We start from the raw sequence: 72,089 nt of genomic DNA on the forward strand, positions 1-72,089 counted from the left end.
ATAAGCATATCAAGGAAATACCAGTATACAATCCGAGAAAGGGCCGGCCTTGGTGCCTTAGACCCTGTTGATAAAGTGAGGATAACTCACCTCGAAATGCCGATCTGAACCGAAGAAGCAGATTCCCGAACCACCATCTCACCGACAATCCCGAACTATCCAAAATAGCGAATAAGAAGTCAATAAACGGGAATATAATTTTTGACCAAGAATTCCTTATAACAATAGTTCAATTTGTCTTCCCTCTAATTTGGGCCAAGGCCCAATACCCAACCCATGATCCATAAGTCCATATAACAAGGCCCATCATTGGCCTAACTTTCCAAATTGGGCCCAACCGCCTAATTGGGCCTAAATCCAAGATCCAATATCAAAGCTTGGCCCAAAACACCATATCCATATTGTCCAGTCGAGGACCAAGTCCAGCTAGCCCAAAAACAGCCTAAAATCAAAAGCCCAATAGAGGACGTACGCTGGGCATACTCCTCTGGTACGCGGGGCGTAACTCGACTCATGTTGACTGGAAAACGGGCCATTGACCCGGTACGCGGGGCGTATTTCTACCTACGCGGGGCGTACGCGAGCTGAACCAAAAATTCTCATAAGTGCTTAATGGCTTAAGCACTTAAGCCCAAACTTCAGATCCATCGACCAAACATGCCTAGGACTCATAAAGTCTCGAACTTTATCACTTTGGACGTCCAGAAAGCTCTTAATCTAATGTCTTAATCCATTAAGACCTTCCTAATACATGCATGGGACACCTTAAGTCATTGGGACCTCATTTTTAACACTCATAACCCCTTCAAGAGCCGGAAAGGACATCTCATCTCGTCCAAATCATGACATGCACCATTTTGGGACTTTTGGGACAAGAATGCTTTCATAAAGCTAAAATGACTAGATCTAGCTCATACAAGTATAAAGTTCCAAGCTTTTTACCTTCTGGAGCTTCTTGAACACAAACCAACTTCAGATCTACAAGCCAATCTCCTTCTCCAACTCCTTTATGTAATGTCTTCACCTTCAAGAGCTCAAAAATGCACACTATCTCACACTCTCACACAAGAACTAGGGTTTGGGGATGTTTCTGGAAGATAGGGGCTGAGAGTGATGAGAGGGAATGAACCATAAGGATGTTTATATAGCCCCCAACTCCAAATATTAGGGTTTCCATCTTTTATGAGTACGCCAAGCGTACACAAGTGTACGCCCAGCATACCCTTATGTACGCGCAACGTACTCCTCCTGGTCCAAAATTACAATTTTAGCCCTTAGGCTCTTCATGACTTTACCCTTCCCTCCCATGGACCACCAATGACAAAACTTGGGATGTTACAACTCTCCTCCACTTAAATTCGATTTCGTCCTCGAAATCATTCCTTACCGTCCTTGACAACCCGACATCCTGAGGGGCACCTCCACCACTCGAACTCATAATGGTTTCCCAAGGGGACAATCCAACATAATTCACTACCTTGAAGACACTCAATTCATAACCTCACGAAATAACCAATTTCACCTCTCTTGAACTCTAAAATCTGAAATCTTGAAACCGGTATGCCTTCCTGACAGGCCTTATCTACTGATTCGTTGTCATTTCCATTCCACTGATCCCTTAGACTACTTAACCAACTCCTGATAATTCGGGGATTCCCACCAGAAATAGAACCACAGATTACCCGCTGCTATGACAATTAATGCTTCCATATATTACCAAACTAGGGTACACCGAGCCTTCGGCATGACTGGACCGCCTCGCAGGGCCTACAGCCTTCCCGGACCGCTCGTCGGGCGTTGACCTGACTGCACCACCTTACCAGGCCTTCAATCTACCCGGACCATCCTGGTCCGCCAACCTTCTGCCCCAATTCTGCTTTTTCTCCTTAACCTTTCGTGCCTGCGACTCACCGTCGGTCCGCACCGGGTATCTTGGCCTACTGCATCAAGCAGGACCGCCTCAACCTCCCTAACACGAAGTGTTGCCCTACATAATATGGAGCAAGATCTAACCAAGTTATCAGAGCCTGAAGAATCGGGATGCCCTATCTTAGCATCCCTTGTTATCCTGGGTGAAAAGATTCTTCCACTTATTGCTGAGACCATCAGTCTCCCGACTGGTCCAGCCCCCCAGGTACCCAAAACCTGAAAGGCAGGACATTCTAATCCCCAAACCTGCCTATAGCTGATGCATATCCAGCCGGATCTACCCCCATTCCCCAACTGGAGCATTACCATATCCAAGAAGATGAAACCTCAGAGACACTCCGAACTGATGAGATCACCAGGATTCTTTGCACTTCGTCTGATCTCAATAGCAAATTCCAATCAAATCTGAAATACACCGGAGTCTTCAGCATACCCAACAGTATAATTCACACCAGGAGCCAAACCTACTGATTGCTATCGCATTGCGGCATACTCAATACCCGAACATAGGTCTACAAACGCCTATAGAGCCTTCAACATGGCTGGGCCGCCTCACCAGGCCTTCAGCCTGTCTGGACCGCTCTCTGAACCGCTCTCTGAACCTTCAGCGTGTCTGGACCGCCTCTCTGGGCCTTCAGCCTGTCTGGACCGTTCTCCGAGCCTTCGGCCTGACTGGTACGCCCCCCTCCGGCCTTCAGTCTATCCGAACCGCTCTGCACTATTGAGCATCTCCCTGGGTCACCCCCTCCTGATGCTCTCTCTCTCTCTCTCTCTCTCTCTCTCTCTCTCCCAAGCGGCCTATACTCACCCACTTGGCTTCAAACTCCGGATCTATTCTGCAGACTATATCACCGGCCTAAACCTAGGCCTCATGCCGATCGTCCACCTTTTCGACAATCCGCGGTCTAATCCATGACCCGCGTATCTACCACATATGCTAAAATCCCGCATACACATGCTGAGATACTGCCTGACTGTGGCAGTTAATCGAACTCTCAACGATTGGTGCTCCATCTGAGAATTTCCAATTCTCCCCAACTTAGGACACTAACCATCGCCTACTGGCGGCGAAACCAAACACAACGCAACCGCCCTTACTAGGTATTATCATCCTTAACTATGGATCGATTAACCTGGGAGTGCACCACCTCCGCAGAGCAACCCTCTCGGCATGGATCAATCGAACTTCAAAAGAACCTGAATCCTCGCTGAACACTTCTGCATCTCTGCCTCACAGCTACTAACCCTGAAATAGCGATCCCTTTTGCCCTAGTTTCCTGATCACCAACACCCCTGGATATTAACCGCTACAACCGCTCGATACTAAACTCCCTCGACCTTCCTATGTTCTAATGTCTCATGTAGGAACAATTCACAATATAACATAACAATAAGATAAAAGATAGGAACATACCAGTTGTCGCATCTGGCGCTGCCCTGACCTCCTCTGCTGTGAGCTGGAAGGCACGTCCCTGAGCCTTCGGAGGCTCTGCTCTACCCTGACCCCCGTCAGTAATCCTCAATGTAGCCGGTGCTGGAGCCTGCACCGGTCTTGCAACAAGCTGCAGACAGTTAGCCTTCATGTGACCAACCTGATGGCAATGATAACAAATCCTCATGTCCTGAACCGGGACCAACTAGCGACAATCGTTGATCGATTGACCAAGAGCGCCCATTTTATTCCGATTCAGGAGAGTGTTTCGGCCGAAAAGTTGGCCGACATTTATATCAGGGAGGTGGTGGCGCGGCACGGGGTGCCAGTTTCAGTGATTTCAGACAGGGATGTGCTGTTCACTTCTAGGTTTTGGAAGAGGTTTCATGACGAGCTGGGTACTCATCTGCATTTCAGCACCGCCTTTCACCCGCAGACGGATGGTCAGAGCGAGCGGACCATCCAGACGCTATAGGATATGCTACGGGCATGCGTTTTAGACTTCCGAGGTAGTTGGGATACTTACCTTTCCGTTGGCTGAGTTCTCCTATAATAATAGCTATCATGCGAGTATCGACCGTCCTCCTTTCGAGATGTTGTATGGGAGGAAGTGCATGACCCCGATATGCTGGGGAGAGGTTGGGCAGAGGGTCATGGGGAGTACCGAAATGGTACTCAAGACTACGGAGAGGATCCAGCAAGTTCGGAGCAGGCTTCAGACTGCTTAGAGTCGGCAGAAAAGTTATGCCGACAAGCGTTGGTCGGACCTGGAGTTCCAGGTCGGGGATATGGTGCTCCTGAAGGTGTCGCCATGGAAGGGCGTCATTCGATTCAGGAAGCGGGGCAAGCTGGGCCCCAGGTACATTGGACCCTTCAGGGTTATAGCCGGGGTGGGCAAGGTGGCATATAGGCTGGATCTGCCAACCAAACTCAGTCAGATTCATAACACTTTTCACGTCTCCCAGTTACGGAAGTATCTGGTGGACGATTTGGCAGTGGTGCCTCTAAAGGATATTCAGGTTGATGACAGCCTGAACCACATTGAGCGGCCAATGGCAATCCTTGACATGAAGTCAAAGGATTTGAGGAACAAGAGGGTGGAGCTGGTAAAGGTGCAGTGGCAGCACCGCAAGGGATCATAATGGACCTGGGAGCCGGAGGACGAGATAAGGGAGCATTACCCCGAGCTTTTTCAGGATCGAGCAGCAGACTTCGAGGACGAAGTCTAAGATAAGTGGGGGAGATTTGTAACACCTGATTCCTGGTATGCCTTTTATTCAAGTATTTTTGTGTTTTTCTCTGGGACTCGACGAGTTGGAGGCCCAACTCGTTGAGTAGAGTCGAGATCCGCGGACAGTTTAAGTGACCTACTCGACTAGTCGGGAGACTGACTCAACGAGTAGGTGTTGTTTGAGTGAAACCCTAAATTTGAGGGTTTTCACCCTATTTAAACACCTTATCTCAGCCTCCATCGCCCTTATCACTCCCAGAAAGATGTATATTGAAACCCTAGCCGTTTTTGTGTGTTCTAAGGCCATTTTGGTGCATTTGGTGGTTTGTGAAGCTTGAGAAGAAGAAAGAAGCTTGAGAGTTCGAGTTGGGGCTTAGAGATCCAGGAGATTTGTTCCATTTCCAGCTCATTCAAGGTAAAAATCTCGTGTCTTGGTCTTCTATGTGCTTATTCATCTTTGGGGTTGAGATTTTGGGGGCTTTCTAAGCCATTTTCGGATTATGAAGGGATGAATGGAGTTTGACTTCGGATCTGGGCCTTAGGAGGGGTCTCATGGCATAAAGGTGCCAACTTTGTGGCCATGAGAGCCCCATGTCTCTTGTAAGTCATCTCTTATGGCTTTTTGAGCCAAAAACCCATTGCATGTGCATCAAGTTCGGGACTTTACGTGTAAAATGGACATTAGAAGGCCATATATATGGTTTTGATGTGTTAAGACCCCTTTAGATCGACTGCATGGTGGTGGTCAAGAGTGAACTCGACGAGTCGTTCTTGGGACTCGACGAGTCGGAGCGTTATGACCATCAAATCCTTCTGTCGAAGGACCAGATGAAAGTAAGGAAGGTCCCTCAGTTGTTCAGGCTCATTATGGGGCCTGGGAGTCATGGGACTCGACGAGTGCTTAGAGCAGGCTTGGCCAGTCCAAGGGAATCTCCCAACCTTTGAAGAAGGAATCGACGAGTTGTTCATACAACTCGGCGAGTCGTAGACTGGACGTGTTCATAGGAGGGAGATGAACTCAACGAGTTCAAGGATGAACTCGGCGAGTCGGATGAAGATGGTCCCGATGGTTTGAATAAAGGATAACCCGTCGAGTTCTTGCTAGACTCGACGAGTAGAGTCGGGGTTGGATCGGGTTAGTGGAGTATGGACTCGACGAGTTGGTAGACCAACTCGGCGAATCAGGTCAACTGGGTGTTGACTTTGACCAATATTGACTTTGCCTGGTTTTGGTATTGATCCTGGTTAGGGTTGTATGTTCTGTTTGATGACCTGAGGGTTGTCGTGTAGGGATTGAGGAGTCGAGGAGAGCCGACCTTCACGCCGAGGACAGTTCAGACGCTACACGACATCGAGGTGAGTTACCTTCCAGTAGAAGTGGGTCTAAGGCACCAAGGTCGGCCCACTAGTAATTGTTTAGTTATGATGATTATCTTTGTGATAATTATCTGGTATGTTATTGTTGGTTAGGTGAGTATGCTAGATTGCTGGTTATGTGAGTATGCTAGTTTGCTTGATATGGGAGTATGCTAGTTTGCTATTTTATGTGAGATAGTATCAGTAGGAGGGGACTAGTCCCCGATTCGGTCGCTAGGACCAACGGGTAGGTCGGACACCCCAGATATGTCTGACAGCATGATTGTGATATGATATTATGTGTTAGCAGTAGGGGTGAAATAGTCCTCGTGTTCGGTTGAGATAGACCGGAGGGTAGGTCGGCACCCCAGAATAGTCTGACATGGGTAGGTGAGCACCCCAGAATGGCTCGACATGGGTAGGTCAGCACCCCAGAATGGCTCGACATGGGTAGGTCAGCACCCTAGAATGGCTTGACATGGGTAGGACGGGCGCCCCAGAATTGCCCGGCAGAATGTATGTTATGTGATGGTATGGTATGTGGTATGATGGGGGAACTCACTAAGCTTTGTGCTTACAATTTCAGTTTTGGTTTCAGGTACCTCTTCGTCCAAGGGGAAAGAGTCGGCGGTGTAGTAACGCATCACACACACACATATGATTTCCGCTTAGAGTTTTCTGGGATTGTACTATGATATTTCGTTACTTCAGATGATATGGTTTTGAAACATGATATTATGGTTTTATGGATTGACATGATCTTTGCAATGTTTTGATAAACTATTTTATAAATCGCTTTATTAAAAATGAAATTTTTGGACTCGAATTTTGGGACGTTACACTGATTGAGACATTTGATGAGCGGTATGCTGCTGTTACTGAGGCTGCTATGTTGCGGATTTTCAGATTCTTTGAAAAATAATATCTTCTTCATATAAGCTCCGTTTTCGACATTATTTATATCCACGCGTAGCTATCGACGAGATCTACAACTTTCGTTTAGACTCTGTCGGCTAATTTTCACTTTATTTTTAAAGCTATGTTTTTAACAGGCTTAGACTGTCTGTATAAAAATCATAACTTTCTCATACGATATCCATTCTCGACTGTCTTTATATCAATAGATAGGTACTGATGAGATCTCCAACTCTCGTTTAGATTGTTTTTCCTGACAATCAACTGATTTTAATTTCGGTTTCTGAGTTGTATATTGTTGCACTGAAACTTCGAAAAATCGTAAATTCATCTTATGAAGTTAGATTTTGATGTTCCCTATATGCATGAGTTTGCTTTTACGACTTTTATTTAGATTATTTTTCCTAAATAATTTTGTATCCAAAATTTCTATTTATCGACGTGACGAAAATTATCCCTTTTATACCATAATCATCTAGCCTTATCTTGCGGCCGTTTAGGAAAAATGTGAAATTGTATGCTAATCCATGAAAACGCACATTGTTTCTTTATGAATCATTATTTGAGCGTCCGTGGTTAACCGACACACTAATGTGGGACTATAAACTTTAAATGATGGAACAACTCAAAAATTATTGTTGTTGATGGAGCATGTGTGTGGCTAACCGACACATCAATGTGAGATGATAAATGACTTGAGGTTGCCAATCAGGTTTGCATGGTTATTCATATCTCATTTGTGATCCTCGGAATTCCAGTCACAAAAGTGAGAGCATAATCCGAGATTAAACATGTCATTGATAAGATTCAACGAATCTCAAAATAGTTAGGAGTTTCATAAGATTGAAATTGGTAAAAGCCTTACCTACCTAAAATAGACTCGAAATTTGATTATGGCATTCCTCTTCAAAGTACGAATAAAAAATATGGATCCTAGCCTTAATTTAAATTCTGGATTGATAATTAAGGATTAAAATCAACTAACTATAATTCTTTCTTTTCCTACTTTTAGATGTCTTGTAAAGATAGAAATGGTCTTCCTCGTTCTTATGGAAATGGTTTTCCTTAATGTTTTGGAGATGGTCTTCCACAATCAAGTAAAGGTGAAATTGTCTTCCCTTCCTTAGGTAATGGTGGAACTGGACATCATCTCTCTTCAACTTTTCCACCTCCTCCTCCTGTGACTCTCCCAACATCACTTTTTCTTCAAGTTGAAAGATATGAAACTACTAAAGCCCTATTGCCATGTAAACATAAAGATGGAAATTTGGTGTGTGTGCATGTTCTGAAAATAAAATCGTACATTGACAAACTGGGAAGAATGGGTATCGAACTTCCAAAGGGGAAAGCCAATTATTTGGTTCTTATCTCGCTTCCTAAGTCATATGGTCAGTTTGTTGAAAACTTTCATATGAGGAATCTCGATGTGACCCTAACTGAGTTAACCGAGATGATAACTATAGAAGCAGAAATGATTAAGAGTATAACTAAAGAATAAATGCTTGAAGGATCTAATCCCAATAATTCATTGGACGTTGAAAATGATAATCAAGAAAAGGTTTCTCTTCCCAATAGAAAAGGATTAACTAAGGGAAAATAGTTTGATCGTATGGTAAAGAGAAAGGATCTTTTCTGAGATTATTCCATGTGTTGACCCCAATGAGTCCATTTGTTCTTATTGCCAATTGAAGGGACATTGGAAACGAAGCTGCCCAATATACCTAAAAGATCTTAGAGATAGTAAAGTCAAGTTGTGTAACTCTATTTCAGGTACATCCATTATCTAAATCCATTGTTTTATAAGTTCCTATTAATAGACTCTTAATGCATGATGTGATGATCACATGTTGATGGTATTACATGATCTAAGAGAAAGAAGAAAGCTTGATCAAAGCAAGCTAAATCTGATCGTGAGAAATGGACAAATGTCGCATGGTTCGATGGTCAGGATTTTGAGCTACTACTAAGGAGTTAGGATAACTTTAATAGTTTGCTATTAATCTTCGGAGATGTCTAAAAGCATATTTTTCTTTAATGCATTGTAAGGACAATTTCCAATTTTCTTTTATCAATGAAATGATGTTTTGTTATCTTTTTTATTTCCTTACAATGGGATTTACGAAAGTGTTTGTTATGTTTCTAATAATAACAATATTAATAGTTGATATTGATTCTTCTAGAACGTGCTTGTGGCATTGTCATGTTTTCCCAAGTGAAAAGAATGTGCTTGGAGTCATACAATATGAATTTTATGATGCATGATAATCTTATTCATTGGAAAATTATGACTAATTCATTTTTCACATGTTTATGTTAGGCGAGTGAACGGATAATGAATCTAGTGCATATTGATATAGACTCTTTAGATCCACCACAAGGGACAATAACACTATTTGTCATGATTTACTAATGCTTAAGTAAATATGGTTGTGTTTATAATATTAAGCATAATTCTAATACTTTGAAAAGATTCAAAGAGTAGCAGAACGAGTAGAAGAATCTAATAGGTAGAAAGATAAAAGATTCTCCAATCTGAAAGGAAATGAGAGTACTTTAGTATCATGCTTTATGATTTATAGCACAACTGATCCTCGGAGAACATCTTAGTGCAATTATATGACTAAGAAGAGGAATCAGATGTTGTTGGAAATGGTTCGATAAAGAGATGAGTCATACTTCATCCCCAATCGAGTTTTAGAGCTATGCTCTAGTAACTCTGAATCATATCTTCAAATTCATTTAAAAGTAATAAGGTTTATAACACCTTGTAAAATGTGGAGTAAGAATGCTTTCCTAACTCTAACACATTTAGAATTGAGTTGTGATGTTTTTCATTGATCAAGAAACAAGAGATAAACTAAGTCCCTTAGCATGCATCAATTAGACACTCTAGTTTCCCCATGGATCAATTACCTCTTTAACATGTTTCTTCCATGAGTGTACGGTCGTACACTCATTGGCCGTGAACCCATGGGCCGGACACACCTTTCATACAATCACATATTGATTATAACACTTAATTTCAAGTGTTCCTTAGTCCCTTAGGTTGTTTCCCTTCATGATTAGTTGTTATATACACTAACTATATACATATATGTGTTATTATATGCTTATTAGGATCTGTTTGTGCTCGAGATATCGTCTGGCATACCTAGCATCCTATTACTATCTTACCTTTCAGATCACTCACAATCAGGTGAGTGCATACCCCTAAACTTACCTTTTATTAGTTTTAAATGCTTTTAGGGGGGGGGGGAATACAAGTAGAAAACATTATAGTTATATAATCAATCACATGTGATTTATAACTATCAAACAAATGATTTCTTATACTTCAAACTGTTTCAAACCACTTTATAAACTGACATCAAGTCATTAATACTTTCCAAATGTTAAACTCTTTACGTGTTCCACAAAACTTCTTTTTATACTCATATATTGTCAAAATCATGTCTATATAGTTATAGTTATATAAATAATGTTTAAAGGGCTTAGGACTAAAAACTCACTTTATTTCCTTTTCCTTGTTTGGATGTGGACTTAGGGTATCGGTTGGTTGTCCGAATGTCGTTTAAATCTTACTTATATATTATGTATATCTATGTAGATATAAAAGTCCTATCAATCAGTTCAATACCTTTGGGTAGCAAAGGTATTCATACATTTTCAGTCATTTAATTACAAAGCTTACTAGTAAACTATAATAGGTATAGTTTAGAGAGTTACTAATTACTATTTCTAGAACATTGAAACTCGCACAAATCAGTTCATACATGAGTCAGTTCAAACATACAATAACAAGAACAACATAACAATTACTTTCGGTGCTAGCAGGTCGTCGTGTTAACTACTTGTCGATTTAGCATGGTTGCTACCACATCACATCTAAACCATAATTAACAAACTGGTTTTAAGGTAATTAGTGCTTCAGTAGGTATTTTATACAACATTACTGTACACTTTCATTTTTCCCATTACATTCATATAGTGATATTCTCACATAAAGGGTAATGCAAACTATTTTCTAGTAAAGATAGTTATAAACTAGGGAAAACATAAAAAACAATTAGGTCTTGGTAGAAGACTACATTACATCATTTTTAAGAGAAACAAACATACAAAACAGTCAGGTCTTGGTAGAAGACTACTTTCCAATCTAGTAGAAAATATAGGATTTTCTATGAAGTATACAGTCATTTACATTAAACATTCACAAACACTTTCATCAAACTTATACAAACTTTGACACTAAAATACTTATGAGCTCACCAGCTTAAATGCTGATCTACGCTTTCAAAATAATTTGTATTCTCAGGTTAAAAGTAGACAGGTACCGACGACCAGGTTTTGAGAAGACGAAGCATACTCAAGACTCGTCTTTATTTTGATTACATATTTTGGTGTCTTATAACTATACAGAACACACTTGTATTAAATTATATTATTAATGCAATGGATGATGTTGTTGCTTGTTTACTATTATGCATTGTTATGATACTGTACATGACGTCCTCCGCCCCCGAACGTTTCCGCCGTTCAGGTTTTGGGGTGTGACAGATTGGTATCAAAGCTTTGTTTATAGTGAATTGAGTATATCAACCCATAAAAGATATACAACTATAAACACATAAGGATTAAAACACTCTGCCCAAGAGTTTATACTTTTAAATAATAAAATATTTAACTAAAGTATACATACCTACATACTTACTACAGAACAGTGTCATACTAGAACATAACAAAAGTAATTAGATGTTGGGTACTACAGTCAAACCTAAGCAGTTATATAATCATATCTGGGATCAATATAGCCCGATCAACTATATTTATTTGAGATATGATGAACATGTGTTTGGGAGTGATAGGGGTGTTGCGACAGGTCTAAAACTTACCAAACTATACATATACTACATATAAAAGAACGTTAGAACAGAACATAAAGTAAAATACTATAGGAGTATTTGAGGCACTATCCATTCAAAGAACAAACTACATGAGAACAGAAGACTTTTGCTAATAGTTCTATGAGTACTAAGTGCATGCATCACGGTTATATATAATTAGGTTTCATAGACTGAGAATGTGTGGTCTAAGCTTTATTTCCTTTTCCTTGTTTGGATGCATCACGGTTATATATAATTAGGTTTCATAGACTGAGAATGTGTGGTCTAAGCTTTATCAACGATAAAATTTACATGTATATAACTAGAATGCAACTTGTAACGATCGTAGTTTTAACAAACTTGTTTCGCATTATGTAGCAGAAATATGTCATCGTCCAGAAATAGTCAGTCAATCGACGAAACCCCGATCCTTCATATAGACTCCGCTACATTCCAAGCTACAGTAACAGCTGCTGTGACCGCTGTCATGGCGCAATTCCATACTAACAACCCAAACGAAAGTAGAAACGGTATCAACACTTCAGGAAGAAGTAACAACCAAGGAAACCCACGAACGCCAAACCACGAGGGTACCCTAACCCACAAACCGAAGAGTAAGAAACGAATATTATTGGATAGGAAGAAGAGCAAAACATCTCAAAAGATAAACAAGAGACAACAACCTGTGGCAGCCTCTGCGGCCACTACATCTGTAGCACCTATTCCAGCAAGGCAGTATGCCGGAAATCTACCCAAGTGCAATGAGTGAAGCTTCCATCACCTGGGAGTCTGCCGAGTGATACATTGCATGAACTGCAACAAGAACGGACACACTACCCGTTTCTGCAGAACTCGGATCCGACACATTACTTCAACCACCAATGTCGAAATAAGTCGAATATGCCATTTATGCGGAGTGATGGGACACTTCAAGAGGGACTGGCCAACGGTGAAGAATGATGGGGGAACAGGAGGAGTTTGACCCCAGAATATCAAAAGACATCAAAGAATCCTGCTACAATTTTGGTACGCTTCCAAACTCTAATAATTTATTATAATTATAATTACCCTCTCGTTCGAATCGAATCTCAGCACTTGTATAAAACTAGGAACTCTATCAGGTAAACTATAATGGTTTAGTGTATACATTAGGGCCATTTATAATTAAGATTTATAGACTCAGAGTGAGTGATTCCGCCTCATTTCCTTTTCCTTGTCTGGATGTGGGTTTAGGGCAGAGTCACTCAGTCAACCGTCTTTCCAATCTTAATTATACATGACTTGTATACACCAAACGGTTATGGAGAGACCTAGTAGGGGTCAAATCACGAAAGTTCATTATTTCAAATTATCAAAACCCTCGTATTGTTAGTACTTGTCTCAGTCGGGTCAAAATATTCTTGGCGACAATACCAAGGAAAAAACCGGAAGCACTGAATGCAGTGATGCATTTTATAACTCATCGTTCGGATAATCATTTCTTCCAAATCGGCTTAAAATTTAGTACGTCGAGAAAAAACCCGACATCGTCATCCGTTATGGTTTGGCTTGATCCTCACCATGTAAAATTTCTAAGCCATGTAAAAGAACTTTCCCTGTAATCAACCGTCGAATGAAAAATTCTTTCGATCCATAACGCGAAACCCTTATATCACCTCCCACTTCAGAACTTCAGAAGTACCCATGCAAGGGGTACCACGTTTTCCTAACGTACCCAATAGCTTTTGGACTCGAAGCGAAGAACACCAACTAGCATACCAGAAGTACGCGACCTTCCCGACATTTTCCCCGAGGGACTGCCAAGATTACCACTGCAACGTCAAGTCGAGTTTCGAATCGACTTAATTCCAGGAGCTACCCCAGTAGCTAAATCACCTTACCGTCTAGCTCCAGCAGAGATGCAGGAACTTTCCAGTCAGCTTAACGAACTTCTCAGAAAGGGATTCGTTAAACCAAACTTCTCACCATGGGGAGCACCGATCTTATTCGTGAAGAAGAAAGACGGATCGTTTCGTATGTGTGTAGACTACAGAGAACTGAACAAACTTACCGTCAAGAATCGTTACCCTCTGCCTCGTATCGACGACTTAATTGATCAACTACAAGGAGCGAACTACTTTTCGAAGATTGACTTACGATCCGGGTACCATCAGTTACGAGTGTTAGAGGAGGATGTGTCGGGTTTTGAGCATTCTAGCACTCCTAAGGTGTGCATGCAACCCTAATAACATTGGATCTATGTTTTCTCTAAAAATACATGCAAATAAGAATTTCCAAGGTTTACATCCTAACTAGCATAGCATAGAAAACTAGAATCATAAAACACTAGAAGAATGACATACCTTTTGATAGTGATTGATTGCTTGGAGTTTGAGAGCCTAGAACCAATAGTATGGATGCCTCAAGTGGAATCACAAATCACCACAAACTTGGAAAAACTCTTGAGAAAGTATGTTTACTTCTTGAAATCGGCCACCTCAAAGTCTCACACACAACTAGTGCCATTTCAAGCATTATAAGCATCTTTATATAGTGTGGAGGATTAGGGTTACATCCATGTAAACCCTAATACCCATGACTTTTCCTTTCCAAGGATCCATGGATTAAAAGCTCCATGGATCATCCATGGACTCCCATGCAAGCCTAGCCCATTCCTAATGAGTGTTAGCCCACACTATATAAATACAATAGCCCATATTCAATTAGTCACCTTTTTTATCACTAAATTAATTCTCAATTAATTTAAGATCGATACTAATTAAATAATATGATTTCATATTAATATATTATAACTTATAATATATTAATAAATCATAAACATACTATTCTCATAAGATTATCCATACAAATAGTTCGGGTGTAGTGCAACCCAAATGGACCATGCCGGGTCGGGTCAAGTATATACCAAATAAGTTATGGACTTAGACACCTTATCCAACAGTCTCCCACTTGGATAAGTCTAATAACTATATTTGCCTATTTGACTTCAGGAACCAACCGACAATCGTAGCTCTCAAAACTCTATTGAACTATGAAGCGCCATTTTAGATAAGTGATCATATAATCCTTTGCTCTCATGATATCAGCCGGGCAAATACATGGAACAACGTCATACTATTGTCCAACAGTCTGTTTCCTGATTTCCGATTTGCTTGACATAGAACTAAATTGAACACATCAATTAGGTTCTGACCGGGCCCAGTACATAGGTCAAAACAAAATCATCGAGGGGCCCAGATATCGCTTCTAATCCAAGAAGGAACAGATAAACTTCAACTCATATGCTTGTTCTACTACTTGTTGAATTGTACACAAAGGCACGTTTTATAACATCAAGTTACTGATGCGTTTTCGTGCAATCAATGTGTAACATTCCCGAAATTTAGGTATATCTATTTGACCCTTCTTCTTTACCAAGTTGTCAAGTTTAGCCCTTGAGTGGAAATGTTGCAAATGAGTACGCTGGGCGTACTGAAGAGTACGTTGCGCGTACTCATGCACTTATTATGGACGCGGACTCAATGAGGTACGCTGGGCGTAATTGGCTCAGATGCAAAACCCTAAATGAGACTTGAGGACTATAAAAGGAATGATATGGCCCTTACTCCAGCCACCATATTACAGTGAGTGAAACCCTAAGAGAGCAAAAACCCGTTATAAGCTTGTGTGTATGTTCTTAAGCTTGAAAGTGCCATTTTGTGGTGGTGAAGAAGAAGAGGAGGCCATTGTGGGAGCTAGAAGTTGGAGGACAAGCTTAGATCCGAGTTCTACAGAGGTTGGAGCTTCACTTGGAGGTAAAAAGCTCAAAGCTTTCCTTGTCATTCATGAGTTGTGCTTTATGAACCAATTTTTAGGGTTTTTGGTCCCAAGGAGGAGACTTTATGAGCAAATGGTCTCTATAAGCTTAGATCTGCCCTAGTTACGTGTAATATGTGTTGTAAGTTCATAAAAATCCAATCTTGGACGTTGATATTAAGTCATGCATGAAATTAGGGCTTAATGGGAAAAGAGGATATATGTTTGAAGTGATTGGTGACCTTTACAGCCATGCAAGGGCTTAAAGGTTTCGACTTTATGACTTAAGGGGCAGTAGGGAGCTTAGATCTGAGTTATGAGGCTAGGTCTTAATCGATTCAGACCAAAAATGAAGGAAATAGGAAACTGGGACTTACGCTGGGCGTAATCCCAGTACGCGCCGCGTAGGGGGTCGCGTTCCCCGATTCTGGATGTCATGGAGTACGCCCCGCGTACAAATCTGGTACGCGTAGTGTACCTCTCCACAATTGACTTTCGTTGACTTTTAGGGTTTGGTCAACACTTGGACTTTTGGACCATTAGAAGGGTAAAATGGTCTTTTAGCCTTCTAAGAGAACATAGGAAGGGACTAGTCTAGCCTTGAGAGCCGTTATTGATTTCAGATGATTACTTATTATGTTTAGGCGGGGCTAGGTCATTGTTACGAGGTTCAGGGATACCGAGCACGTGAGTTACTAGACAGCATACGAGGTGAGTCTTCTCACTATACGTTACCTAGAGTGGTAATTATGTGTAACCGGAAGGTCTTATGTGTTATGAAGAGTATGTGATATATGTTGATATGTGATATGTATGTGTTATGTTATGAGTAGTATGAAATGGACCGGAAGGTCATCAAGATATGGACCGGAAGGTCAACAGGGTATGGACTGGAAGGTCAAGATAATACGGACCGGAAGGTCGATGAGGAGGACCGGAAGGTTATTACGGGTAGGACCGGAAGGTCTACCAGGGTTGGGATGGAAGTTTCCTGATACACATGGACCGGAAGGTCCCATAGAGCTATGGCCTTGAGTGGCGTATGTGTTGTATGTGGTATTTTGGGGAACTCACTAAGCATTTATGCTTACCGTTTTATGTGAAATGTGTTTCAGGTACCAGTGAGGATCGCGGAAAGGCGTCGGCATGATCAGTACACACTGTAGGAGTTTTATGTATTTGAGATTCTGGGATGTATTTACCGAGATGTTATATGACACTTTGAGTTTGAGTTTGTATTACGACTTGTTTTATAATTAAAAGAAATGAAAAATTGTTTTGAAAATTTACGTCGTTACACAATGCACAACCAACTCATAGGCAACAACTCATATCTCTAGGTTTGAAGACTTATATGATATTATCGTCTCACGATCACTCGAGATAAATTCCATGAAGTGATACAAGTGAGCGTGGGTTAAATACAATACTCAAAACTTATGAGCACTCATGAATGTTGTAGCAACCATTGCTATGTCTAAACACCTTTAGCCATCTACAAGCCCAATTCATGACAGTCTTACTTCATACCTACTTCCAACATATGAGTGATTGTGGAGAGTTTAAGTAACTTAGTCATTCGGAAAGAATAACCTAGCTATTTTGGAAGTCAAAACATGCAAAGTGAAACACAAGAATAATCGAATCCAATATGGTCTCAAAACTTATGAGTATAAATAGAACACCTTTTATTTATCACCATATTGATTACACATTATTCATTGCATAATGTTTCAAATAATCAACTTAACACTTGAAATAAAACAACAGTTGTCTCATGCTCCTAGCATGTACACTATGTTTTTCTAAACAATAGTTATGCCATGCTCCAAGTATGCACACTATGTTTATCTATGATCCTTACTTTGTGAAATAGATCAATTGAACATGATTCCAATGATGCTCGTTTCACAATCCCAAATCCTTATTGTAAATGTAAGAATGCCAAATTCCTGCCATTTACCAAAATCTGTTAGATCCTAAACTCAAATGCATTGATCCTCTTGTAATGACTATGCACAAAGTCACAAAGATTGGCAACAGACATTACAGAGTATTCCAATGGAGATCAACTCCATGGAAACGAAGTTTCATATTCAAAGTCCAATGCTTTGAACATCCTTCTTGCATTAAGTTTTTCTAATCTTACACAGATTGAATAGCTTCCACCTATGAAACATTTCCATATTCTCATTTTGACTATCACTTCTGAACAAGAGCTACCTCCTTTCAGAATATATCAATATGGTTCCTCTCCAAAATTCAACATTATACTTCCAACTGTCCCTGAGCAACCAATCTTTGGTAAACCTTAGATTGTCCTCGACAATTGCTTAATCATTTTAGTCATATCCAATTCTTGACTCTTCCCCTCTTAATGCCCTGAGTATTTGGAAAGTTTAGAAAGGATGAATATTATAGCACATGCAATTGATCCTATATCTGGAGCATATGGGACACGATCCATGATGTCTCACATGAAGACATGATACTAGACCAGTCTTTTGCTACAATATTTTTTAACTTGCCATGTTTTCAAAATTTGACTATGAAGAGGGATACCATAATCATAATCGAATTTTGAGAACGCAATATATATAGAATTTCTTTAAGTTGAACCTATTCCAACATAAAATTCATATATATATATATATATATATATATGTATATATATATATATATATATATATATATATATATATATATATATCCTTGACTAAAGATGATTAAAATCTCAATCTAAGTTTTTAGGATTGAAACGAAGTATAATTTCCTCTCCCTTAATTATAGCAAAACAACTTCTCAACCCCTGCAACTTCACGAATTGAAACTTTTGTTTTCTATAATTAACATTGATACCTTGCAATACTAATCATAATTATCATGCTCCCACTAACATGATGATTACTAGCATAACACTTATGCTCCCACTAGCTTCGACATGTACTCAGAAATCAGCTGAACTTCTAGAAATCAATACTTTATTGACTTTCTTACCAAAGTTCAGATTTCTGATACAAGATGCTTTGATAAACTTTATCAAAATCATACACCTTTCCTTAGATAACTCACATGTGTGTTTAAACAATTTTAGAACTATGAAAAGGGATGTCGTAATCATAGTCTCAATTGTTTATACCTTTGCCATTTCTCACAAGTCCATGTTAGTGTGCCGGTTAACCACACACGCTCCACTAACGACTTTGAGAATGCAAATATCACAATTGCTATCTACTTAAAACTTCTTTTTAAACTCACATATTGTCAAAATCATGTCTATATAGTTATAGTTATATAAATAATGTTTAAAGGGCTTAGGGGTAACAACTCGCTTTATTTCCTTTTCCTTGTTTGGATGTGGACTTAGGGTATCGGTTGGTTGTCCGAATGTCGTTTAAATCTTACTTATATATTATGTATATCTATGTAGATATAAAAGTCCTATCAATCAGTTCAATACCTTTGGGTAGCAAAGGTATTCATACATTTTCAGTCATTCAATTACAAAGCTTAATAGTAAACTATAATAGGTATAGTTTAGAGAATTACTACTTACTATTTCTAGAACATTGAAACTCACACAAATCAGTTCATACATGAGTCAGTTCAAACATATAATAACAAGAACAAGATAACAATTACTTTCGGTGCCAGCAGGTCGTCGTGTTAACTACTTGTCGATTTAGCATGGTTGCTACCACATCACATCTAAACCTTAATTAACAAACTGGTTTTAAGGCAATTAGTGCTTCAATAGGTATTTTATACAACATTACTGTACACTTTCATTTTTCCCATTACATTCATATAGTGATATTCTCACATAAAGGGTAATGCAAGCTATTTTCTAGTAAAGATAGTTATAAATTAGGGAAAACATACAAAACAGTCAGGTCTTGGTAGAAGACCACATTACATCATTTTTAAGAGAAACAAACATACAAAATAGTCAGGTCTTGGTAGAAGACTACTTTCCAATCTAGTAGAAAATATAGGATTTTCTATGAAGTATACAGTCATTTACATTAAACATTCACAAACATTTTCATCAAACTTATACAAACTTTGACACTAAAATACTTATGAACTCACCAGCTTAAATGCTGATCTACGCTTTCAAAATAACTTGTATTCTCAGGTCAACAGTAGACAGGTACCGACGACCAGGTTTTGAGAAGACGAAGCATACTCAAGACTCATATTTATTTTGATTACATATTTTGGTGTCTTATAACTATACAGAACACACTTGTATTAAATTATATTATTAATGCAATGGATGATGTTGTTGCTTGTTTACTATTATGCATTGTTATGATACTGTACATGACGTCCTCCGCCCGAGAACGTTTCCGCCATTCAGGTTTTGGGGTGTGACATACATTGAGCAATATGGGTGAGCCGCTAACAACATGGAAGCACTTATAGGCCCTTGAGCAACCAAAAGGCAAGAAACTAAAAATAACGAAGTTGAATCCATGAAGGAAAACTGAGTTTGATTTTGGTTTGTCCTAAACCTGGTCTTGTGCATATAGGTTGAAATGATAAGGATATTGTCCTAAACCTGGTCTTGTGCATATAGGTTGGAGTGTTTCGCTATGAAGGACCTCGGAGAGGCTGCCTATATTTTGGGTATTAGGATATTGAGAGACAGGAGTAAGAGATTAATTGGACTTAGTCAACGTACCTACTTGGATAAGGTGTTGAAACGATTCAACATGAATGATTCCAAGAAAGGTGACTTACCGGTCCAGCACAATGCCAGACTGAGCAAGGCTCAAAGTCCGAGTACAGAGGCTGAGATAGCTGAGATGAGTCGAGTGCCATATGCTTTTGCTGTTGGCTCGATCATGTATGCTATGACTTGTACTCGCCCTGATGTGGCCTTTGCTTTGAGCATGGTCAGCAGATATCAAGGGAATCCTGGTAAGGCTCACTGGACTGCGGTAAAGAACATTCTTAAGTAACTGCAGAGGACTAAGGACTGGGTCCTTACCGTCGGTGGGAGTGATGACTTAAGATTGGCATGGTACAGTGATGCTAGCTTTCATACCGACAGAGATAATTTCCACTCTCAGTCGGGCTGGGTCTTTACCCTGAATGGAGGAGCAATCACTTGGAAAAGTTCCAATCAGGAGACAGTAGCTGATTCAACGTGCGAATCAGAGTACATAGCAGGGAGCGGGGCAGCGAAGGAGGCAATATGGCTGAAGAACTTCATTGGAGACCTTGGAGTTGTACTAGCTATAAAGGAGCCTATGGAGATTTTCTGTGGCAGCGAGAGTGCGATTGCCTTAGCCAAGGAATCAAGGGATTATGGCAGATCCAGACACATCGATAGAAAATATCACTTCATAAGACACCGAATAGAAGAAGGACTCCTTGTAGCAAAGAGGGTATCGTCGAATGAGAACCTAGCAGATCCCCTCACGAAGGGACTGAGTAGGGTTAAGCATTTACAGCATGCGAGGCGCATCGGGCTGAAGGACGATATTAGTTTTAATGATTAGATAGCTTACAGAAACTTGTAGTAGATAAAATGTAATTGACATTTGATGATTGAACAAAAGTTGTTTTTATTTACAAGTATGGTATTGTCTTATGTCAATTGTTTACTATTGTTTCATTTTGCATATTTGGACTTCCAAAATAATTTAAATTATTCAAACTATCCATAGTCGATCATACTTTGGAAGTAAGTAATGAGGCAAGACTGTCATGAATTTGGCTTGTAGATTGAATTGCCACAACATTCATGAGTGCTCATAAGGTCTGAGTATTGGATTCAACCCGCGCTTACTTGAATCACTTAATGGAATTTATCACGAGTGATTGTAAGACGATAATATCATGTAGTCTTCAAACCAAGAGATATGAGTTGTTGACTATGAGTTGGTTGTACATATATAGTGCAAAACCGCATCAGTAACTTGTTGCTATAAAACATACTGTTGTGTATGATTCAATGAATAGTTAGTACAAGAATATGAGTTGAAGTTTATCTGTTCCCTTTAGTCCTTGGAGGATTAAAAGCGATATCTTGGGCCCCTCGGTGATTTTGTTTTGACTTATGTGTCGGGCCCGGTCAGAACTCAATTGATGTGTTCGATTAAGTTCTATGTCAAACAAATCAGAAATTGGGAAACAAACTGCTGGACAATAAGAATGACTATGTTCCATGTATTTGTCCAGCTGATATCTTGAGAACGAAGGATTCTATGATCACTTATCTAAAATGGTGCGTCTAAGTTCGACAAAGGCTTTTAAGAGATACGATTGCTAGTCGGATCCTGAAGTCATACTTGCAGCTATAGTTATTAGACTTATCCAAGTGGGAGACTGTTGGATAAGGTGTCTAAGTCCATAACTATATTTGGTATGCACTTGACGTGAGAGTAGCATGATCCAATTGGGTTGCATGGCACCGGAACAATTTGAAGTATGGACTTTTGAGAAGAGGTTATTTATGATTTATTAATATATTATAAGTTCTAATATATTAATATGAAATCATATTATTTAGTTAGTATTGATCAAGAATTAATTTGGAATTAATTTTGTGATCAAAAGAGACTAATTAAATATATGGGGATTGATTGTGTAAATCATTCATTCTTATAAAGTGGGCTAATGATCCATAATCCTTTATGTTGGGCTAAACCAAAGTGGTAACCCATGGATGATCCATGGAGGTTAAAACCCATGGAGCGTAAGGAATGTGGAAAGTCATGCACATTAGGGTTTGCATGGTGTAACCCTAATTATGCCACACTATATAAAGACCCCTCTAGTTCATGAAATCGGCCACTAGAGTACATACAAGAGTGCTAGCCGAAATTATGTGCAAGTAACTTCCTCTCAAGTTCCTCCATTGTTGTTGGTGCTGTGTGAAGCATTTGAGGCATCACATTTGGGGTGCTAGGCTCTTAAGGCTTCAAGGTTCAAAGCTACAACAAAAAGTATGTCATCTAACTAGAATTTTGTAGTATAGATACTCCATAGTATGATAGTTAGGATGATGCTTTGGAAATTTGAAAGTTTGCATGTATATTAGAGAAAACATAGATTCAAAGCATATAGGGTTGCATGTATACCATAGGAGTGTTAGAATGCTCAAAAACCCATCAGGTCTTACCTTAAGGCCCAACCATTTATTCTGGCCCAAACACTTGACAGTTCACTGGTCCAATATCTCATAATCATCAAGGCCCAGCTATGGCCCATCTATTGCCCAATTTTCCCAATTGGGCCCAAGCCTGTCCAATGGGACTTATCCCAAAGTCCAATCCAAATATTTTAGTACCTATATTTTCTCTTGGATGGCCCATCAAGAGCCCAATCACTAAAACCCATCAGAAAAGCCCAACTCAAGGCCCAACCAAAATTAGGGTTTCTCACATGAAATGACGATTAGGGTTAAGTATTCTTGCTTAACCCATTAAGGGCTTAACCCATTAAAGACTTAACCCATTAAGTCCATCACTCCATTCGGCCATTCATACAATGTAGTTGGACATATATCAAAATTCCAGTCTAACAGTCAAAACACGGGTCCCGACAATTCCCAAACTAACATTCCCATAATTAGGGTTTTCTAAACCCTAATTACGGTTTCCAACACAATCACAATCCAAATAAGCCCAAGATTAAGTTATTGGGCTGATTGGGGTTCTACTAGCCCGGGCACCACCCATTGCCACCTCGGGCAGTGATGGTTGACGGCGGCTCATGGCGGCGGCCACCGCCTCACGGTGGTAGTGATGGATTTCTGGCCAAAAAATCACACATACATCATCATACCCATAAAAACCCATACAATAAACTTTCACACACACAAAAATACACACACCACCACACCTCACGGTGGTTGGTGGCGGAAGAGGGAGTAGTGATGTATGTAAAATGCACTGGTTTTATTCCTACTTTAAAAATATAGATTTAGCACACAAAGGCAGTGAACCTGTCTTTTAGTGGTATAGTTGGATAAGTAGGGTGTCGAACTCAGGGAACGGAAATTAAACTAATAACTAATTTTAACTAAACAAGTAATAAAAGTAAAGGGTTTTTGCTCTAGTTTTACAAGACTAGAAACTTTAACACACCAACTAACAAGTAATTAACTAATCAACTAAAACAAGTAAAAGTTCACCAAATTTAATAAAGGGTTTCTGTTTAGGTCCAACCAATTCACTCCTATGGTTAATGTTATGATAAAGTGATAAATTAATTAATATTGGTTACCAACTATAATGGTTAGGTTCGCATTCACTATTACTAACCCTTAGAAAATTAATCAATTCAAGCAGTGGCCAATTGTTTAAACTAATTAACCCCCTAGTTCAATTATTTGGATTAAATAAGATTTGTAATTGGTTAATCAAATTGGTAATTCAACTAACCTCTTGTTTGTTGGTTTCCCAAACAAGCTCACACATTAATTTACCCATTCTCTAGTTAATCCTAGTTTCATATTCACTAATCCTAGGCATATGATGAAGTGTTCACATAAAGCATATGAGGTTAACAATTAAGAGATGTTCATGCAGCCTAATTGTCTTCCAATTAACAGATAATAGTTATGGTTAATGCATATGGTTCTTTAACAAACTGAATTTAATAAAATCACCAATAATCAATCAATATAAGTATAAATCAAACCATAGGAGTAACTTGGTCTTTCCTAAACAGAAACTACGAAAATTCAGCTCATGATTACAGTAGAAACAAACTCAAAAACGAATTTAGCTAAGCTAGACATGATTCAATCCTAAGATTAAGTGGAAAATTTAACCTAATTCGCCTTAAGTCTTCACAAGATCAAAGATTAGGGTTCTTCAGGTCTCCAAAGGTTTCCTCAGTCGCAAGTTATCGTCCAAGAATATCAGAAAGTCCTTTAATTCGGAATAAGATCCTCTATTTATAATTATCTCAAAACAGGGGCAACTCGGCGAGTAAGTCTCCAACTCGCCGAGTACATTTGAGAAATCCGTGTGCGGTAAGGATTCTGGATATTACTTCGCGAACATTCTTCGGAACTCGCCGAGTAGCTTCGTGGACTCGCCGAGTAGCTCCAGCTTTTATCTTCTTTCTTCATTCTCCAGCTTCTAATTGTTTCTCCTTTTTCCTTTTTGCTCCAAGCATGTCTTCTGGACTGAAAATATAATTTAGACCTTATTAAGTACCTTTTGTCCATATTATGCAAATAATTGGCTAAAAATTAATAAAAATCTTTACTAAACATATGGCTAATATGCACATATCAAAATACCCCACACTTGACTTTTGCTTGCCCCCAAGCAAAACTGAATTTTAGCACATTAGAATCACATAAGACAACTCCAATTCAACCCAGCCATTATGCCAAGACTGCAACGCATGCATTTGTGTCTAAAATTCTCCTAAACGACCCCCCAATACTCTAAATACTCACAATCCTCATAAACACTCGCCCACTTCTTTTGAACGATGCTCATTTTATGCATCCCTCCGAATCCATCCGCAGAAAACCTCCTAGCCTCAAGGTATTTTTGGTTGAGCAACCCAAGCATACATATTCTAAAAATTACAATTTTCGATACCACTATGGAGCTTTTTGGAACTCTTCACTTTCTTTGATAGTTTGCACCTTAATTTCTTTGAATTCTTCAAAATTTGCCACCTTTTTGATTTTCTTTGATTTTTGGGTATCTTCAACTTTTGAACTTTGGAATTTTGATCTTTTGATCTTTACTTTAACTGCTCCAAAATTTCTACAAACTTTTCTTGTAATTCTCTCATGTAACTCACTTTTTTTCTCTCAATACCTACATGCTTAAGCATGGACGCTCAACTTCAACCTTTATTGATTAGAGATAAAAATTTTCCTGGATATATTTCTGGTACACGATGCTAAACATATTGCATCCTTCAAACCAAGCGAGGTTGTGTTTTTGTCCCATGGTTTCACTAGAATAAGGAGGCCACAAATGCACTAGAACGTATATAGGCTCAACTAAACATTTGGGTCTTCATGCAATCATCAACATAACTCTAACATGGAATCCTAATTGCTTTTACCAAAGTTTTCTAAGTTAAGTCCTAGGCAAAAAAATTTATGCAAGATTTTTAAAATTATGCCTAAAATTAAGATTCTAAGTTAGCTAATGTAACCAACCCCCTACCCCACACTTAATTCATGCAATGTCCCCATTGCATGTTATGCATGAAAAGTAAAAAAAAATATGAAATGCAGAAGGAATTGGAACAAACTCCCATGGGGTAGCAGTCGCGAGGCTGATCGTCTTCAATTAAGCTCCTACTTCGAATGACTTTAGACATGGGAACAGCTCATCCATGCCTTGGGTGTCATGTTGCGTGTGGTAAACATCTAAATAGCTCCAAATGTTTAGGACAAAGCTCTCAGAAATCTTCCAGGAATGAATCTCCACGAAAAACATGGATAAGAACTGCAGTGAATGTGCTCAAAACAAATTCTGAGTGTGAAATGTTGATGGACTCGGCGAGTCAGGCGTGAACTCGGCGAGTAGCTCGACATTTAGCAGACAATCGCGGATTTGCACATACACTCGGCGAGTACCCTAGGTGCACTCTGCGAGTAAGTCGTTGAGTTGAAAATAAATTTCCCTGCTGTTGGTTCTTGACAGAGGTGCTAACTCAAAATACTTCAGTGACTCTTCTTCTATTTCCTTCAGTGATAACACATTGTGTCACTCTCAATCCTAACGGACTCAACCTTAAATGTAACAATTCACACTCTCATCTAAACCAATCCTCACTTGAACCTTGACCAATATGACTCCTAAATGCATCCTAATCTTCAAACCTGAAAAAACATATAACCACAAGTGAAAGCAAACCACACCAAGGTCCTAATAATAAAAATCCAAGTACATCAAAGTTTAACATTAAACACAATAAAAAACATAAAAAGAAAAACTTCCAAATAACATCAAACTTCAAACTTCTTTTTCCATATCTGCCCCTCCAGCTCCACTTCCTCCTGCTTGATTATTTCTCCTCTACATCCTCTCCTCCCAACTCATAATGTAAGGATATCCGGGTCCAGGCCTCGGGGCGATGTTCATTTGTTGAAAAAGATAGTTGAATGACTCATTGTTGTAATTAACACCTTGAGCAATGTCATCCAAATACCTCCTATATTCCACTTGATTCCACCCCTCATTCTCATCTTCCACCGGAATAACCGGTGGGTCTTCTCGGGCCCGTTCGTTCCTTTGCCTAACTCTTCTCCCCGGCATCTCGGGAGCAACCACCTCATCTACATGTGGAATTGCAAATGAATCCCCAAATTTTTCCACAATCCTTGCCCTCTGGAATAATGTAATGCTAAATGGAGGAGGAGAAATGACGGTCAACGCCCTTGCCTCTTGCATGTCCAAAATGCCATATGACCTTGCCAGTCTTGTTAGAAACATACCCCCATTAATTTTGGAGTTAATCTTCTCTTTAACCGCTCCATCCGCAAGGTACTTTGCCAAACAATAAGGCAAGTTGCAAAAGACGTCCGGGGTAATGATGCTCCATAAATAGAAAATGTCAAGTGTAGGAACCTTGTCATCATCCTTCCTCATATTTATGGTACTAGCGATGAGGCGGTGGATGAGATGGTGGATCGGAGAACGAATATGACCCTCTTGAGTAGAAGAGGGAATATACACCCGGTTTGCAATAGTGTTCCACCAAGTGGAGGCAATGACTCCCTCTGGAAGATCCTTGTGACATTGCTCCAAAAATGTTTCAAAATCCTCCGTCATGATGACATTTTGGTCATAGATACCAACCCTCCAGGCGAGTTCCGCTATGCTGCACTGTCGCAGCTCCCCTCCAAGTGAAAAAGAAATGATATTTGGGTTATAATATTCACTACCACCCCAGAATGATATGGTAGCAAAAAATTCCCAACATAGCTCTGCAAACACAGGTTCTTGAATCTTGAATAGCTGCAACCATCCATCACAAATTATTGTGGATCCACCCACGTCAAAAGATTTCACCAAATAAGGTGTCAATTCCTCTTCCAACCCAGTTTTACCCAACCAATCCCAATCGATTGCATTGGGAAGGTGAATTTCTTTCTGTTTGAGAGCCTCCAATCTGTTCTTTGCACGGGCTTGTGAAGATCTTGAAGTTATTTGTTGAAAAGTAAGCCATGGAATGTCTCCTTGACCTCCTCCCCTTGAACTCTGACCTCTTCTGGACATGCTTTCTTCAGAAAAACATCAAGAAAACAACAACAAACAAAACCCAACAATTAAAGTTAATCATATAAGGTCTGTCATAGCATCTACTCGCCGAGTCCATGAACTACTCGGCGAGTAGGATGAACTGCGAGAACAGATTTCAATCGGACCATATTAGGTCAATCAAAACACATAAACTTGCAAAGGGGTTTGCTGTTCTAAGTCCCTTAAACACAAATCCACAAGAAATTTTGTCCAAATCTTCCTAATTCATGGTAAAATCGAAACCCTAGAATCGGAGTAAACCCCCAAATCCGGATTTAAGCAAAATAAGAACCAAGAATTGATAGAGTTATAACCTTTAACAAGAATACAAAGGAAAAATCATACCTTTTTTCCTTGTGGATGGAGATTCAACAAAAATCAAAGGAATGGCTTGAGAGGAAGAGAATGCTCGGCGAGTATGCATGTGTTGGTGAAAATGAGTAAAATAAAAAGAAACCCTTATTTACAGATTGTAAAAACCCGTTTAAATGCTTGTACTCGTCGAGCAGAAATTCCTACTCTCCGAGTAGAAACGCGTGTTCGCAATTTGTCGTGATTTTCATAAGGTACTCGCCGAGTAATCGTATGAACTCGGCGAGTATATCATTCAGTTTGAAAAAAACTCAATTTTTTAAACCACCACCCCACACTTTGAGCATTGCTTGCCCTCAAGCAATCATTTTAAGCAGAAGTTCAGAAGAAGAATGAAAAGAAAACAGATCCTAAAAGTGAAAAAGAAAAACAAAGGGAAAAGAAATGCAAACTCTAAACTCGGGTTGCCTCCCGGAAGCGCTTCTTTTTAAGGAGTCGTTAGCTGGACTCCTTCCATTTTACGTTTCTGCCATGCCCTCCAGCAGCAGCCCCTCTTCTATGTCTTCATTCCTCGGGATTCCTTCTTCATATTTTTTCACTCTATGTCCATTAACTTTGAAAGGAGTGCCATATCTTGATAATAACTCGATAGCTCCATGTGGAAACACCTTCTTCACTAGAAATGGACCATCCCATCTTGACTTTAGTTTGCCCGGAAAGAGTTTGAGCCTTGAATTAAAAAGCAACACTTTTTGCCCTTCATGAAAGTCTTTATTACCCTTGATTCGTTTGCCATGCCAACGCTTGGTTTTTTCTTTATAAATCAAGGAGCTAGTATAAGCCTCATTTCTAAGTTCTTCAAGAGCATTCATTTGCATCAACCGGTTGTTTCTAAGTTCAACTATATCAAAGTTGCACATTTTTAAAGCCCAAAAAGCTTTATGCTCTATTTCCACCGGTAAATGACATTGCTTCCCATAAACTAGCCTATATGTTGTAGTACCAATAGGTGTTTTAAAAGCTGTTCGGAAGGCCCAAAGTGCATCATCTAGTCTATCCGACCATTCCTTTCGATTGCTACCCACCGATCTCTCCAAAATTCTCTTTAATGCTCTATTTGTCACTTCAGTTTGCCCACTAGTTTGTGGATGGTAAGATGTAGAGAATTTATGGGTTACCCCATATTTCCTTAACACCTTTTCTAATTGATCATTGGCAAAATGAGTGCCTCGGTCACTTATAAGGGGTTTAGGAACTCCAAATCTTGAGAATAACTTCTTCAAGAAACGCACCACCACCCGAGCATCATTAGTTGGTAAAGCTTGTGCCTCCGCCCACTTGGATACATAATCAACCGCCAACAAAATATATTTGTTGCCCTTTGAGATTGGAAATGGTCCCATGAAATCGATCCCCCATACGTCAAATACTTCACACACTTGAATACTATGTTGTGGCATTTCGTTTCCGGAGGAGATGTTTCCCGCTCTTTGGCATGCATCACACTCTTTGACATATTGGGTAGCATCTTTAAAAATTGTGGGCCAATAAAACCCAATATCAAATATCTTCTTTGTCGTGTAATGTGCTCCATGATGTCCACTGGTGGGTCCGCTATGGCAATGCTCCAAAATTTCTCGGCTTTCATTCCCGAATACGCATCTTCTTATGATGCCGTCCGCGCAGCTTCGGAAAAGATATGGCTCATCCCAAAAGTAGTATTTTATTTCCGAAAAGAATTTCTTCTTTTGTTGGCGGGTAAAGTCTTTTGGGATGTACTTGGTAGCTAAGTAATTAGCTATGTCCGCAAACCATGGCTCTTCCCCCGTGGTCACCAAAATGTATTCGTCCGGAAAATCATCTCCAATCTTTTCTTTTTCGAATGACTCCAAATGCGGGTTTTCTAGCCTTGATAAGTGGTCGGCTGCTACATTCTCCATTCCCTTCTTATCGCGTATCTCGATATCAAATTCTTGTAGAAGTAGAACCCAACGTATCAATCTTGGCTTTGCATCCTGCTTGGCAAATAAATACTTAATAGCAGAGTGGTCAGTAAAAACAGTGGTTTTAGATAAAACAAGATAAGGGCGGAATTTGTCAAAAGCATACACCACTGCTAGTAATTCTTTTTCAGTTGTGGTGTAATTTTCTTGGACCGGATTCAAAGTCTTACTTGCATAATAAATGGGTCGAAAGTGCTTATCAACCCTTTGACCAAGGACAGCTCCTAATGCAAAGTCACTCGCATTACACATTATTTCAAAAGGTAAGTTCCAATTCGGGGCAATAATGATCGGGGCATTAGTTAATTTTTCTTTCAAAAATTCAAAAGCATCTAGACACTCTTTAGTGAAATTAAATGGTGCATCTTTTAAAAGCAATTGTGTTAGAGGTCTAGCTATTTTAGAAAAATCTTTTATGAAACGGCGGTAAAAACCCGCGTGTCCTAAAAAACTCCTAATGCCCTTTACATTAGTTGGTGGAGGTAATTTGGCAATTGTATCTATTTTTGCCCTATCCACCTCAATTCCCGATTTGGATACCTTGTGGCCCAAAACTATACCCTCTTTAACCATAAAGTGACATTTCTCCCAATTAAGGACCAAATTGGTCTTTTCACACCTTGCAAGCATTAAATCAAGGTTAGTAAGACAATCATGGAAGGAAGATCCAAAAACAGAAAAGTCGTCCATAAATACTTCCATGAATTTTTCCACCATGTCGTGGAAAATGGCCGTCATGCACCTTTGAAATGTCGCAGGTGCATTGCATAACCCAAAGGGCATGCGGCGATAGGCAAAAGTCCCACTCGGGCAAGTGAAAGTGGTCTTTTCTTGGTCCATTGGGTGTATGGGTATTTGGAAGTAACCCGAAAATCCGTCTAAGAAACAATAATAACTATGGCCGGACAATCTTTCAAGCATTTGATCAATAAAAGGTAAAGGAAAATGGTCTTTACGAGTGGCATCGTTTAGCTTTCGATAATCGATGCACACTCGCCAACCAGTTACCGTTCGGGTCGGAATAAGCTCGTTCTTCTCGTTTGTCATGACCGTCATCCCTCCTTTCTTGGGCACCACTTGAACAGGACTAACCCATGGACTATCGGAAATAGAATAAATGATCCCCGCATCTAAAAGCTTGACTACTTCCTTCTTGACCACTTCTTGCATGTTTGGGTTCAATCTTGTTTGGTGTTGCACTACCGGCTTTGCTGCTTCTTCCAGGTTGATCTTGTGAGAGCAATAAGAGGGGCTTATTCCCTTGATATCGGTGATACTCCATGCAATGGCACTCTTCCTCTTCTTCAAGACTTGAACTAATTCTTCTTTTTCAGATTTAGAGAGGTCAGAAGCTATTATAACTGGTTTTTGTTGACCATCTTCAAGAAATGCATACTCCAAGTGATCTGGTAGTGCCTTGAGCTCAGTTTTTACATTCTGCATGCTGAACACGTCGAGTACAGGTAAGGGACTCGTCGAGTCCTCTTCAAAATTCACGATTTCTCGGGATTCTTCAAATGGACTCGGCGAGTAGGTCGAGTCTACTCGGCGAGTAGATTGCTCCATGGTCTTCATTAACTCATCATAATCAGCTTCTTCCAGCAGTCTCTCTATTTCCAGTAGGTCTTTTTCAGCATCAAGTTCTTCAGTAAAGGTGATGGTGGACTTGTTTGGATCTTCATTATGCCATTCCTCCATCAATTCATCCAACATATCAATTGAAAATGTCGTGTCATCACTATGCCTTGCATGCTTCATGGCTTGATCAACCCCAAAAGTGACTGAATCATCCCCTACCCGTAGAGTATGTTTTGAATCTCGCATGTCAACTATAGCGCTTGCGGTGTTAAGGAAAGGTCTTCCAAGGATGATCGGGACTTGAGGATCCGCTTCCATGTCTAGTATTATAAAGTCCGCGGGAAACACGAACTTATCTACCTTCACCAATAGATCTTCACATATTCCTCTTGGGAATGTAACAGTTTTGTTTGCTAAGTGGATTGCCATTCGGATTGGCCTCGGTTCCGGGAGATCTAGTTTCTTGAAAAATGAATAAGGCATGAGGTTTACACTTGCTCCTGAATTGGCCAAAGCATGAATGGTGGCCAAATTCCCAAATTGACAAGGCAATGTTAAGCTTCCCGGGTCACCCTTCTACTTTGGTAGCTTGTTCAACATGGCAGCTGAGCAATTCTCATTAAGAACTACTTCACTCACTTCTTCCATCTTCCTTCTATTAGTTAGAAGCTCTTTGAGAAACTTGGCGTATTTTGGCATTTGGGCAACCGCTTCTATGAATGGTATGTTGATTTGAAGAGCCTTTATGTGTTCTAGAAACTTCTGGTAGTCTTCTTCATTCTTTTCTTTCTTAGCTCTGGCTGGATATGGCAATGGAGGCTGAAATGGCTTTGCAGGCATCTGACTTTTCTGATTAGGCAATGGACTCGTCGAGTCCATATTCTGGACTCGGCGAGTAGGGTCTGTGTCATGCAGAATTTGATTTTGGCTTTGTTTTTCTGCATCCTCCTTTTGTAACTGCTTGGGCTCTTCAGACTGAATTGGGGCCAGAGGAGTAATTATCTTTCCACTTCTTGTTGTCACGATATTTATATGTGCGCCTCGTGGGTTGTTTTCGGTTTTACTAGGAAGTTCTCCCGGTGATCTTTGATTAATTTGTTGAGCAAGTTGCCCCAACTGTGTCTCAATGTTGTGGATAGATGCTTGTTGATTTCTAAGCATTGTTCTTGTTTCTTGGATTGCAGCATCATGATCATTATGTCTCTTTTCTGAAGCAGCTACAAACTTAGTAAGCATCTCCTCCAAACTTGGTTTCCTTTCTTGTGCCGACTCCTCCTTTTGGTAAAAACCTCTTCCTTTTTGTTTAAACTTCTCCTCCTTAGCCCTCTTGTACTCATCATAAGGAAGCCACTCTTTCTTGGGTTTCCGCCAATCTTCATCATATCGGTCACCACTTGAGTAACATACTTGCACCTTCTTATTCCCATTCTCGTCCAAGTCACAATCTCTAGTAAGATGAGGTCCATTGCAATTCTCACAACCCACCCGAATAGCATGTATCGTTTGATCCATTTTATCCATCCTCCTATCCATGGTTTTCAACATAGCCATGACTGCTGACAGATCTTCTGAAGCTATATAAGCTGATCCCCTTGTCACATCATTCCTTGGATTATGGTATTCTCTAGAATGCTTAGAGAATTCTTCAATTAGTTGCTTTATCACCGGGGGTGCCTTCTTTGTTAGTGGACCTTGCGAGTCAAGTAATTGCCTTGTTGTAACATTTACTCCATCATAAAAAATGGAGACTTCTTGTTGACTATTAAGGTCATGATGTGGGCAATTCCTTAGCAAACTCTTGTACCTCTCCCAAGCTTCATAAAGTGACTCTCCAGCTTGTTGTTCAAAGTTGGCTATGGCTTTCTTTAACTTAGATATCTTGGAGGGTGGGCAAAATTGATCAATAAACTCTTCTTTCATCTTGGCCCATGTAGTGATGGATCTGGGGGGAAGTGACTTGAGCCAATCCTTTGCAGCACCCTTCAATGTAACCGAAAGCATGCGAAGTAGCTGAGTTTCGCGAGGCACGTTTGGAACATTAAAATAATCAGCTACATCATTGACTTCATCCAAGTGTTTGTAAGCATCTTCATGGTCTTTTCCATGGAAGGGGATCTCCTTGAGTAGAGCAAGAATGTGACCCTTAAGCTCAAAAGTGGCAGTTGCGGGAATTACGGGTTGCACAAGTCCCGACCCGGTATCATCACGTATCCTCTTCTTCCATTCCCCCATGGGGACTTCATCGATGTTAGCCATAGGGATAGCTAATTCGTCGTCGGAATCGGAAACGTGCCCGAATGTAGGGTCTTCTTCCCCTTCGGTTTCGTACTCGGTATCCTCTCTGATTGGGTCTTCGCTTGCAAAAGAGGCGCTGGATGCTCCTGATTTGCTGCTCTTCTTCTTGCTGAAAACGGACTTGAGATTCTTCAAAGGTGAGTTCTTTGAAGAAGCAGATTCCCCAACGGCTTTTCCTTTGTTCTTCCTTAAAGCGGACTCCAAATCTTCAAGTGGAGGAACCAAAGACATATTGGATCCTCGGGTCATGTAACAACTGCAACCAAAGTAAGAAAAACGCGTAAAAAGAACAAAAAATGAAACTGAACGAAAATAAAAATTAAATTGTCAATCAGCAGGGTACTCGCCGAGTCGGGTCGAGTGCACTCGGCGAGTAGACTGTATGAAACAAAAAAAATTAGACAGAATTAAATAAAACGACTAAAAACTAATAAATACTAAAACCTAACCTACTTACTGAATTACTAAAAATTTAACTTTGTGCAAGAAAAACTCACACAAAGGATCGATAAAATTAGGAATTAGATTTAATTTTTGAACCGTTCCCCGGCAACGGCGCCAAAAACTTGATGTATGTAAAATGCACTGGTTTTATTCCTACTTTAAAAATATAGATTTAGCACACAAAGGCAGTGAACCTGTCTTTTAGTGGTATAGTTGGATAAGTAGGGTGTCGAACTCAGGGAACGGAAATTAAACTAATAACTAATTTTAACTAAACAAGTAATAAAAGTAAAGGGTTTTTTCTCTAGTTTTACAAGACTAGAAACTTTAACACACCAACTAACAAGTAATTAACTAATCAACTAAGACAAGTAAAAATTCACCAAATTTAATAAAGGGTTTCTGTTTAGGTCCAACCAATTCACTCCTATGGTTAATGTTATGATAAAGTGATAAATTAATTAATATTGGTTACCAACTATAATGGTTAGGTTCGCATTCACTATTACTAACCCTTAGAAAATTAATCAATTCAAGCAGTGGCCAATTGTTTAAACTAATTAACCCCCTAGTTCAATTATTTGGATTAAATAAGATTTGTAATTGGTTAATCAAATTGGTAATTCAACTAACCTCTTGTTTGTTGGTTTCCCAAACAAGCTCACACATTAATTTACCCATTCTCTAGTTAATCCTAGTTTCATATTCACTAATCCTAGGCATATGATGAAGTGTTCACATAAAGCATATGAGGTTAACAATTAAGAGATGTTCATGCAGCCTAATTGTCTTCCAACTAACAGATAATAGTTATGGTTAATGCATAAGGTTCTTTAACAAACTTAATTTAATAAAATCACCAATAATCAATCAATATAAGTATAAATCAAACCATAGGAGTAACTTGGTCTTTCCTAAACAGAAACTACAAAAATTCAGCTCATGATTACAGTAGAAACAAACTCAAAAACGAATTTAGCTAAGCTAGACATGATTCAATCCTAAGATTAAGTGGAAAATTTAACCTAATTCGCCTTGAGTCTTCACAAGATCAAAGATTAGGGTTCTTCAGGTCTCCAAAGGTTTCCTCAGTCGCAAGTTATCGTCCAAGAATATCAGAAAGTCCTTTAATTCGGAATAAGATCCTCTATTTATAATTATCTCAAACCAGGGGCAACTCGGCGAGTAAGTCTCCAACTCGCCGAGTACATTTGAGAAATCCGTGTGCGGTAAGGATTCTGGATATTACTTCGCGAACATTCTTCGGAACTCGCCGAGTAGCTTCGTGGACTCGTCGAGTAGCTCCAGGTTTTCTCTTCTTTCTTCATTCTCTAGCTTCTAATTGCTTCTCCTTTTTCCTTTTTGCTCCAAGCATGTCTTCTGGACTGAAAATATAATTTAGACCTTATTAAGTACTTTTTGTCCATATTATGCAAATAATTGGCTAAAAATTAATAAAAATCTATACTAAACATATGGCTAATTATGCACATATCAAGTAGCATGGGCGGCAACCACCATGGTTGGCTACCATGGTAGCCCTTGCGTTTTCCAGCCGATTAATCGCCCATAATCCTTGGTAGTGTCTGAAACACGCACACACACAACGACATGGGATGAAACACGAACACACATAGCACAACGCAGCCACCCATTCACGGTGGCATGCAACTGTCGGACGAGAGTTGCGATGGGACAGCCGCTGGAGCGGCGACAGCGGCCAGCGTGGGGTAGAAATGACAGAAAACGAAGAGGGAAGAAGAATAGCGGGCTGCGCCATTACCGGAGTAAGGCATCAGAGGCGGCATTCGCGACTTCGTGTTCCTGATCTTCCTTGCTCGCACGTTGGACCCACGGTTGTTGCCTTCGTCGGCAGCGGGAGCAACAACAAAGAACGGTTCGCCGACACAATGGTTCGCCGGTGGCTTGGTTGGTCGGAGAAGCAAAAGGGTAGGGTGGCAGCTGTAAATGTTCTCTTTGGTTTAAGGTTTGTAGATGCGACGTGGGGGGAAATGTCACGGGTTTAAGTCCCGCTTCTAGACAATTTTTGCACATTAACAAGTCTGGTCCCTCCCATAGGATCTTTTCCAATTTAAGCCCAAAACTTACACTTTATCCCCTGTCTCGATAAAATCTTTTCAACTTTTATCCAATATTTACCATTCAACCCTCTCTTTAATATTTTATTGCAATTTAAATCCAGAATTTACCGAACAACCCTTAACCTCCAAAATTCTTTACAAACTAATCCGAAAATTACATTTTAACCCCCGAACTCTCAATTATGACATTTAATTCCTCATAACCAACACCTTGCTAAATTATTATTGATTTTAGGGCTACTATTCATTCATTAACTTTTCTATTTATTTATTTAATAAGCGGGGTGTTACAAACGACCCTCCACCACACAGGAGAGCAGTAGGTGAGAGTAGACATCCATTTAACGACCATTTTATAGGCCGCTTCCTTATACCCTCTTAATAGCATGGTTTCGTGAATGAAACATACTAGAGATTTGACTGACTTTTCTAACACATATAATATATTAAACTTTTAATAGTATATATATAAGGTGTATTTTAAAACTTTTCTAAAATACTAGGTTTAAATTTAAATATTTCAAATTAATATAAAATTAATTTAATTTAAAAATAAACCAATTTTGATTTAATCTTTATCTTTTAATTAAAAAATTAATTAAATTAATAAAATCATTATGGATTAAATAATTATTTACCATTAACCAATTAATTAAATAGTTCAAATTTAATTATAATCCCAAGCCTTCTAATATTCGAAAATAGGTTAGGGTTTATCAGGTTTTAATAGTTCAAATTTTAAGGCTTTTAAAATAACAAATAAGGAAACAAGGTAAACCCCAAAAGGGATCCTCAATTTCATAAATTAGGCAAAGGGGGATAGGGTTTCTAAAACCTTTCAAATTTTCGAAAATATATGGTGGAGGCTAAGGTTTCAAGGACCCTAGAAGATTTTAAAATTTGCCTCTTTAGGGTTTAGTTTCTTTAAACCCTAATTTTGGTCTATTCAACTTTTTTCAAGATCAACGAAACAATGGCTCAGATACCACTAATGGGTTTTATATTTTACAAATAATCTTATTTTGGCAGAAAAACATAAACCGTAAGTTCACATGCATCCTAAAGGATCTATGCTCTCACAAAGATTTGCAAACAACTATTAATATCAAGAACTCTAGAAGTACATTGCTATTTTTGAAATTACTAAAAGTTTATTAGAAAATACATAACTTAGTTTATTATTGCAAATAAACTAGTAATCCTTCCTTGTAGGTCTTCAGAAAGCAAGCACAAGAAGTCTCGTGCCTATAATGGCTAACACCTAAACCTTAGCAAATTGGAGGCTAAAGAGGAGAGAGGAGGAGGAAGGGAATTTTCAAAATTCTCTTTAAAATGAGGCTAATTTAGAAATTCATAACCCAAGGGGGTTTATATAGGTGATAGGGAGGCTAAGGGTAAGACATGTTTCCTTTTAACTAACCCTTTCCCATTGCTTCCTCCCTAAGGCATTCCAAGCTTCCTTAGAGCCCAATAATACCTCTAGAAACCCTATAACCATCTAGAAGTTTGTTCCCCATCCTAGGGAGGTTCTAGAATTGGTCAATTTTCAACTTTTGAACATTGTCACCTTTAGTCCTTCCACTTTTAATTAATCCAATTGATCTTAAAATTAATTCTGATTAATTCTTAAATAAACAATACTATTTCTAATTACTAGGCTTGAGGGCAACCCACAAGGACTTTGCTAATAATTCAAGATTATACTAATTTAGTTATTAGCTAAGACAGCTAATCCAACAAATGTAATCACAAATTTCGTGATTGCTACCCATGTATTCTCTTATCTGATTGTACTTGTTACGTTAGAATTAATTAGTCGAAGACGTTAACTACTATGAAGGACTGTTCTGGTTAGGCTACCATAGTACGATATGATTCCAATTATCATCGCTTCATACTAAGGGTTATCAAGTTTATCCTTCAGACATTGAGTTCTTGATCGATTATTTGTTAAAGATGGTTAGGTATTGAAGATTTGTATTGCAGAAGCTTAGGTTTATTCTAGAGATCTGGTGTCGTTTACATGTATAATTTGTTTGAATACTATTTCTCATGTTTATTTGGTTAAATTCCCTTCTTGAATTGAATTGAAAACAGGTAATCATCATCAAGTAGTAGAAGGGGAATGGTTGATTTTTCTCCTAAAGACAATCGATACTATAATTACAGGAGATGTCGGATTGCAAAGCAACAAACATTATATGATGAATTATGGGAAATATGTGTAAGCAATGTTACGACCCAAAATTTTCAATATTTAACGATACTATATTCGATGCGTAGAGCCAATTTTGATGTAGACACAAAAGTATATTTCCATTTTGAAAATGGCATAATACTTTGAGTTGAAATGTAGGGAGAATACAACATATTCTATGGTTTATGTAGTACGTCAACATGCATAATTGGTGGATACATGTAGAAGGTATGGGATACATGGCAAACCAGGGGACATGTGGCAATTTTCGGAATCGTGTGTGTCACATCTTTTTGACATGTGCATCATGCCAATTGTACACACAACTGAATATGTTCACACATGTCTAAAAAAGGAAGATCGGAAAAGTCTAGGTAAGACATGTGGATGCGATGTGTAGGCCTAACCTATATATGTTGTGTAAAATAGTTTTACAAAGTTTTTTCTGGTGAAAGGAAAAAAGAGGGTGTCCTATCGAAAAACTTCGGGATGGTATTTCTAGTAGATAGTAGTTGGAAAAGAATACATAGTTGTAACATGTCCCTATAATTGGACACAATGAAAGGTATCTAGATTTGTTGGGAGGGTTTACTCTTAGCAAGGAACTTTATTGCATAGGGTTTACATTCAGATAAGAAATTTATACAAATTTTTTGGGAGAGATTACTCCTTAGTAATGAACTTTATCATAAATTTTACTTTTTGATTAAGAGATGTTTTCAACTTTGCTGGGAGCGGTTACTCCATAGCAAGGAACTTTATTTGAAAAAGTTTACTTTCAAATAAGGTTGTTGATAGGGACAATTACATCCTGGAAATTGAAAGTGTTATGCATATGTCTTTGTTAGGAAGTGATTAATTTCTAGGAAGGATATTTTTTTGGATAGGGGGTACGTTCTAACAAAACGGTTGAATAGGGAAAGGTTACTTACTGGTGAATGGTTATGTGTAAAAAAAATATATTTTTTGATGCTATTGTGTCTTGTGATATAGAATCCACGTGTATATAATTTATCTATAAATCTTATGTTTTCGGGAACATATTCCTCGTGTTTTATCCTTTATCACTTGTTGAGTTTATAATGGGTTGTGGTGACTTGGTATGACATGTGGAAGATATGGTGGATAACCTATTGACCCATGCTCAAATCCTGCCACTACTCAGCCCCTGTGGCCATGGAGGTTCGCCTGCAGTGACTCCAGAACATGAAGCATAGCCTCATGTTCGTAGCGGGGGATTAGTCGGTGCGCAAAAACTGGCCCGGAAACACTCGATTAGGAAAGTTCTCTTTCCAAAAAAAATATTAAAAGTGTTTTCAGGATAATGAAATCTTGAAAGTTGAAAAGAAAATAAATTGTTTATGGAAGACTTAATAGAGTCTTAAGATTATATTGCTCTAACAACAAGTTAGTTTGTGACTCTTCTAAATTTATGAATGATTTTGGTAAAACCGTGTTTGATCATGATTACATGTCATGATATTTGTACAACCATATTGATTTTTTTATGAAAAGTAAGGGTGTTATAGGAAACATGGGAGACCTCCCATGGCCTATTCTCCTAACGGGCCCTCAACGTTTCGGTCATATGTACTAGCTTCTAGATAGAAAATATTTTCCATCTCCCAAGCCTAAAATTTTCCAGGTACATGTTCAACTACATTTTGAAAGAAGAAGTAAACCACTGGATGTCTAAAATAAAAAAGAAGGTAAGAACAGTACCAAAATGGGGGAACAAAAAAGATATTGGAAATCAAATTGTTTGTTGTTGTTGTTGATAAAATAGCATCAAAGATCCCCAACAACCCTACAAATAGAAATAATATAGAAAATAACTATTCACATGAATATACATGAAAAACTCCAAAACTAAAGAAAAACAAGGGTGTCCAACAAAAAGGATCCACTATATGATATGTAATACCCTGTTTCGAATTGTTTCCTAATTCGGGGTGGTGACCTGAAGATCAGTTATCATGAGGCTTTGGGCCTTGGGGAAAGAGAGATTTAGACCCCCTTAGATGTGGATAATGTAGATCAGGTGATCTGAGAGTTCAGTTTGTGTTTTGGAGCCCAAGGGAATAAACGTAAAGTGTTAGTTCGGGACTTTGATGAATTTTTTATTTAAGTTTGGAAAGTTTTAAGGCAAATGAGAGTTGATAGGACTATAGAGCTTCTCATTACCTTTCCGTGGAAATACGGATCTTCGAAGTCGGACTTAGAACGAAGAAGTTATGGCCTTCAGAAGTTTGGTGGTTTTGGGGCTAACTCTAGTACGTTGGCGTACATGAATACGTCAGGTGTACTAGGGTGAATGATCATGCATGGATTTGGAGTACATTGGGCGTACCAGGAGTACGCAGGGCGTACTCCAGTCTGGTGCAAACCCTAATTTAGTGTCTTGGACCCTATTTAAAGTCCTTAACTTATGTCCAAACCCTATTATCTACAGCCTCCGTTAACATTAGCCCTAAAATCAAAATCCTAGCCTTCATTTAAGAATTCTTGCGGCTTTTTCAGTGATTTGTAGTGCTTTTGGTACACATCGAAGAGAAAGGAACTCATTGGAGAAGTTTTGGTTAGCTTGGAGTTTGTGGATCCAAACTTTGTACATCTTGATCTAACTTCTGGAGGTATAAAGCTTCAAACTTTATGGTTCTTTAGTGTAGATCTAGTTATGGATTTTAATAAGCATGTTTTGGTCCCATGGCTTGATTTTGTGAGTAGAAGTTACTCCAAAACCTTTAGATTTCATATCTTGTCATTTCTAAGCTTGTTATGTGATAAAAATCGGATCTTTGGGGTTGAAGTTCACCCGTGCATGAGTTGTTGGCCATTTCATGAAAGTAGATTGATGGATCCAGAATTTGGACCTCCTAGAGCCATGTTATTGATTAAAGAAATTGACTTTATGAATTAATACCTTCGTTAAAAGTAGATATTCAGGATGGACATTAAGGTCTTAAGGGGTTAAGCTCATTTGGCTGAGTTTTGGCACCTTGATGCATACGATGGGCGTACGTATGCATACACTCAGCGTAATGCATGCAATCCCCATCCGTAAGCTTTAACTGGTTGTACCTTGTGCAACATCATGCCGTACACTGGGCATACCAACCAAGTATGTGGGGCGTACTCCTGGAAAGCTTATTATGTGCCTTGGGTATTTTGGGGGTTGGACCATGAGATGGTGGGTCAAATTCGGGAAGGGGAAAATGGTATATTACCCATTGGAAGGCTAGAATATGGATTGGACATCAGATTTTGGGAATTTATCTTAATTATTGACCAGGGATAAATTGGTTATATTCAGTGTGAGGATTCCAGTAGCAGCGGCGTGTGTATTCTGTTATCTTGGATTGCGGTGAGTTTCCTCCTAGTGTTTGGCTGGTCGAAGGCACCAATGACGTCCCATGGATTATTTTTATTTGTATGCCTGCTGTCTCTGTGACTCTTGCATGTGTTGTATATGTTTGTATGTATATCGAGTGGGGCCCGATGCTAGGTGGGGCCTGATGAGTGCGTTGGGCGGGGACCATCGCATGTTACTGACAGATCTGTATCGGGCAAGGCCTGATGTTGGATTAGGATGCTTTGAATTCCAAACTTTGAACTACTTTATATATGTGGAGTCTTCCCAAACTTTCATCTTTTACCAATTTGGGATGGGAACGACTAGTCATTTAGCCAAAAAAAACTCAACACCTATAACCCTATAAAAGCGAGCAATGGTGGAAGGCCGTCCAATATTATGTTCTAACCAATATAAATAAATGTTTTTAGTCTGAGAGGTTTCCCTTAAAATTGTGTATGATATTTTACATCTCCATTTTTAATTAATAGATTATCTAGGTTTCATTTTTTGGATAAGGTTTAATCATTTTGATTTTGAAATTTTTGTGGGCATTCAATTTTAATTATTTCCTCTCTTTACATGCATATATGTCATTGTTATTATGGTATGTCATTGTTATGGTACTTGTTTCATTTCATACCAAATTTTTATAGTCACTTTTTAAGCATATATGACAGACTGTATTTATGTATCAAGGTGCATCCTTTTTTTGTATCCATGTATATCATTGTTATGACAATATGCCATGAATTGGAAATGATAAAAAATATGTATTAAGGTGTCCTTTTTGTTTATGGTAGCAAATATGATTGCTATGTTTGTAGTACTGGTCGACAAGAAGCACGTGGATGCCTTCTTTATAAGTCCTTTGATTATGAAAGAGAAACATCTAATATGACGTAGAAACAATTCCTTATTTGGAATGGTGAACTTACACTAAAGTCGATATTTAATACAAAATTTACTTAAGTTCATTGATGGTTTGGCTAATTTGTTTTTCAATTTTGATCTTGACATATTACTTATAATTTTTTTGTTCTAAAAATACATAAGAAATATATATCACAAATGTGTAGATTTTGTGAAGTTTTGTATTAGAATGGAATTTTTTCTATCTTGCCCTGTGCCCAAAATATGTTTACAATGGCCATGTTCATCCTTAATCGGAAAAAGAATGTGATCTATAAATGATGTTGTTCTCTATCTCATTTGCAAACCCTACCGTGGGTATCTCAAATTGAAGGCGACGTGTTCCAAAGAATAATAATACACAAATAATACATAAAAAATATGTAATATTGTATGTTTTATTTTTTCAAGTCGTTTGAAAATTATTTCAATTAAAATTCCAACTAGAGATTCCGATCTTGAAACCTTAATCTTCTTAATTTTGAAGGGTTTCTGAACAAGATCATCCTACCATATACCCAATGCTTAAAGTAATTGTAGATATCATTATTTCTACCCATGTGTGCCCTCATGTGGTTGCACTTGTCACATTAGAATTGATCCATTGAAGACATTAACTACTATGTAGGACACTTCCGGTTAGACTACCAAAGTACAAGTTGATTCCTATTATCGTCTCTTTATACCGAGGGGTTATCGAGTTTATCCTTCAGACATTGAGTTCATGATTGATTATTTGTTAAAGACGATTAACAAAGAAGAGTTGAAGATCTGAATTGTAGAAGCTTATGTTTACTCTAGAGATCCGGTGTCAGTTACATGTATAGTTTGTTTGAATAATATTTATCATGTTTATTTGGTTAAATTCCATTCTTGAATTCCATTAGAATTAGTTAATCATGATCATTTAGTAGAAGAGCAGTGCTTCATTTTTCTCTTAAAGACAATCGATAATCTAATTACAGGAGATGTCGGATTGCATAGCAACAAACATTATACGATGAATTAGGGGGAAATAGGTGTTAAAGATCCTTTTGTTTATCATAAAGTTCTTAAGCCTAGTCGAACCACCAGAACCTTCTGGCGAATAACCGAGTTCATCCTTAGGGTGGTTCCAAATCGTGCGCAATGTAAGGACCCAAAAATTTGAGTATTTGATTATACTCTATTTGGCATGTAGAGCCAATTTTGTTGTAGAAACTAAAATTGATTGTTATTTTGAAAATGGAAGAATACTTTGCGTTGACAAGTAGGGAGAATACAACATGTTCTGTGGTTGACATGGTGCATAAACGTGCCAAGGCGGTGGACACGTGAAGAAGGTATGGAATACAGGGAAAACCAGGGGACATTTGTCAATTTTCGGAATTATGATTAGGCAAAGACGCATCGTGTCTTTTTGATATGTGGATGCGACACGTAGGCCCAACCTATATATGTTGTATAAAGTAGTTTTAGGAAGTTTTTCTAGTGAAAGGAAAAAATAGGGTTTTCTAACAAAAACTATTGGGATGGTATTTCTTGTGGATAGTAGTTGGCCAAGAATGCATGGTTGCAACAACTCCCCATAACTAGACATAATGAAATGTATGCGAGTTTTTTGGGAGGGGTTACTCCTTAGCAAGGAACTTTGTTGGAAATGGGGTACTTTCTAATAAGAAAATGTATACAAATTTTCTAGGAGGGGTTAGTCCTTAGAAATGAACTTTATTAGAAAGGATTTACTTTCTGATAAGGAAATGTTTTTAGCTTTTTTGGGAGAGATTACTCCTTAGCAAGGAACTTTATTGTAAAGGGTTTACTTGTAGATATGGTGGTTGATAGGAAGGGTTACATCTTGTAAAGCGAAAGTTTTACGCAGGTGGCTTTGTTAGAAATGGATTAATTTCTAGCAAGGATATTTGTTAGACAGGGGGTACTTTCTAACAAAACGGTTGAATTGGAAAGGATTACTTACTGGTGAATGGATGTGTAAAAAAACATATATTTTGATGCTATTGTGCTTTGTGATATAGAATCCATGTGTATGTGGTTTATCTACAAAACCTATGTTTTGGGGAACATATTCCACATGTTTTGTCCTTTATGACTTGTTGAGTTTATAAAGGAGAAGAAATGGTTTATGCAAGATTTAGCAGAGACTTTGGATGATAATTTTGTAACAAGAAAATAGTTTATGACTCTGATAAATTTATGAATTATTTTCGTTAAACCGCATTTTATCGTGATTAGATGTCATGATATTTGTACAACCGTATTGATTTTTTTGTTTGTTGAAAAGTAAGGGTGTTACAGGAAATATGGGAGGCCGCTTATGGCCTATTCCTCCAAAGGGCCCTCAACGTTTCGCTCTTAAGCAATAGCTTCTTAATATAAAACATTTTCCATCTCCCAAGCCCAAAATTTGCTAGGTACATGTTCAACTACATTTTGCAGGAAGAAGGAAATCATTGGATGTCTAAAATCAAAAAGAAGGTAGGAACTGTACCAAAATGGGGGAATAAAAAAGATATTGGAAATCAATTTGTTTGATATTGTTGATAAAATAGCATCAAAGATACCCAACAACCCTCCAAATAACAATAATAAAGAAAATAATTAGACACCAGAATATACATGAAAAACTCCAAAACAAAAGCAAAACAAGGGTGTCCAACAAGAAGGATCCACTATATGATAATTGTTACAATCGCATAGGCTAATGTCTCAAGAATCCCCCTAAATTACACTCACGCTCTCCTAAGTTTTGATAAACATTTTTCTAAACTTGAAGTGTATTGATTGATATGCTTTGAAACAAAAGCTTTAGACTAGTTTTATATACTTGAAGTCTTACCAAACTTTCATCCTTCTAGCAATGTGGGATGGGAACAACTAGTCCTTTATCCAAAAAAAAAATACATATGACCATATAAAAGCGAGCAATGGTGGACTGTCATCGAATATTATTTTCTAAAAAATATAAATTGATGTTTTTATTCTAAAAGGTTTCCCTCAAAATGTTGTTAGTTTTTTTTACATTTCCATTTTTAATTAATAGATTATCTATGGTTTATTTTTTTTATTAGGTTTAATCATTTTGATTGTGAAATTTTTATGTGCATTTAATTTTATTTATTTCCTCTTTCTTTATTCATATATTCGATTATTATTACAGTATATCATTGTTATGGTAGCTATTTTGTGACAACGGTCAAATTTAGGTCAAACAAAGTCAACGAGTAAACTCGGTCAACTCGACTTGGGATAGTACGTTAGGGTTTAAACTACGTTTCCTAATGTACAACTTACTATTATAATACAAAGTGTCACTCAGAAGTTTCAAATGCTCAATTATAAACCCTAAATAGGGTGAGTATCGTATCAACTCGATAAAATTCAACTATGTATCCTTTGGGGATAGATAGCACTCATAACACGTCATAGTGGAGTCCATAATCTTAACACTACAGGGAAAAAACCATAACTCAGGCTACAAACACAATCTCTCTGTCTCTCTATCTCTCTCTCTCTCTCTCTCTCTCTCTCTCTCTCTCCCAATCTCTCTCAAATCTCTCCCAAATCAGTCTTGGTAATAAAAATCACATTTCCAACTTTTCCATAAACACCCATACCATCCCCACCCTACCTTTGTTGAAAATGGCTCAAAACTGAAGAAGAAAACCAAAAAGACCAAGAAGGGTTCGTAGGTTACTGTTCGCCTGCGAACCTTCGCAAGCCTTCGCAACGAACCCACCTCTCGGTAACTCTTACAACGAATCCACCTCTCGCATGCGAACCGAAGACCTTCGCAACGAACATGACCGAACACATTCGCATGCGAACCTCTCACAAGCGAACCGAGAACTTTCATACTTACACCCTTCGATGTGAACCTCTAGCTCTCGCACCGAACCTTCCCTTCGCATCCGAGGCCATCAACCTTCGCACCTTCGGATTTCATCCCACATTTTTGACAGTTTCTCACTTTATGTCATTTTTAGGAGTTTTTGACGTGGGATTTCCACCAAATTCATATTTTTCACATCTTAGACCTCTAAACTCATATTTATCCACATCTTGAAGATTTATTAATTATAAATCATAATTTTGCATTAAGAAATATCTATAGCTAAATAGATATTATATTACACAAGTGGGTCAAGTGGATCCCCACTTGTCACCTTTATGTCACTTCTTCACTTTCCATTGGTCAAATCATTATCTCTTCACACATACCAACCAATCCACTTGCATCATCTTTCCGTCCATATAAGGAAAGCTCCAGGAGAATCAAAATCACTTTTCCACATCTCTTCCAAAATCCTACTTTCTTCCACAAAAATGTCGAGGTTTCCAAGTTTTAGGGGGGGGGGGGGATACAAGTTATATCACTAAAATGTAATCTAACCTTAATGGTCAACTTTTCACAGAAACGTTGGGGTCTGTTCACGGACTGTTTTACACATCTTAAACTTAATATCTTTCCAAACGGTTTAATTTGCAAATAGTTCAGGTTTATACCTTTCTAAAGACTACTCGCACGCGTTTATACAAATTTTCTATTATTTATGGTGATTGTTACAAAATTGCCTGTCATTTCATGACAATTTCGGACTAGTATGTGAAAATGAACATTTTCACTCTAGTTAGTAACCATTTAAGGTCAGGATAAAAATTTTGGGCAAAGTAGATTCATTTTCTAAGCTCACAGAGTTCACGGATCCAGATTTCGGCTTACGATGATTTTTCTACAATTTTTCAAAAAACATGAACAGAAAAGTCAAAAACTAGTAAAATGGGTGTTTTCATACTAAAAACCTACTTATTTGCTTTAAATATAAAATAGTTGTTATTTAAAGTACATTAAACCATTTTCATTGTGGAAATACTTATATAATTATCTTACGCTAGTTTATTCTTATAATATATATATATATATATATATATATATATATATATATATATATATATATTAATGATACATACAAAGGATTCTACATTTTCAACGAAACATTTTATAAACTATAATAGGTATAGTTTATGGGGCGTTCACACTATTTTACCCTTCGGGACAAAGAAACAATTAATTAAAAGTATATATATTTTTACACTACGTAATCTCTATGTAAGGTAATACATACATTTCCAAGAGAAAGGGATTTTCACTACACTACATGTAAATCTATTGACACAAGGTTGTGAGTCTCTAGCTTCATCGTACTTACCAGAGTACCACTAAAGTCCTGAATTATAACCAGAGTCTCTTATAGGGAGAGCGTGACACTTGTGTATAGATCTATACGGGACTTACAATCCCGCACCGAAATTATTAGCTACTGTTAGATCGGCAGGTCGTGGGTGACAAATGTCGTACCATTCCGACGCCTGAAGAACGTCGTACATGCCTCTAGGTCGCTAACATGGTTATAATAGACACTCACAATAAGTATTAATAAAAATTTTGGTTTACGAGACAAACATATCTTCAATGGTTTTATATAATAATAAAACTACAATACACTATTTTACGATACAACTGGTAGTTCCCGATACATACATTCAAAGGGTTTTATACAGATACAACTACAATACACTAATTTCCAATGTAATATAACTTACAATTCTGGAAACAGGCATTCAAATGGTTTTGCAAAGATTAAAACTACATTATACTAGTTCAAAGTAAAACAATACATACACTGTTTGTTCTTAAGTTTTCAAAGACTACAATTCATTTTATCAGAAAATATTGGATTTTTTTGGAGGAACACACTATCATTTTCAAGGAACAAAGACATATTTTTCTATTACAAATGCTTATGAACTCACCAACTTAAATGTTAACACTCTCTTTTCAAACAACTTGTAGTCTCAGGAAATCAGTAATAACAGGTAACTACCGACTTTTGAGGACGGGACGCTAAGGCGTTTACCAAATCTTTTGACAACATATTGTAATTGACTTTTGAAACATGTAACACATACAAATGATGTAACTATTTCAATTATATATATGTTGGTTGTGTTTACTTTGATCTCTATTATTCAATTGTTATGATACTATATATGATAGTCACCCGCCCCCGGACGTTTTCGCCGTTCTGGTTTAGGGGTGTGACAGATTTAGAACAGATCATTGTTTATAGTGAGCTAAGTATATCAAACCACATAAGATGTACAAACTATAAATACAATGGGATTAAAACACTCTGACGTATCATTTTCATACAAATAAATCAAGGACCCTTACTGGTAAGTCTATGTTTGCTGAGTGTATATGATAGGGTTGTATATAATAAAGATTTTAAAGACTTAGAATTTGTGGCTTCGCTTTACTTCCTTTTCCTTGTTTGGATGTGGATACAAGGTTAAATCATTTATTTGACTGGCTATTCGATCTTTATTATATATGACTTGTATACCCAAGGCAAATATAGGAGAACTAGGAATGCATCAAAGATCACGAAAACATAAGTACATATAAACATACTAGTACAGAGTCATAACGGTAACAAAACAAAAACTATTAAGATAAGTTGAACACTATGAGTAAGCCTCAGGGTATGTAATCAGGTCTGGGATGAATATAGCCTGATCAACTATATTTATCCAGGAGGTGACTAACGTATGACGAGGAATGGTCGTAGTGAATGACGAGTCTAAAACTTACCAACAATCCATACAAAGAAACTCTAGAACCGAACATAAAGTTTAAAATACTATAGGAGTATTTTATGATGCTATAGAACCATACAGTTAGACTCTTTATGTGTCTTTCATATTGTTATTCTCATACAGTTGATATAATCAGGCCTATAGTTGAGATGTTCTAATCCGATAACATCTTTGAACTTATGGCAGAATCATGCCACCATGAAGAAATCTCAGACGTGTCAACACCTCAGCAACACCACCACCCCCACCGCCACCACCTCCACAGATGGACACTGCCATTTTCCAAGCTGTTGTAGTTGCCGCCGTGGATCAAATCAGCACGAATGGTGCTAGTCGTACGAGAGGTGGTACAAATAATACTAACCAGGGAGATAGCCAGGGGCACCCAAGGGAATGCCCCTGTAAAGACTTTACAAATGGCAAACCCAAATCCTTTGATGGAAGCGGGGGTGTCGTTACTCTGACACGATGGTTTGAAAAGACCGAATCAGTGTTCAAAATCTGTACTTGCCCAGAGGGAAGGAAAGTTAAATTTGCAGCCTGCACACTTTCTAACAGGGCCCTTTCATGGTGGAATGGCCATGTCAAATCCCTGACCCTCCCAGTAGCTAACTCGATAAGCTGGGAAGACTTAAAGGTTATAATGTTTGCAGAATAATGCCCGAAAGGTAAAGTGCAGAAACTGGAGCAAGAGCTTTGGAACCTCACCATGACAGGCTCTGAAATTGCAGCCTATACTGCCATATTTAGCGATCTAGCAGTACTATGCCCTGGGATGGTCACCCCAGAAAATAAAAAGGTGGAGCGATACATCTGGGTACTATCCACCCAGATTCAAGGTAACGTGATAGCTTCAAACCCGATTACTTTTGACAGTGCCAAATGCTTGGCACAAACGCTCATGAATCACGACATCCGCCAGGGCTTTATGACAGCCATCCCTGAACAAGCAAAGGGGAATGACGATAAAAGAAAACAGTGGAACATAAGGACGGGCCATTCAATGCAAGATCCCACAATGAAACAAGTTGTGGCTGTCTACGCCGCTATTGTTCCTGTCGCTCCAGCACCTGCCAAACAATATACTGAAAATCTTCCAAAATGCAACAAGTGCTACTTTCATCACTATAGAGCCTGCCGAGAATTACACTGCAGAAATTGCAACAGGAAGGAGCACACCACCCGTTTCTGTAAGGCGCCCGCACAACAAACCACCCAAGCTGCTAATGTCGGGGCAAGCCAGGCTTGCTACGGATGTGGTGAAACAGGATATTTCAAGGAGTGCCCAAAACCAAGGAATTACGGAGGTGTGGGAAGGGTTCTAGCAATAGGGCATGAGGAGGCCATAAGGGACCCCACGATGATTACCGGTACGTTCCTTATCGATAACATATATGCATGCATACTATTTGATAGCGGTGCGGAGAGGAGTTTTGTGAGTTATAGATTTAAAAATTTACTCAACCAAAAACCTCAAACACTTAACGAAATATACACAGTAGAATGGCAAATGGTAAAATTAAAAGCACTAAAGACGTGTACATAGGGTGCACTCTAACACTAAATCAACCAATTCTTTTAAATCGGCCTAATACCGGTCATAATAAAAAGTTCCGACGTTATCATTGGCATGAATTAGTTAATTCCTTACCATACCGACATCATGTATTCCGAAAAGACTGTTCGCCTTAACCTACCGACTAATGAAACCCTTGTCATCTCGGTGACAAACCCGACACAAACCTTCAAATCATCTCTTGCATCAAGACTCATAAGTACCTACACTAGAGGTACCACGCCGTCCTAGCCCGCGCTATGGATAAGAAACAAGAAGCGAAAGACATCAAGGATGTTCCAGAAGTTCGTAACCTTCCTGATGTATTCCAGAAGACCTCCCGGGAATACCACTCGTACAACAAGTCGAGTTCAAAATCGACTTAAACGTAGTAGCTGTGGAAAAAGTAGTTGTAAATACTGTCTCACCCAAATTAATCACTTCACTCACGTAGGGACTATGGACCCATACTAGTAAATCTATGATTACTAAGTGCATATATTAGGGTCATATATAATTAAGATTCTACAGACTTAGGATTTGTGATTCCACTTTAACTCCTTTTCCTTGTTTGGATGTGGGCTTAGGGTAGAATCACTTATTCGACTGTCTTTTCAATCTTAATTATATACGACTTATATACACAAAGTGATGATAGATGGACCAAGTATGGGTCATACCATGAACTTCATGACTAGTTACCCAGGACCGCAGGTGAACACGCTACCACTTGGGTGATCGTAGACAAATTAACCAAACCCACACACTTCCTACCGACCAAGGCTACAGAGAAAATAGAAAAGCTGACAGGAGCGTATCACAAGGAGATTGTGAGACTACACAGTATGCCACTATCTATCACCTTGGATAAGGGACATTCGATTCGCCTCGCGCTTTCGACAGTCGTTAAAGAAGTCCTTATATCACGCATAAAAATTGACTGGCAAAGCGGGAGAACCATTCAGATGTTGGAAGAAGTGTTGAGAGCTTGTATGATTGACTTTGGTAAAGCTTGGGATACCCATTTACCACTCATCGAATTCTTATACAATAACAACTATCACATTAGCATCAAAGTTGCGCCATTCGAAGCTCTCTACGGAGGCAAGTGCATATCACCTCTGTGTTGGGCTGAAGTAGGTGACACTCAACTAGCAAGAGGGCAAGTACCTAACAGCACAATCACCGGCCCGGAAACCATACGTGAGACAACGGAGAAGATCGTCCAAATTCGGGAACGACTGAAAGCTTCTAGAGACCGGCAGAAGAGTTATGTGGATAAAAGACGGAAGCCCTTGGAATTCCAAGTTGGGGACTGTGTACTATTAAAAGTCTCACCCTGGAAAGGAATGATACGTTTTGGAAAATGTGAGAAACTGAATCCAAGGTATATCGGGCCATTCGAGATCCTTGCCAGGATTGGCTCGGTGGCATACAAGCTTCAACTACCACATGAACTCAATAGCGTACATCCTACCTTTCATGTGTCCAACTTAAATAAGTGCTTGTCCGATGAGACTCTCGTCATCCCACTTGACAAATGAAATCAACGAGAGTCTGCACTTCGTAGAAGAACCTGTAGAAATCATGGACAGGGAGATCAAAAGGACGAAACAAAGCCGCATACCCATTGTAAAGGTCCGCTGGAACGCCAAACGAGGACCTGAATACACTTGGGAATGCGAGGACCAGATGAAACACAAATACCCACATCTTTTCCCCAACCCGTGAAGTCCCACTCAAAATGCTAATTTTAGGACGAAATTCCTTCTAACGGGGGGATGATGTGACAACCGTGAAATTTAGGTCAAACAAACTCAATGAGTCAACTTAGTCAACGCGACTTGGACTAGTACGTTAGGGTTTAAACTATGTTTCCTAATGTACAACTTACTAATATAATACAAAGTGTCACTCGGAAGTTTCAAATGCTCAATTATAAACCCTAAATAGGGTGAGTATCGTATCAAATCGATCAAATCCAACTATATATCCTTTGGGGATAGATAACACTCATAACACGTCATAGTGGTGTCCATAATCTTAACACTATGGGGCAAAAACCATAACTCAGGCTACAAACATAATCTCTCTCTCTCTCTCTCTATCTCTCTCTCTCTCTCTCTCTCTCTCTCTCTCTCCCGATCTCTCTCAAATCTCTCTCAAATCTCTCCCAAATATGCCTTGGTAATAAAAATCACATTTCCAACTTTTCCATAAACACCCATACCATCCCCACCCATGCTTTGTTGAAAATGGCTCAAAACAGAAGAAGAAAACCAAAAAGACCAAGAAGGGTTTGCAGGTTACTGTGCACTTGCGAAGGATTATTGTGCACCTGCGAACCTTCACAAGCCTTTGCAACCCATCTCACTTTCGCAGCTTCTCGGTAACTCTCGCAACGAACCCACCTCTCGCATGCGAACCGAAGACCTTCGCAACGAACATGACCGAACACATTTGCATGCGAACCTCTCACAAGCGAACCGATAACTTTTGCACTTACACCCTTCGCTGCGCACCTATATCTCTCGCACCGAACCTTCCCTTCGCATCCGAGGCCAACAAACTTCGCACCTTCGGATTTCATCCCAGATTTTTGACAGTTTCACACTTTACGTCATTTTTATGAGTTTTGACATGGGATTTCCACCAAACTCATATGTTTCTCATCTTAGACCCTCTAAACTCATATTTTATCCACATCTTGAAAATTTATTAATTATAAATCATAATTTTGCATTAAGAAATATCTAAATTTAAATAGATATTATATTACACAAGTGGGTCAAGTGGATCCCCACTTGTCACCTTTATGTCACTTCTTTACTTTCCATTGGTCAAAACATTATCTCTTCACACATACCAACGAATCCACTTGCATCATCTTTCCTTCCATATAAGGAAAGCTCCAGGAGAATCAAAATCACTTTTCCATATCTCTTCTAAAATCCTACTTTCTTCCACAAAAGAGCTCTCATTTTCTCTCCACTCCAGCCACGTTTTTGGAAGTATTTTTGGGTTATTTCCTCATTTTTGGTCAGTATTTCCTCCAGATTTCCAATGTTCCTACATAACTCCATAACAATCTTGAATCATTTACAAACACTTTCACACATTAACGTTCGTAGGATCATCAGAATCTCCAAGCATTTTGAAACTCTTCATCCTCACCCTTCAACTCTACAAGAAATCACATAAGGTGAGTTCATACCCCTGGATTTTCGAGTTTTCGAAGTTTTAGGGGGGAATACAAGTTATATCACTAAAACGTAATCTAAATTTAAAGGTCAACTTTTCACAGAAAAGTTGGGGTCTGTTCACAGACTGTTTTACTAGCGCTGGCAAAAATCGACCCAACCCGCTAACCCAACCCAAAATTAGCGGGTTGGGTTGAGATTTTCAACCCATTTAAGTTAAATGGGTTAACCCACTTAACCCATTTAATTAAATAGGTTAGGTTGGGTAAAAATTATCAACTCGTTTTCAACCCACCAACCCATTTAATTTTAATATTTATTTAATTTGATAATTATTTGAATATTATCATGTATTGATCAAAATATTAAGTTAAAAATTATAATGTTGTATTATTATTTATGTTTAAAAAATGCAATCCTAATTCAAATCCTTTTTCTTAACACCGACAATACTAGCCACTTTCCAAACCACTTAAAAATTAAACATTTTTAATGTTATTTGAACAGTTTATATGCATTTGTGAATTATGATTGTGTTTATGTCATACTTTGAAACTTTATTTATGTTTGGAACTAATTTAAATAGCGTAATCTTTAGTTAATTTATTTATATTTTTTATTTTAAATGGGTTATCCAAATTTTAATCAGTTTATGTAGTAAATTGAGTCGGGAACTACATAAACAGGTCAACTCGGTGACAACCCATTTATCTAAAAGGTTGGGTTGGGTTGGAAATATCAACCCATTTAAATAAACATGTTGGATTGGGTTGAAAACTTCAACCCAATTAATAAATGGGTTGAACCCAAACCCAACTCAGGTCGACCCATTGCCACCTCTATGTTTTACCCATCTTAAACTTCATATCTTTCCAAACTGTACAATATGCGAATAGTTCAGGTTTATGCCTTTCTAAAGACTACTCGCATGCGTTCATACAATTTTTTCTACGATTTATGGTGATTTTTACAAAACTGCCTGTCATTTCATGACAGTTTCGGACCAGTCTGTGAAAATGAACATTTTCACTCTTGTTAGGAACCATTTAAGGTCAGGATAAAAATTTTGGACAAAGTAGACTCATTTTCTAAGCTATCAAAGTTTACGGATCCAGATTTCGACTTACGATGATTTTTCTACAATTTTTCTAAAAACGTGAACAGAAAAGTCAAAAACTAGTAAAATGGATGTTTTCATACTAAAAACCCACTTATTTGCTTTAAATATAAAATATTTGTTATTTAAAGTACATTAAACCATTTTCATTATGAAAATACTTACATAATTATCTTACGCTTGTTTATTCTTATTGTATGTATATATATATATATATATATATATATATATATATATATATATATATATATATACATACAAAGGATTCTTCATTTTCAACGAAACATTTTATAAACTATAATAGGTATAGTTTATGTGGCGTTCACACTATTTTACCCTTCGGGACAAAGATACAATTAATTAAAAGTATAAATATTTTTACACTACGTAATCTCTATGTAAGGGTAATACATACATTTACAAGAAAAATGGATTTTCACTACACTACATGTAAATCTATTGATACAAGGTTGTGAGTCTCTAGTTTCATCGTACTTACCAGAGTACCACTAAAGTCTTGAATTATAAACAGAGTCTTTTATAGAGAATGCATGACACTTGTGTATAGATCTATATGAGACTAACAATCCCGCACCCTAATTGTTAGCTACAGTTAGACCGGCAGGTATTGAGTGACAAATGTCGTACCATTTCGATGCCTGAAGAACGTCGTACAGGCCTCTAGGTCGCTAGCATGGTTATAATAAACACTCACAATAAGTATTAAGAAAACATTTGGTTTATGGGACAAACATATCTTCAATGGTTTTATATAATAATAAAACTACAATACATTATTTTACGATACAACTGGTACTTCCAGATACATACATTCAAAGGGTTTTATATAGATACAACTATAGTACACTAATTTCCAATGTAATATAACTTACAATTCTGGAAATAGGCATTCAAATGGTTTTACAAAGATTAAAACTACATTATTCTAGTTCAAAGTAAAACAATACATACACTGTTTGGTCTCAAGGTTTCAAAGACTATAATTCATTTTATAAGAAATATTGGATTTTCTGGAGGAACACACTATGATATTCAAGGAACAAATACATATTTTTCTATTACAAATGCTTATGAACTCACCAACTTAATTGTTGACACTCTCTTTTCAAATAACTTGTATTCTCAGGAAATTAATAACAGGTAACTACCGGCTTTTGAGGACGGGACGCTAAGGCATTTACCAAATCTTTTGACAACATATTGTAATTGACTTTTAAAACATGTAACGTATACAAATGATCTAACTATTTCAATTATATATACGTTGGTTTTGTTTTCTTTGGTCTCTATTATTCAATTGTTATGATACTGTACATGATAGTCACCTGCCCCCAGACGTTTCCGCCGTTCTGGTTTGGGGGTGTGACATGTTTCATTTCATACCAATTTTTTGTAGTCTATTTTTATGCACATATGAAAGACTGTCTTTGTCTTTGTAACTGGTAAGAATTTTTGTATTAAATTACATCCTTTTTATATTCATGTATTCCATTATTATCACAATATGCCTTGAATTGGAAATGATAAAAAATGATGTATTAAGGTGCATCCTTTTTGTTTATGGTAGCTATAATGATTAGTATGTTCGTAGTACACGTTGATTCATAGTACAGGTTGACAAGAAGCAGGAGAATGCATGTTTTATAATACATGTGATTATGAAAGAAAAACATTTAAGATTATGTAGAAACAATTACTTGTTTGTAATGGTGAACTTATACTAAAGTCGTTATTTAATACAAAATTTACTTAATTTCATGGATGGTTTGGCTCATTCGTTTTAAAATGTTGATATTGATATATTATTTATATATTTTTTTATCTAAAAGTAGAGAAGAAGTGTATATCACAAATTCACAGATTTTATTAAGTTTTTTCTTCGAATGACATTTTTCTCTCCCGTCCCGCGCCCAAAAAATGTTTGGAATGACCATGTTCATCCTTAATGGGAAAAGAATGGGCCCAAAATATGTTTCGAATGTCCATGTTCATCCTTAATGGGAAAAGAATGAGATCTATAAATGATTTTTTTCTATGTCTAGTTTATAGATATATCCAACGAAGATGTGACACTACAGTGTATTGTCATCGCCAAGAGGTTGTAGAATCTGGAAATTCTCATGTCCAGATTCGTAAACTAAAAAATATCGAAAACCAATAAATAGTACTCCGACATCACCTCATTTGCAAACCCTACCGTGGGTGTCTCACATACAAGGCGACATGTTCCAAAATATGGTAGGTTTTGTTGTTCTTGAAACCAATGGTGATTGTCACAGTGGCAAGTTGGCTGTTATGAACTCCTAAAATTACTCATGGGGGACCGAATAGCGGAAAGTTATACATAGAGGACTAATAGCTTGACTGGGTCGTGATTTGGATGATGAGTAGCTATTTATGGACCAAATTTGGAGGTGGGTAGCTAAAGTGTCACTTATGACCCAAGTTTGTAGGTAGGAGGCCCAAGTGGCACAAATAACGACCCAAATAATGATGTTGTAGGACTAAGTGGTGCACAAGGCAACCTAAATGACGGACCAAATAGAGGTCCAACTGCCCCAAATGATGGCCAAGTATTGGGGGGCCAAATTTATTTGTATAAAGTTAGAATTCATTTTAATTTATTTATGAATTATGATTATTGTTGCAAGCATAAAGTATTGAAATTAACATGTTTCAAAGGAGTTGCATACAGTACTTTCTTATCTCTTTATTAGAAGTTGTTTTTTGTTATTTTCGAAATGCAAAAACATACAAATTTCAAAGCATTACATTTCGAAGAATTGAAAAAGGTGCAACCAAACATTCGAAAATAAATCGTTATACTAGACTAGTACATGTTGCAATCTTCGAGGTTGTAGAATATGATAATTTTGATAGGTCCCCTTATGGTGGGAATATACAGGGGTGTTTGTTTAGATGGATATGTTTGATCCGGTCCAATGAAGTGGATCCAAATTGATTTCACTTTTCAAAACATGTATCTTAATAGTCAAAAGTAAATTATCAGATCTAATACAACCAAATTATAATACTATTTGAGACAAGACGTTTTAAAGATTATATAACTTAAATATTAGTCAAGTCTTTAAAAGAAGCTAAAACAAATTTTTATTGTGAATTAAAATTTATTAACAACTGTTAAGAAAAATATATTATAGTTCAATATTTCATAGACAAAAATTGTTTGATAAGTACATATTATAGTATTATGTTGGATTTAACTTTCCAATCTATTATAAAATAATTTAGTAAACTTATAAATATATATATATATATATATATATATATATATATATATATATATATATATATATAAAGAGAGAGGGGGGGGGGATTCATATGTGGACCAATAACTATTGTGTGATCTTAAGGATTAATGGGATTTTAGAAAAATTATAATCATTAAATTAGCATAGAAGGATACTTTACGCATTTTTGTTTTATAAACCAAATTTTTTGTTTTAATTTTTAGTAAATCCCTTTAATCATGTCTACAATATTTTTATAAACCATAATGCCATTTTTAGATTTCCAATTCCTCTAAATCGACTAAAAGAATCCTTGATGTTTGCAGTTACTCATGTACAACTCTTCATCTTTTACGGTGAGTTGCACTTAAATTTTAATCTCCAATCTCACATGACATATTATATATAATTGGAATATGTTATGTGGTAGGTGTATATTATTTAACTAGGTGTGAGACCCGTGTATTACACGGGTTGATTAAAAAAATTAAATATAAAGATGTAAAATATTAAACATTTTTAAAATAAAATTTTGAAATAAATACGGTTGCAATGATAAATAAGTAAGTACTTCCGATCAATACTAATAAAAAAACAATTGACATATTTTAAAGAATCGTCTTAAATCACAACTTTCTAAAAAACAACCCCATCTTTTATGGAGACTGTCATTGACTCTTGTTTATTTTCAATGCAAAACATATTGTTAATGGATTATTTTCTTTGAAATGTGACGGTAATCATTTTATATGAAGACGTCTAAGATATTCTTGGAATAAAAGTATGATTTTCTATATTATTTCCGAATAAACGAATGTTGATTATATAAATTAAAGTACTACATGGTTTTTTTGAAAGACGAAAATTTTAATAAAAATAAAATAATTTAAAATTTTGAGCAAACAACAATGTAATAGTACATATAAGTAAAAATACAACGTCTCCATAACAAAAGAACAAAAAACAAATTATATTACTTTCTTTATCTTGAAATTATTGTCTACACACAAAAAACATACATATTAAAAAAATATTAATTACCATAATAACTTTCATATAAAGACATTAATTGAATGTCATATGGTTGGATATTTTCCTTTTATTTTTTTATTAAATATTTTATTTTTAACATAAGCTTTACATATTAATAATCTCCTTACAACTTACAAAATCATCAATATCGTGAAAGCTTCCAAGATGAGTTATGTGTTTTTAATGCCAATAAATGTTAATTAGTCCATTGGATTTGATTAATGTTGATTAAAGTAGAAAAAGACTCTAATTAATGTTGATAATAATTCTTGATTTATTGCCTAATTAATGTTGATATGAATTCCTGATTTATTGTCTAATTTTCCTTATTTACATGTGTAATAAATGTTTTTAAAATGCAAAAAAACCACAAAATGTCATGTGGAAAAAAGAAAAATAGAAAAATGAGAAAAAGCCATGTGGCATATTGAATAAGAAGAAGACAAGTGGCAAAAACATTCTTATTTATTAGGGTAGATTGTTTGTTTGCTTCTCTTTTGTTCAATGTGTATCACTTTTTTCGTGTGTTACTTTTTCATTCCTAGATACTTTTCATTTATTCACACAATACTCATGTCATGAGTCCCTATCTAGAATTTAATATATACTCTTATTAAACATTGAAATATCATGTTTGCCTAACTTAATTTCTAAATATCATATTTACCCTTCATTAAATTTAAAAATATTTTATATGCCCTTATTAAACATCAAAATATCATATATATTCCCTTATTAAATATCTATCCTATATGTCATTCTAAAACCTCAAAATATCAATGGTAATATCTAAAATATTGCTCATTTACAACATGAAAATATTCAACAACAACAAAAACTAAGCAATCACTACATAAATTCCATGGAGAGGGCTGAAGATAAAACATTTTGTTTGTCAAGAGAACGAAATTCCAGTAATTTAGAAGTAGACGTTGCATTTTTATAGACGTAGGGCTAATATAGTTTATATTTTTTAATTATTGTAGTAATTATAAGATATAAAAAATGATTATAAACTATTAAAATCATTGTAAAAAAAGATTTGGGCAAATATGCTATTTTGAAGGTTTATAAAGGGTAAATATGATATTAATAAATTAAGTTAGACAAATATGATATTTTGATATTTAATCAGGGCATATATGAAATTGTTATATTTATAATTTGTTATTGTTCGATTAAACAAGTGAACATCTATCTTACATCTATCTTCAAGTGAACATCCATCTTCATCATTTATTCTCTATATTATGATAGTTATTTATTAACTTTATTTTATTTTTTGTTATTAGTCTTATTATTTGGTGTACTATACATAATTTCCTCATTTTCAATTTAAAGGCTTTCTTTCTTTCCTTTTAACATTCGACAAAACGTTATTGTAATTCCAAAAGGAGGCAACTACTTATGTAATTCCATTTGGATGTATTATATATACATATAAATTGCGGAATGTCAAATGATTAGTATATATTGTGCTATTCAGACTTTCACCACAATAATTTATCACATTGGCAGTTTTGGTCCCTAGGCTGTAATAACAGGTGGTCTTTCATCGGCAACATTTTCTTCTTCCGTTATCTGTCTGCTCAGCCGCTTTTTTGCATCCAATGGTTTTATTCCACCTCTGTGTCCTTCGAAAAAATTGTTGATACCCAAAAAAACATAATCTCTTCTATTTTTCTATCACTACCATCTCATCATTATGCTACATCTTTCCACCATTCCTCCTTCATCCAACCCATCAAACCCTAAATCGGCTCTCTCACCGCCTTCAATAGGAAATTGACAGGATCAATCTCTTCAATCTACTGTATGTTCTTCTAAATTCATTGAAGCTTCACCATAAATACTGAATTGATTAATGTTTCACTCCATACTTGCTTTGTTCCCAACCCTTGCATTTGCCTTCTCTTTTTTCCACCAAACTTCATCGGCCTTGATTGATCATCTTCATATGGTGTTTGTAAACACTCTTTTTTTCCCTTTATCTAGTGCAGCGATTACTTTCCTCCAGTTGTCTTCGTGTCCGTCAGACTTTTCAATTCCAGGCGCAGGGCTTCCAAGTCAGAACATTATCTACTTTATTCATTGATTTCATTAAATAGAATTCGAATCATTCCGTCGTTAATTTTGTTATTCGGGAGTCAATAAACAAATATTGCAACTTCAATATGTGGTCATAATATCAATAAAAACTACCTCCGGCTTCTTCCCCAAATATCGGGCTTTTTGGGATCGATTTTACAAGGTTCCACACATGATTTGTGCCTCTAAAGAAATGTAAAACTGATAACAAAACAAGATTTCACAACATCAAAAGCTCTCATTCAAATAAGAACCAGTTTGTTTTACACAAACCTACAGAAAAAAACCTCTCTATAAAATCATTCAGCACTCTACAATCTATCCTTACTATAACCCTCACCTAATCTAACACTCAACTAAGACGAACATTGAAGAACCCTAATCTTTCGGAGAGAAAACTAGCTATACACACATCAGTTACACCAAACAAATGAATCAATTACACTGCTTAAAACAAACAGATGAGAATATATACTTCATGTCAATCATGGATCGAATACACACCCGATTGTCTTTAACCCGTAATAATCCGACCCGGAAAAGATCTGCATGTCAATAGAGTTTAACACAAATGAGTCGCAATCCAGTGAATTGGTTAGGTAACAACTTATGTTGCAATACTCTAGAGATTTGGTAAAAATATCTGTAACGTTGTCGGCAGAGTCAACCTTAAAAATTTCCACAACACCTTTAGATACATGATCTCTGATAAAATAAGTATCAACATCAAAATGCTTAGTTTTCTCAAGGAAAACAGGGTTAAGCATCAACTTGATTGCAAATTCATTATCACAGAAAATTGGCACAAGACTTAAACCTTCGATTCCAAGATCAAACAAAACTTTTAGAACACACATAACTTCACAAGACACAAATCCAAGTGCTCTATATTCAGATTCCGTTGAAGAACGAGAAATTATTTCCTGTTTCTTGCTTTTCGACGAAATCAATGTTTCTCCAAGAAACAAAGAATAACCAGCAACAGAACGACGAGATGAAAGGCTCTTAGCCCTATCAGAATCCATAAATCCATTTAGGATTAAATTTTCAGATTTATGTATAGGTATACCTTTCTCAGGATCAGATTTCATACACCTAAGAAATTTTAGAGCAATATTCAAGTGAGATTTTCTAGGATTATGCATAGATTGAATTAAAACTTGAACTGCATATGACATATCAGGTCGAGTAATAGTCAGATAAATCAACTTCCCAGTCAGTTATTGAAAAAGAGTAATATTGTGTAATACAACATCATTTTTATCAATCTCATCACTTCTAACAAGAAAAATACATTCCAATGGAGTTTTAAAGGGTTTACATCCCAACATACCAAAATCATGGAGTAATTCTAAACAATACTTCTTTTGACTTAAACATAAACCTTTTTCAATATCAAAAACTTCAATTCCGAAAAAAACTTTAAACTTCCAAGATCTTTTATCAAAATTTAGATTTTAGAAAATCCTTAACAAGATTAATTTCATCAACACTATTACCAGTAAGGATAATATCATCTACATAAAAAAGTAAAAAAACACAACAACCATTAGTTGTTTTAACAAAAAGAGAAAAATCATTAATACTTTGAACAAACCCATATCAAGAAAGAGAAGCACATAGTTTTTCATTCCACTTCCTAGGGGTTTCTTAAGCCCATATAAAGATTTTAACAAATTGCAAATAGATTTATCACCCTTATTATAGTAACCAATAGGCAAAGACATATAAACATCTTCATCTAATTCACCATACATAAAAGCATTGTTAATATCCAGTTGAAACAAATTCCACCCAAAATTAACAACAAGAGTAATAACAGTCCTAATAGTTACCATTTTGGAAACTGGAGAAAAGGTTTCTTTATAATCTATCCCCTCTCTGTGATTATACCCTTTAGTAACTAATATGGCCTTAAATCTTTCAACCTCACTATTAAATATATATATTTAATTCTATAAACCCACTTACAACCTATAGGTCTTCTATCAGAAGGTAAATCACATACAACCTAAGTTTGATTTCTATGCAAAGCTTCCATTTCCTCATTCATTTCCTGGACCCAATTAGGATCCAAAACTGCTTCATAGAAAGAATGAGGTTTAACAACTTTATTAAGATTTGTAACAAAACGTTTATTCTCAACATTTAAAAAAAAAATCCACATATTTCTCCATTACATATTTATATTTTCCTTTAACTATACTGTTAGGTGCATAAATTGCACCTTTTCATAAGCTAATTTCATGTTTATTTATAGCATTGCATTGCATTTTTAGTGTAATATTCATTTATTTTGCATTTAAGGACATTATCGAGGATCTATCGATATTTCACCATTTTTTGTGGATGTTTCAGGGTGATTTGAAGATTGGAGCATGCTTAGGATGGTCAAGGGAAGCTCTCGGTGAAATTTCAGAACTTTCGGAGCTAAATTGAAGAAATGAAGAAAATCAGGAATTGACTTTTATGAACTGCATTACACGGCCCGCGCTTTGGCAAGGCATACGTTACGCGGCCGCGCTTTGGAAGTATTTCAGCACATCAGAGTCATTACACGGCCGTGTAATGGCAAGGCATACGTTACACGGGCCGTGTAACGTGATCTGATTAAAATTTGAATTCTTAACTTCCGATTTATCATGTTCTTCTGGCATATTCAAACAGAACTTTGACAAGAGACTTCAAGGGGGCGATTTTGGTGTATCATATCATCATCTAACATCTTGGAAACACTTTATTTTACATTTTGTAAGTTAATTTGAAGATCAAACTAGTTGAATTTGTAGTTTAACTTAGACATGTGTGGCTGATTTCTTTATCATTTCTGATTCTGGATTCCTAGGTGTTTGTTGTTAAGTTGTAATTTGCACTTGATTTTATGTTTATAATCTAGTAATCTTTGATTTTATCTTAATTATATGTTTGATTGGTTCTCTTTTCACTTGATCAATGAAGTAGGGTTCTTATCAATCTAGTTAATCAAATTGTGAAATTCATATATGTTTTATGATTTGATGTTAGTAACATGCACTTGATTGGTTGTAATTAGATCAAAATTAGTGTAATCAAAAATTAATGTTCATATCCCAAGCTTATGAGGAATGTTGAACATTGTTGGTAATTGTTACAAGAACTTAATGTCATTTAATAAATTGATCCAAGAGCTTGTTTGGATTGAATCAATTAAATGAAGTTTTATTTGAAGAACATGTTTTGAACAAAATACTTTTGTCAACTTGGGTATTAGAGCTTGTTAATATCTAAATTACCAACCTAGATTGAACATGAATCACAGTCATATTACATCCTACAACATAATGCATGTATAGGAGTCCGAATCGGAAATGTATTTCTTTTATTGATTTTTAGTATTAATCTTGTTTATTTATGAGATTTAATTCGAGTTCAAACATAATCCCCCATTTTAATATTGTTTGTATGATGTGTGAGAATATGGCTAAATAAGAAGTCCCGTATTCCTGTGGACCGACCCTGCTTACTCTATACTATCTCTAGTGTATGAAGTAGCAGTGAATTGAGTTTTCTTGTTATTATTTTATCCCATTATTTGTTGGTTTGACAACCAAACAAATTGGCGCCGTTGCCGGGGATACGGTAGTACTAATTGTTTATGCCAAGATCTTTTCGCATACGTACACCTTTACCACTTGATTTGGAGATAGAGAAATCTGCAAAAAAAAGAAGGAAGCAAGCTAGACTTTTAAAGAAACAAAAACAATCCGGAGCTTCTTCATCAAATCCATCAAACACATTTTCACCAACATCTAAAAGTACCACCCCACCATCTTCACCTTTACTCGAATTTGAAACTTTTATCCTAACTCCTACCATGGGAGACAACCATGGAGGGAATCCACCTCCAAATCCACCACCTGAACAAACCTTTAGACAATGGGCCACTCAAGATGTTACCCAACAACCTTTGTGCATTAATTACCCTGCAACAATAAACTTTGAACTGAAGTCTGGACTCATTCATCTGTTACCTTCATTCCATGGTCTTGAGAATGAGGACCCACATAAATTACTTAAGGAATTTCATGTTGTTTGGGTGGGTATGAAGCCACATGAAGTCACAGAAGATCAAATCAAATTAAGGGCATTCCCCTTTGCTTTACAAGATTTAGCTAAAGAGTGGTTATATGACTTACCACCGGGGTCAGTCACAACATGGAATGAACTTGCAAGGATGTTTTTGGATAAATATTTTCTAGAGATGAGAGCTTCAGCCTTACACAGGGAACTCATTGGTATCAAGCAACAAAAGAGAGAAGCTTTGCATTCTTATTGGGAACGGTTCAAGAAATTGTGTTCAAGATGTCCAAAACATGGGATTTCAGAGTATCAGTTGTTGCAATATTTTTGTGAGGGAATGTCATCTTGGGATAGAAGATTACTCAATGCTTCAAGTGGTGGATCAATAGCTGATAAAACTCCAACAGAAATCAGAGCTCTTATCAAGAGCATGGCAGAAGAGTCCAAGCATACAATTCAAGAAGAAAAATGGTACAGTGATGCACCAAGAGGAGTGAAAGAAACTTCTACCCCAAAAATTGAGAGTCAACTTTCTGAGTTGACTAAAGTAGTGATGATGCTAGCAAAAGACAAAGGTGTGCAACCCACACCTCGCCCGTGTGGTATTTGCACTCAAGTGGGGCATCCAACCGACATGTGCCTTCAACTTCAAGAGGAAGATTATGAAGAAGCAAAAGTCATGGGAGGCTATTCCGGATCAAATCAGAGAGGATATGAGCAGCCAAGGGGTGGCTAAAGATGGAACAACAATCAAGGTTGGGGAGGAAATCAACAAGGAAATTATCAATCAAGTCAACCACATCAATACCAACAAAGATCACCTTTTCCACCACAAAACTTTCAGCCAAGGCAACCACAACACCCTCCTCAACAAGCGGGTTCATAAAATGTGTCCTTAGAGGACATAGTGAAGAGTTTGGCAACTAGTACACAAGCTTTCCAACAAGAAACAAAAGCAAGCATAAAGAACTTAGAGAAACAAGTTTCACAGCTTACTACTTCCGTAAGCAAACTAGAATCTCAAGGAAAGTTGTCTGCCCAAACAGAAGCAAACCCAAGGCACAACGTGTGTGCCATCACATTGAGAGGCGGAAAGAGCTACGATGGTCCAAAAGTGTCGGTTGATCAAAAGGAAGAAGAAATAGTGGTCGAAGAGGCAACCAAAGAAGAGAAGAAGGAAGAGAAAAAAATTGAAAAAAAGCCCTTCATCACTGAGTCTAAAGCCACACCTGCTCCATTTCCCGAAAGATTAAAGAGCACGAAGAAAGAACGGGAGGAGAGTGAGATCATGCAAATGTTCAAAAAAGTTCAAATCAACATTCCACTCCTCGAGGCCATCAAGCATGTACCTAGATATGCAAGGTTCCTTAAGGATCTTTATGTATCTAAAAAGAAATTAAAATGAAATCAAGTCGTAACAGTTGGGGAGCATGTATCCACAGTTTTGCAAAAGAGGATGCCCCCGAAGTGCAAGTATCTCGGTGTCTTTACCGTGCCTTGCAAATTGGGGAGTCTTTATGTACCTCGAGCTATGCTTGATCTAGGTGCATCCATAAATGTCCTGCCATATTCTCTTTTCAAATCAATTGGTGTAGGAACATTGAGAAAAACCGGTGTGATCATCCAACTTGCTGACCGGTCTTTGGTACACCCAAAGGGAGTATTAGAGGACGTGTTAGTGCAAGTCGATGAATTTGTCTTCCCATGTGATTTTTATGTCTTAGATATGGGAGCTGATGACTCTCCAAGTTCAAGTTCCATAGTTTTGGGTAGACCTTTTCTTAAAACTTCTAAAACAAAAATTGATGTCTACAATGGAACTTTGAGTATGGAATTTGATGGTGAAGTTATCAACTTCAATGTTCATGAAGCAAAAGAGGTTCCTTCTGATGTTCAATCTGTTAATTTTGTCAATTTGATCCAGCCCTCAACTAAAAAGGGTTTGAACTTGTCTAACAATGAATTTCTAGAGTTAGTTTTGTCACGAAAACTAGACAGGGACAAAGCCAAAGAGCTTGCAAAGAAGTTTGATATGGATAATGAGGTGTTGCAGATTTTAGAGTTTATTGATGACAAGAAGCGTATGAGGAGTGATGATATGAACTCCAAGCCACCTACTACCAAAGCCAAATTCCTTCCACCGGTGGAACAAGTGCAAGATTCGGGAGCAAAAACCCCACCGGACCCTTTAAAGAATATACATGGCGCGCAGGTTGATGTACTGGAGAGGCCCACATATTTAGAATGAAGCACATTCAGGGGCTAAGTCGAGCCAACGACTTAAAACAAGGGCGGCTAACCGGGAGACAACCCGGGGGAAATTTGTTCATATTTGTAAAATTTTCGTATGGACATTTTCTTTTAAGTTTTTGTGTTCCAAGGTTCTTAGAATAATTAGGGGAGTCTAAAAATAATTTTTATGAAGATTGGAAGTGAGCTGGTACGGAAATAAGAAAAATCAAGGTGCGTCTCTCAGAACATTACACGGGCCGTGTAATGCATGCCTTTACAAAACACGGCCGTTGTAAGGGTCGAATTGTTGTAATTAGTCGAATTATATTTTGCCTCTTCGAATATTTTGTAATCTATTTTACTAAGGCGTTTTTATTCGAAGCGTTAGTGTTTATGACTTAGTATATTTTTTGTACGCTTTCTGTTCCCTATAAATAGGGATAGTTACTAGAGTAAGAGGAAGAGAGTTTTTACAGACCTGTCTTTATTCTCTGTAAACATTCGAAAGCGTAATAGAGCTGAAACAAGATCATATTTACATCTTGTGTTCAATCTCGCATTCTTAATTGATTTCATACTTTGATTCGTTTTATACTCGATTCTACGTTTCATCAATTGGTATCAGAGCAGGAATCACATCTGTGATTTGATTTTCATTCATTCAATAAGTTTGGTTCAAAAGTTTCCGCACTTTTTGATTGTGAAGAATTTGTCCAGATTTTAGTTTGTGATTTGATTCTGCATTTGAATTGTTGAATCGAGTGTTCTTCTTACAATTCCGATTTGATTCAACTAGTTTGTTTTTAAAATTTCAAAATCTTCTTAAAATTTTTTCAAAATCATCTTCCGTACAACAATGGCGAGTTTCAATCTCAATTCGATGACTTCGTTTTCTCATTTGTTAGGATCATCAACCAAAATTCCAATGCTAATCCCTGAATATTATGATCAGTGGGCAGATCGTATGCAGGATTATCTTAATGGTCTTGATGAAGAATTATGGACATGTATCTCTGGAAATGTCAATGTTCCAGCGAATGTTCAGGCAATTGGATCATCTTCTACAAATTCTGGTGTTGATAATCAAACTGATCGACTGAAGAAATAGGAGAAGAGGTGTATGAGAGAATTGCGAGGAGCTTTACCTCCAGTTGTGTATAATTATGTAAGGAGTTGTACAACTGCAAAGGAGATCTGGAACAATCTGAAAGACAAGTTTCAAGGAAGTGAGAAGACTAAAATCAATTCAGTCAAACAGTGTTTGGTTGAGCTGAAAGATTTCAGACAAAAAGAAGGTGAAATAATTGAAGTCTACTATGATCGACTGAACGAGTTAATCTATCGTTGTAATCGCTATGGAATTACCAGGACTTCAATGGAATTCAATCTCATCTTTGTGATGGGTCTTCGAAAAGAATGGAGAAGCGTAAGTATGATGGTGAAGAATCAGCAAAGTTTTGATACATCAACTCTCAATGATTTGTACAATCAGTTGAAGACACACGAAAATGAGGTAAATGAAATTGCTGAGGAAACGAATCTGAATTTGGGAGGTCCATTGGCACTTGTGTCAAAAATATCTGAGAAAGAAGCTGAAAATGGTGATTCTGAGGAAGAAGAGGGATTCATCATGAATTCTGATGATGAGGCAATAGCATTTTACTCGAATAATCGTGTCAAGAAGTTTTTCAAAAAGTCGTTCAATCCGAAGGCTAAGCTTGCTGAGGTAAAAGGAAGTGCTATGAGTAAAACTGTTGTTGAGGAGAAAAAGAAGGTTGAGAAGAAAGATTCGAAAATGTCTGAAAGAAAGAGTGAGAAGAAGCTGAAAGGTGATGCTGGTGTTGATTGTCATTATTGCAATGGAGCGAATCATCTTGCGAATGATTGTATGCTTAGGAAGAAGGATGAGAGAAAGAATAAAGTTAAAGATGAGGCGTATTATGCAGAGAAGCTTGAAGAGGTTCGTGCGAAAGCCAAAAGCTTGTCATTGGTTGCAAAAGGTGAACATGAGGATGAAGATGGAACATATCAAATCTGGTCATTTGGATCAGACGACGAAGAAATGAGGAATCCAACACATGGAGCAATGTATGCGAAAATAGAGGAGGATTCAGATGATGAGGAATTCCAAGTAAAAGGACGATGCTTCGTAACCAAGACAGCCGACAAATCTCCAATGACAACAAAGGTACGTAAAATTCTCGAATCTTTTAATATTCCTACACATGCTTATGATTCTGAACTAATATCTTTTGATGAGACGGTTATTTATTTTGATTCAATTGTTGTATCTGCTAGCAATGAGGCCAACAAATTGTCAATGGAGTTGTTAGAGACCAAAAAGCGATTAGACATGAAAGTAAGTAAAATAGATTGTTTAGAATTACAAATAACAAATATTATGTGTGATAGAGATACTTTATCAAGTGAAGTCAAACTTTTGCTAGCACAAAGAAACATTTATTGTAATTCTGCTAAAAGACTTTATGGAAAATTAACTGATTTACATCATTCATGTGAAATAAGTAAAGAGCAACATAGAAAATTACTACCTTTTCTAGCATACGAAAGAGCTAAGGTAGATAATATTTCGTATGATTGTGAGCTAATGATAGCTGATTTTGACAAAGTTCCTGATGATAAATATAAATATGGAATTGTCAAAATTGATGAATATCTTGATGCGAATGAATTAGTTAACATAGTGAATGATACTTTGACTAAATCTGAACAAATTCAAATTTTGAAAAAGACTGAGAATTCAACATCTGATTCTCAATCTAATTTTGCTAATATTGAAGATAATTCTGACAATATTAGTGAAATTAGTGAACTTGAGGATGTTGATTGTTCCCAGTTGTATATTGTTAATGTTGTATCAACAGTTAAAAGGAAAGAAAAAATTAAGGATTTGATGGTTGAAAAAGAAACTGATATACCTTCAAATTCGAAAGTTTGTGATATGAACTTCATGGATGTCAAAGACAGTCAAACTGATGATAGCGATGATGAAGATGAAGAGAAAATTTCGAAGGGAAAGAAATCTTCAAAGGAAGAAGAAACTCCATGAATAGTGGTTGATCAAGTGTATGATAATACACAAAAGTTTGAAAAAGTAATGACTGAAAAAGGTGAACATTACCTTGAAACGAATACTGTGGTTTATCCAAATTTCAAGTGTACAGATGATGTCATTTTTCCAAATCAAGTTTTCGTAACTACTGGAAATGTTGAGAATATCAAACCAGAATTGAAGAAGTTAGTTGAGGATGATAATTCAAAAACAACTGATGAAGGTTTTTTCGCAAATCAAAGCACAATTGAAAACAACTTAACAAAAAATTCATACGTGTTTCAACGTCAAAAACCAAAAAGAAAATGGGTTGAAAAATCAAAAATTGAAAAAGAGAATTCAAAACAAGTTGTAAAGGAAAATGAAAAAGTTGTCAAACTAAACTCCAAGGAATTCAAAGATCAAATTGACAAATTTTCGAAGGAAAACAACATTTCAAAAAGACAAGCTAGGAAGAAAATATTTTGGCAGAATATTGAGTCTCAAAAGATGTCTGAATCACAATCATCCAAAAGTGTTTTCAAAGCTAAAAACTCCTCTTTTTCAACAAAAACTCAACATTCATCACAATCAAATCATTCAAGGTCTGAAGTGAATAAACAACCAAGGTTTTCGAAAGTTTCAGAAACAAATACTCCAAGAAAATTTTCAGATAAATCAAATCCCAATCAAAAATTCTTTCAACGTCAACATTTTAAATCAAAAGTTGATACTTCATATGCTCATTCTTTTCTAACAAATCCAAAAGTTGATTTTGTTCCTCAAAAACCAAATTTTCCTAATCAAACGAAGAAAGAAACTATGAAAATTTCACGTGAAAAAG

At 37.1% G+C, this 72,089-nt stretch overlaps 1 protein-coding gene and 1 non-coding gene across 2 annotated transcripts; one reads left to right on the forward strand and one right to left on the reverse strand.

Annotated features, from left to right (window-relative positions):
- Positions 1-32,255: 32,255 nt before the first annotated feature.
- Positions 32,256-33,911, reverse strand: LOC145126976 (uncharacterized). The gene is made up of 2 exons (XM_079062239.1): positions 33,484-33,911; positions 32,256-33,390 (listed from the first exon to the last, which is right to left on the reverse strand). The coding sequence occupies exons 1-2, from the start codon at positions 33,909-33,911 to the stop codon at positions 32,256-32,258; spliced, it is 1,563 nt and encodes a 520-aa protein (XP_078918365.1).
- On the forward strand, positions 33,445-33,551 carry LOC145151697 (small nucleolar RNA R71). The gene has a single exon (XR_013732258.1). It is a non-coding gene; the product is annotated as a small nucleolar RNA R71 (small nucleolar RNA).
- Positions 33,912-72,089: the final 38,178 nt, after the last annotated feature.

The sequence above is a fragment of the Lactuca virosa genome, chromosome 1 (assembly GCF_052849685.1).
Source record: "Lactuca virosa cultivar CGN04683 chromosome 1, Lactuca_virosa_CGN04683_v6, whole genome shotgun sequence".
Classification (NCBI taxonomy): Eukaryota; Viridiplantae; Streptophyta; class Magnoliopsida; order Asterales; family Asteraceae; genus Lactuca; species Lactuca virosa.

Coding starts and splice junctions, on each gene's coding strand:
- LOC145126976 (XM_079062239.1), bottom strand. CDS start 33,911: ATGGGGGAATGGAAGAAGAGGATACGTGATGATACCGGGTCGGGACTT. Junction 33,391..33,483: donor CTTTATGAAGCTTGGGAGAG/GTACAAGAGTTT, acceptor TGTTACAACAAG/GCAATTACTTGACTCGCAAG.